This window comes from Procambarus clarkii, chromosome 4, assembly GCF_040958095.1.
Source record: "Procambarus clarkii isolate CNS0578487 chromosome 4, FALCON_Pclarkii_2.0, whole genome shotgun sequence".
Lineage (NCBI taxonomy): Eukaryota > Metazoa > Arthropoda > Malacostraca > Decapoda > Cambaridae > Procambarus > Procambarus clarkii.
The window spans coordinates 58,155,503-58,216,869 of record NC_091153.1 but is presented as its reverse complement, the minus strand read 5'-3'; the positions used below and the strand labels follow the sequence as shown (position 1 = coordinate 58,216,869).

Genomic DNA, 61,367 nt, shown 5'->3' with positions numbered 1-61,367 from the left:
AATAGGAAGCAGACAGTTACAGTGAGGGGTGAGACCTCAGAATGGCGTGAAGTCACCAGTGGAGTCCCACAGGGCTCTGTGCTTTGACCTATCCTGTTTCTGATATACGTAAATGATCTCCCAGAGGGTATAGACTCATTCCTCTCAATGTTTGCTGACGACGCCAAAATTATGAGAAGGATTAAGACAGAGGAGGACAGCTTGAGGCTTCAAGAAGACCTAGACAAGCTGCAGGAATGGTCGAACAAATGGCTGTTAGAGTTTAACCCAAGCAAATGTAATGTAATGAAGATAGGGGTAGGAAGCAGGAGACCAGTTACAAGGTATCATTTGGGAGATGAGATACTTCAAGAGTCAGAGAGAGAGAGAAAGACCTGGGGGTTGATATCACGCCAGACCTGTCCCCTGAAGCTCATATCAAGTGGATAACATCAGCAGCATATGTCAGGTTGGCTAACATAAGGACGGCCTTTAGAAACTTGTGTAAGGAATCTTTCAGAACATTATATACCACATATGTCAGACCAATCCTGGAGTATGCGGCTCCAACAAGGAATCCATATCTAGTCAAGCATAAGACTAAACTGGAAAAGGTTCAAAGGTTTGCCACCACACTAGTACCCGAGGTGAGAGGTATGAGCTACGAGGACAGACTTCAGGAATTAAACCTCACTTCGTTTGAAGACAGAAGAATTAGGGGGGACAGGATCACCACATTCAAGATTCTCACGGGAATCGACAGGGTAGATAAAGACAGGCTATTTAACACAAGGGGCACACGCACTAGGGGACACAGGTGGAAACTGAGTTCCCAAATGAGCCACAGAGATATTAGAAAGAACTTTTTTAGTGTCAGATTGGATGACAAATGGAATGCATTAGGAAGTGATGTGGTGGAGGCTGACTCCATACACAGTTTCAAGTGTAGATATGATAGAGCCCAATAGGCTCAGGAACCTGTACACCTGTTTATTGACGGTTGAGAGGCGGGACCAAAGAGCCAGAGCTCAACCCCTGCAAACACAACTAGGTGAGTACAACTAGGTGAGTACACACACACACACACTCACGGCGTTTTTCCTGATAAGGAACAAATGCGAGAGTGAACGTGAGCGCCGTCCTGCTGGCATGCCGATCGTTACAGAAAAATATACACCCTTGAGAATTTGCCCAGCTTCGCTCCCACCAAATTCAGCCCCCGTTTGTTTTGTTTCACGTTGTAGGCAGTTAGATATCTGAATTATTTAAGCGTCCGAAAAAGAGGTGCTGGTGGCAGGGAATTCCTCCCACCAGCTCGTCCTGCCTTTCAACCCAACGAACACTATAGCATTTTGGGAGGATCTGGAAGTGTTACTGGAAGATAATCCTCTCTTCCCTTGTCTCCCCACCAGGCAGCAGGGTCGCATGGTGGAGGCGGTGACGCTGCTGGAGGAGAGTCTACGCCACGATGCAACCAACAGTGATGCCGTGTCGGCCCTGGCTGGGCTCTACAGCGAGGCCGGACGCTCCACGGAGGCCGAGAGCCTCCACCTGGCACTGTTAGCTGCCCGGCCCTCAGACCCGGTGGTCCACAACAACTACGCCGCCTTCCTCCAGAAGATCGGTGAGTCCATCTTGCCGCCGCAACCCCCACCTCTCCTGTAGAGGAATAGTAAGTGCCTCCACTCCCTTATTTCCAACCCTTACTCCGAATGGACGGTACGTTTCAATACTAAACGTAATAAGTACATTCCTGACTGTCTGCATAGCATATATATACTTAATTGTGCTGTTACATTTACCTACCCATATATTCTCATTTTCTGTTAATACACTCAAAATTTATAGGATGAAGTTTTCGTATTCAATTCTATATATATAAGTTTTAAATATAAAGATTTATTTTTCAGTTTTATAAAACAATAGAGATTTTATAAAAAAAATTAAAATATCCATCTTAAAATTATAAGATAACCTCAAGATATATCCTGAGTTACTTTATAATTTATTGAGAGACTTTTGTTTTGTTTTATAAAACTGTAATATCAATATAGCTATAGGTTAAGTACTAATTGTAGTTAAGAAGCAATAAATGTTATTTACATGCTTGTCCTTGTTTTACATGTTAAAGTGTATTTATGTACTATGCCGATAGTCAGGATTGTACTTATTAAATTTAGTATTAAAACGTACTGTCTATTCGGAGGAAGGGCTGCTTATTTCAGCAGACCAGTGAGCCTGTAACTTCCTTACTGCCAGGAATTGGTAAGTATGTGCACTTGTTATTAGAATCGATGTATAATAGGGTCGCCTACTACTACAATATAATGGGCAATGAAACAACCAATTATCAGTGAGAATAATCAAATTATGAGGCCTCCATGTTTCTGCAAACCTCCCACTTGGCTTTGGTTGTTATAACTACTGATGGCAAGTGACGTGTGTGTGTGCTTAAGGCGTCCTGCTGTGCTGCTGGCAATCTGGGTTAAATACGTTCCTTGTACACATACGATTACTCGCACTCCACATCTATACACGTGTATAAATGTTGATCTTTCTTCAATATATATAAAATAAATATGATAGGATACATGGAAAAAAACTCCAGAATTTTTCCAACTAGTGGACAATTGCACACCACTGGAGTCTATGTTTTCGGCTCACAATCGGGGATACAGAGTTCGATACCCGGACGGTAGAGAACAGGGAAACAGGGATGGTTTGGCATGTTTGCTTTCATCTGATGCGTCAGATCCCCTAGCAGTAAATAGGTGTCCGTAAGTTAGGTAACTGTTGTGTGTGGCATCCTTGCAAAGATCAGTAATTCGACCAATGGGAGATCTCAGTATAAATTAACTTAAAGTACAGGCTTCCAGTCCCCGGAAAAAGGAATTATATGACTCGACTCCACCCACAAGACATTAAAGGCTTCTCACGTATTTTTTTTTTAATTTCTTAATATTACTAAGAAGTCTCTCTCTCACACACACACACACACACACACACACACACACACACACACACACACACACACACACACACACACACACACACACACACACACACACACACACCATTGAAACAGAGGATGATAGTACGAGGCTACAAGATGACCTAGACAAACTGAGTGAATGGTCCAACAAATGGTTGTTCAAGTTAAACCCGAGTAAATGTAAAGTAATGAAACTAGGCGGTGGAAACAGGAGGCCAGACACAGGATACAGAATAGGAGATGAAGTACTTAATGAAACGGACATAGAGAAATATCTACGAGTTGATATCACACCAAACCTGTCTCCTGATGCCCACATGAAAAGAATAACGTCTGCAGCATATGCAAAGCTGGCTAACATCAGAACAGCGTTCAGGAACCTGTGTAAGAATCATTCAGAATCTTGTACACCACATATGTAAGACCAATCCTGGAGTATGCGGCCCCAGCATGGAGCCCGTACCTGGTCAAGCACAAGACGAAGCTGGAACAAGTTCAAAGGTATGTCACTAGACTAATCCAAGAACTAAGAGGCATGAGTTACGAGGAAAGGCTACGGGAAAAGCACCTTACGACATTGGAAGACAGAAGAGTAAGGGGAGACATGATCACAACCTACAAAATCCTCAGGGGAATCGACCGGGTAGACAAGGATAAACTATTCAACACTGGTGGTACGCGAACAAGGGGACACAAGAGGAAACTGAGTACCCGCATGAGCCACTGGGACATTAGAAAGAACTTTTTCAGTGTCAGAGTAGTTAATGGATAGAATGCATTAGGCAGTGATGTGGTGTAGGCTGACTCATACACAGTTTAAAATGTAGATATGATAGAGCCCAGTAGGCTCAGGAATCTGTACACCAGTTGATCGACAGTTGAGAGGCGGGACCAAAGAGCCAAAGCTCAACCCCCGCAAGCACAAATAGGTGAGTACAAATAGGTTAGTACACACACACACATGTATAGATGTGGAGTGCGAGTAATCGTATGTGTACAAGGAACGTATTTAACCCAGTTTGCAGGCAGCAACACGGGTACTGGAAAGGGAAATCGTGCCTAACTAACCTTTTCGAATTCTATGATAAAATTACAAGGATAAGACAGGACAGAGAAGGTTGGGCAGACTGCATATTTCTGGACTGCCAAAAAGCCTTTGATACAGTACCGCACATGAGACTGCTGTTCAAACTCGAGAGGCAGGCGGGGGTGGGAAGAAAGGCCCTAGCATGGATAAGGAACTACCTAACAGGAAGCAGCCAAAGAGTTACGGTAAGGGGTGAGAAGTCGGACTGGCGAACAGTAACAAGTGGAGTACCACAAGGATCGGTGCTGGGACCAATTCTATTTCTAATATATGTTAACGACAAGTTTACAGGAGTAGAGTTCTACATGTCGATGTTTGCGGATGACGCAAAGTTGATGAGAAGAGTTGTGACAGATGAGGATTGCAGGATCCTCCAAGAGGACCTGAACAGGTTGCAGAGATGATCAGAGAAATGGCTACTGGAGTTCAACACGAGCAAATGTTAAATTATGGAAATGGGACTAGGAGATAGGAGACCAAAGGGACAGTACACAATGAATGGGAACTGCCTACCTGTAACGACGCGAGAAAGAGACCTAGGCGTGGACGTAACACTTAATCTATCTCCTGAACCACATATAAATAGGATAATGACACCAGCGTTCTCTACATTGGCAAAAGTTAGAACATCATTAAGAAACCTTAGTAAGGAGGCATTTAGGGCGCTTTACACTGCCTACGTGAGGCCAGTCTTAGAGTATGCCGCCTCATCATGGAGTCCACATCTGAAGAAACATATAAGAAAACTGGAATAGGTTCAGAGGTTTGTAACGAGACTCGTCCCAGAGTTACGAGGGATGGGGTATGAAGAGCGCCAGAAGGAACTGTGCCTTACGACACTTGAATAAAGAAGGGAGAGAGGGGGGACATGATAGGAACGTATACAATACTCAGGGGGATTGACAGAGTGGACAGAGACGAAATGTTCACATGGAATAGTAACAGAACGAGGGGACATGGGTGGAAGCTGGAAACTCATGAGTCACAGAGATGTTAAGAAGTTTTCTATTAGCGTGAGAGTAGTGGTAAAATGGTATGCACTTAAGGAACAGGTTGTGGAAGCAAATACTATTCATAATTGTAAAATTAGGTATGTTAGGGAAACAGGACCGGGGTCATTGCTGTAAACACCCGATGCTCGAAAGACGGGATCCAAGAGTCAATGCTCGATCCTACAGACACAAATAGGTGAGTACACACACACACACACACACACCCTTAATGTCACTCAAGACTCGCTATACAGGTGATCATAATACATTACCCATTCATCATATATACAATTATGCCTTTAAACAACAAACATGCATACAAGTAACACACACAAATCACAATAGTGTGATGCATCAAATGAACAAATCCACAAGGGTCGTGACGAGGGTTGGAACATACGTTCATTTGCAGATTACGTCGGTTGCAATTCTTTTGACCATGACGTAGCTTAGTCGATCAAGGCGCGTCTGGGATCCTCTCGGACGTAAGTTCGAACCCTCGTCACGGCCCTTGTGGATTTGTTCATGCATACAAGACTTTACGTAAACAATGAACTTGCGACCAACAAGCAGCAGCGCAAGAATATTCTCGTCTGATTAGATTAGATTCAAGCTAAAATATTTTGTGTTCAGAGAGCCATTAATTAATCTTGATTTTATCGTTAAGTATAAAATTTTGTTCGAGGTTCAATCACATTTATTTCCACCATTACATAAAGTTATTACGGGGCAGCTAATGGTCGCGATACACAGTATTTGAAGAGCTTTACTGTGCCTCCCCCCCCCCGGGCCCTCCCTACTGTACCCCCTTCCATGTGGGGGCCCCTTACCCCCCACTCCCCTCCCTGTCGTATAGGTCTGCCCCTAACTCCCCTGACAACTGAGTGGACAGCACTCGGGATTCGTGGTCCTGAGGATCCGGGTTCGATCCCCGGTGGAGGCGGAAACAAATTGGCAGTTTCTTTTACCCTGATGCCCCCTGTTCATCTAGCAGTAAATAGGTACTTGTTAGTTAGACAGCTGCTACGGGCTGCTTCCTGGGGGGGGGTGTAACAAAAAGAAGGCCTGGTCGAGGACCGGGCCGCGGGGGACGCTAAGCCCTGAAATTATCTCAAGATAACCTCAAGATTAACCCCCACTGGAGCCCCCCTACCCACCACTCCCTGCCCTACAGGTGGGGCCCCTAACCGCCCCACGTTGGACGTGCTCCCCCATCGTCCACTCTCTGGCTTGCTCAGCGGGGCCTCCACCTCTCCTTCCCTCCCTGGTGGTCTGAATGATTATTATTTTGCAAATCTCTGCCCTGGGGCCTGAACGCGTTCAGACCTCCGCGCCGTGCACGACTAGCGCCTGTGAGCGCTATCATCATCTGGCCGGCTGAAGATCGTGTCTGGCGATGTGCAGCTGCATCTTTGATAGTCAGGGGCCGCTGGGGACAAGTTGGTCGGGAGATGAAAGATGAAGCAAGCCGTCAGTGGCAGAGAACACCACCCCGGTCACCGCCGCCTTGGCAATGTATTGTGTGATATAACAATATATTCGTGGTGGGAGAGGCCCCGCCCCACTCCCCCCACACCTCACCTCACCTGGGAGAGCCGCGGGGCCGAGGGGGGGGGGGGGGGTGGGAGCCGCGGGGCCGAGGGGGGGTGGGGGTGGGAGCCGCGGGGCCGAGGGGGGGGGGAGCCGCGGGGCCGAGGGGAAGAGAGGTGAGAGGCGAGGTGAAGCAGGAGGTTAGGGTTCATTACCGCCACCATACATATATTTGCAAGATCTTCCCAGACCCAAAGTAAAACAGGATTATGTATATATATATATATATATATATATATATGTCGTACCTAGTAGCCAGAACGCACTTCTCCGCCTACTATGCAAGGCTCGATTTGCCTAATAAGCCAAGTTTTCATGAATTAATGTTTTTTCGACAACCTAACCTACCTAACCTAACCTAACCTAACTTTTTCGGCTACCTAACCTAACCTAACCTATAGAGATAGGTTAGGTTAGGTTAGGTAGGGTTGGTTAGGTTCGGTCATATATCTACGTTATTTTTACCTGCAATAAAAAAAATTGACCTCATACATAATGAAATGGGTAGCTTTATCATTTCATAAGAAAAAAAATAGAAAAATATATTAATTCATGAAAACTTGGCTTATTAGGCAAATCGGGCCTTGCATAGTAGGCTGAGAAGTGCGTTCTGGCTACTAGGTACGACATATATAAATGTATATATATATATATTTATATATATATATATATATATATATATATATATTTATTATATATATATATATATATATATATATATATATATATATATATATATATATATATATATATATATATATATATGAGAACAAGCTTGAATAATCCCCAAGCATATATGTGAATGAAAACTCCACACCCGAGAAGTGACTCGAACCTGGACCGCCAGGGGCACATTGCAACTGGTGTACACGGTGCCTTAAACAACTCGCCCATCAGTGACCATACAAAAGGCGGTGACAGCCGAAGCTATTTGAACCACCACCTCGACGGCACATTGATGGTAATATTGGGCATAGCTATTTCATCAAATCACCTCATTTTTGTAGGGCCACATGAGCAACACAAATGCGAAGAAGCTTGAATGCTCCCCAAGCATATATGTGAATGAAAACTCCACACCCCAGAAGTGACTCGAACCAGGACTGCCAGGAGCACATTTGCAACTCGTGTACACAGTGCCTTTTACCACTTGACCATCAATGACCGAACTCTCCGACCAAACTAAATTCCAAAGGGTAACGAAGGACACCACAGCCGAATTGAAGACGAAGATAAACAGATTGATGAAAACTGTGAATGCCAAGAAATCTGGACTCCACCTGCCAAAGGTTATTGGGGAATACAAACCTGGTTACGAGTATGGGTGTTACGGCCCTCTCGGGACGCAACGGGGTCCTTACTCTGATGTTGTTAGAGGAAGATATATGTATCCGTTCCCGAGCCAGTAGTGGCTATCAAGGGATGAGATCCGTGACGCAAGTAACTAAAAGGGAGTAGGGAAAGAAAGTTAAGAACTTAATATTATAATGTTCACCATCACCGATTAAATATATATAATAAAAGAGTACACAAGGGGGAGGGGTATTAACACTTTACAAGGGGATTAATCCTCAATCGATGTCTTCTACTGAAGACGCTGGTGCCATAACTCTCGGTGCCTTCTTCGTGGCCTCACGACGTGTCCTCTGAGAATGCCGAGCCTACCCGGGCCACAGGTCAGCCAAAACGCAGGTCCACTGGGGGCACCGTCGTGGAGGCCGTCAACCACACGTCCAGCTGGTCTGCTGGCAGGTACTGAGCCGCCAAGGCTGGTACGGCCACTCCACGAACGATATAAGGGGTACGCCCTAGACAGGAGTCTCGTGTGATATCACCAATCACCCTCCTGTCCTCAATACCCCAGTGGATTATCGTCTCCAACAGTCGGTCCCGGGTAAATCCTTTCACTGCCACTCTACTGGCAGGCTAACACACCACAGTGTTCTTCCGGGGGGACGACGTCACAACAGCTGCAGCAAACTTCACCGTATGGAGACTGGCTGCCTCGGGTAGACTGACTCCACTTCCATCACAGTGGTCCCAGGTCGGCTCTATAAGCAGACACGTCATCAATAACTGGGACACTAATACACTTCACTCACGGGCTCGGGCACAAACACCTGACGTATCCAGCCCATAGATGGCGCTGTCGTCGGAGCACCACCTCACCAGAGGTCAGGAGCGGCGGTGTTGAGCGCGGAACCAGACTGGAAACTGGTCCTCGAGGCCAGTACACGCTGTCCTCACCAGGTGTCGTCGTCCGTTTGGCGGGGGTTTCGGGAGCTGACCCACAGATGGCGTGTTTGTCACCGCTCCAGGCTCGGACGCTGGATCCGGGTTCGTAACAATGGGAATGTCAAGATCCACAAACCTGGAAACCCACTTCGGTCAATCATTAGCCAGAGACCCACACCCACATACTGACTGGCTAAGCGACTCAACTGCTTGCTGACTCCTTATGTACCTTGTGCTTTCAGCCTGAAGTCGCCAAAGGAATTCGTTGACTTACTGCGGCGAGCATGGGCCACAGGGATAAGAGCCTCGTTGGATGTAGAGTCGCTGTTTACCAACGTACCTGTGGATAAAACAGTCGTGATGAGTGGACAGAGTGTGTCGTGATCAAGCTTGTACTCCTCTTGACATATCAGAAAACATGTTAAGAAGCCTGAAGCCTGAACTAAAGAGGCACCCTTCTTGAATCCAGATGGGCACATGGATAAGCAAGTAGATGGGGTTGTCATGGGTTCTTCCCTAGGTGTCTTGTTTGTGAACTTCTACATGGGTACCATCGAGCAGAGGGTCTTAGTTGACATGGACTTGAAACCCGTTATATAATGCAAATATGTTGACGACATTTTCATGCAGGTACCTGATGTCAGACGTCTGCAGCAGCTGAAGAAGGCATTCGAGCAGAATTCTGTGTTAAGTTTCACTTACGAGATGGAGAAAGATGGGAAGCTGCCCTTTCTAGATGTAACAGTCATGGAAGGAACGGAAAATTCCACACTGCAGTCTACACTAAGGAAACAAACATAGTTATGTGCCTCAATGCCAATAGTGACTGCCCAGACAGGTACAAGAGGAGTGTTGTCAATGCTTACATCGACCGGGTACTCAGTCACAGCTCAGGATGGAAGCAAGTCGAAGAAGAACTCTGGAAGGTAAGGCAGGTCCTAGTCAAAATGGCTTCTCTAACGGTTATGTTGAAGACGTCATAAAAAGAAAGGTGAAACGCCATGCAACGTCTGAAGAGTCAACTAGCACAACTCTTGTACCCCCTATTAGACTGTTTTACATGAACTTCTTTTCGACGGCTCATAAAACGGAGGAAAGGGTCCTGAAAGATATTATTAATAGGAACGTTATCCCTACAGACAAAAATCAGAAAATACAATTGACAATTTACTACAAAAACAAAAAAAACGCCAAACTACTCATGAAAAACTCCCCAGACACCAAACAGAACACCTTGAAGGAAACCAACGTCGTCTATGCCTTCACATGCCCGCTTGGGGACTGTAACCCCAAAAGAGCTCAGTATATAGGCAAGACAACAACGTCTCTGTCTAGGTGATTAACAATCCACAAACAACAGGGCTCCATCAAGGAACATATAATTTCTTCTCACAACCAGACCATCACCAGAAAAATCTTAACAAGCAACACAGAAATCATCAATAAATGCAGCGATAGCAGGAGACTCGACATCCGCGAGGCACTACACATCAAAAAGTCAACATCAGCAATCAACAGCCAATTAATGCACAACTATATTCTACCCACTTCAAGACCCCGAACCAACATAGCAGTAGCAAGAGAAAGTATGGGCCAATAGGCATTCTGCAGGTTACTTCCATATCTTATGCTTTCATACCCATTGATTCATGTTCTGTCATATCTTTGTCACCTCACCCAAAACTTTTGTGCCATATCACTTCACCCAAAACTAGTATAAGTATGATGTATGCTATGTGTAGACTAGTCTTTGAAAATGTAAGAAGCTTACAAAACACGTTCCGGCGTCAGACCAAAAATAAAAATGTAAAGAATGAATTTTGGAGAGTTAATTTTTCAATTATCATCGACAGTGAAGAAAAACGTAATGAATATTGAGAAGATTCGTGTTAGGATTATTAATCTTACCCTATCAGTCATATTCATCCACATATGTTTACAAGTATATACTAATATTATATATTATATATATATATATATATATATATATATATATATATATATATATATATATATATATATATTATATATGTGCTTGTATTTTTCTTTTTTGAAAGTTTTGTTGAACAAGTTACGTTGTCAGCGATAATTGGCGCAACATATCTATCATATTGTTAGTACATCACACGTGCAGTGAGTCAGATTACAAGTGTGTGATTCATTCATCATTGTGCAGTGATATACGGGGGAATTATACCAGTGTTAGTGTCGCCCTGACCCCCGCCCCCACCCAGCGCCCTGGCCGGGAAGTACCTGCTCTTTCCCCTCCAATCCCACCCCACCACGTCGCCTCCCCACCCACGAGGCCACCTTGCCACCCGCCCATAGAACCCGGGAGGCTCCCATGTGTGTCTACGCCACCCACCCACCCAATGTATACCCACATATTGTGTAGTGGGTGTATACCCACACTTCGTATAGAGGTGGTATATGTATTACCACTCATCTGAGTAGTAAGTGCTACGGCCAGCTGACTATCCCCCCAGCCTCCAACCGCCGCCCACCCTCCAGTCTCCACCCGCCGTCCACCCTCCCGCCCAGCGCCCGCCCAGCGCCCGCCCATGTCGCAGCTCTCAACAGACAGCCAGGCTTCTCCAAGCCAAGATGAACCATCAAGCAGGGGTAGACAAGGTAGATGTCAGACGTGTGACAGGGTATGCTATATCCGGTCGAGGGACGATAATGTGCGCAATCATTACCACAACGGAGCCAGGTGTTTGGGTTCTGGGCGCCCTCCCAGGGAGAACACCAGTCAACAGCCCACACCGCCCGTAAGGCAAAACACCTCCCAGACCTTCATTCCCACAGAAAATTTTTAGAAGCTATCAAAGCAACAACAGCCAGAACCTTGCAACACATCCCTAAAGCAGCCCGCCCCCATGCAGCAGCCAAATTATCTGCCCTCCTGAGAAAGGTCAACGACTCTCCTGGAACGACCCAAGCATGGCACAACCTCCTAATGTTTGGCAACATATGTCTAGCCACCCCTGCAAGGAGAGACAAGACCTTAGCTGCCTCAGTCATCAAAGCTATAAATGATTTTCCCAGGGAGGACAGCCAGGTACGCCTTCCCACTCGCGCGAGAAACACCCACGGCAGGAAGAGCAACAGTGCCATATCCGAGACATCAAAAATCAGAACATCAGTCACCAAGAAAATAGAAGAAGGAAACACTATTGGCGCAATACGAGTCATCACCAGTGAGGACTCAATTGCCGACAGAGATGCCGCAACAGCTCAAGCCCTAAGGGAGAAACACCCACCCAGGGCTCCGCGTGAGGACGACATTGTACAAGTGGGGGCTACCGGAGCAGAACCTCTCTGGGTGGCTGAATCTGTGGTCCATAAAGCAGCCATGTCCTTCCCTACAGGATCAGCAGGTGGGCTCACAGGACTAAAACCCAACCACCTCAAGCAAATGCTCAACCCTGCACTGGGTGACATTGCAAAGAACCTCTTGGTGGAACTAACCAGATTCACCAGACATGTCTAGCTGGCAACATACCAGCGTCCATAAGACCTATCTTTTTTGGAGCATCTCTCTGTGCTCTAAAGAAAAAGTACGGAGGGATCAGGCCAATAGCTGTGGGCAATTCTCTCCGGCGTCTCGTCGCAAAGGCAGCTGCAAGAACAGTTATTGATGCAGCGGCCAACATGCTGAAGCCAAAACAGCTCGGGTTCGGCATTCCACAAGGGTATGAGGTGGCAGCCCATGCAGCTCGAGCCTTCATCGCCATCATCACAGACGAAACGGCCCTTATCAAGCTAGATTTAAAAAATGCCTTCAATTTGGTGCGGAGGGAAGCTGTACTCCGTGCGGTTCATAGTCATTTCCCTTCCCTCTACCCTTTTGTACATTCATGCTAGAGTGTGGATCTTAAGCTACTTTTTGGCGAACATGAAATTGACTCGCGAGAAGGCGTCCAACAGGGTGACCCCCTTGCTCCTCTCCTTTTCTGTTTAGTCATCAAACAAGTCACAGAGGTCCTGTCCAGCGAGCTTAATATCTGGTTCTTGGATGATGGTACCCTAGCTGGTTCCCAAGACTCCCTCCTGGAGGACATCAGAAAAATCCAGGAGCAAGGTGCAGTTTTAGGCCTCACCCTGAACCCTTCTAAATGTGAAATAATATGTTCCAACCAGGGCATCGTAGAGAGAATAGAGGGTCTTCTGCCAAATATCCATAAAACTAAACCTGAAGACAGCACACTCCTAGGAGCTCCCCTGGGGTTGAAAGCCATCGATGAGGTCCTTGATAAGAAAATCGCCGACCGTAAGAGGATGGATGGGAGGATTGAGGATATTGATGCTCATGATGCACTCTACCTCATCACCAGATGTCTGTCCCTCCCCAGGTTAACCTACTTTCTGAGGTGTTCACCATCTTACAGTAGCCAAAAACTAAGTGAATATGACCGGTTACTGAAATCAATGCTAGAAAAAGCTCTTAACCTCTCTCTTGATGACCTACAGTGAAAACAAGCCTCTCTTCCCGTAAGACTTGGGGGCCTTGGAGTTCGAACAGCAACGCAAATCGCTGTTCCAGCCTTCCTGTCCTCCTTATCAGCATCCGACGACCTTGTGAAGGAAATTCTACCTGCCCACTTACATCAGCTGGCAGGTGTACATGATCCCAATTTTACACGCTGTGCCACAGAGTGGGCCTCTTGTGCAGGCCCATCACCTCAACCACCATCCCCAAAAGCCCACAAGCAATCCAGCTGGGATGGCCCCATTGTAGACCAAGTTGCTGCAGAGTGCCTGGGTGCTGCAACAACACAACACGACATTGCTCGCCTCACAGCAGTAGCAGCCCCACATGCAGGGGATTTCCTGTTAGCAACCCCAATGTCGGCAACTGGCACGTGTCTCACACCACACGCCCTCCGAATTGCTGTGGCCCTCCGCCTTGCTGCCCCAATCCACACCAGATATAGGTGTATTTGCGGCGAGGTAGTGGCTGACAGGTACGGCCACCATGGCCTACTCTGCCAAAGCACAGGGGGATGGCACTCGAGGCACAGTGAAGTTAATGACATCATCAAGAGGAGCCTCACCACAGCTGGATGCCCAGCTGAAAGAGAGCCCCGATACCTAACGCCCCGTAACTCTGATGCTCTTATTGGTCGCCTGGATGGTATCACAGTGAACCCCTGGAAGAATGGCAAGCAGTTGGTATGGGACTACATGTGCGTATCAACACTGGTTAATACCTACATTGACCTCAGTGTTGCACAACCAGGTGGCGCTGCCATCCACAGGGTAGCAGCCAAATCCCGTAAGTATAGAGAACTGGATCACCACTACAATTTTGTCCCCATTGCTTCTGAGACACTCGGCGCCTGGGGTAAAAGTGCTACCAGTTTTTTGAAGGAACTGGGTTCTAGGCTCATTAAAACAACAAGGGACCCTAGAGCTGCCAGCTTTCTTTTCCAGCGCCTCAGCGTGGCGATACAGAGGGGAAACGCGCACTGCATCCAAGGTTCCTGCCCGCCATCTGAGGAGCTGGAGGAACTCGACAACCTATGATAACCATCTTTGTAACCTATATGTAACTCCTTTTTTGTAACAAAGTTCAAATAAAGCAAATATATATGTGTACATACAAAAGAATGGGGGTGGTTTGAGAAGATAATATTAGTGTTCAGTGAGAAACCACAAGGTCTCCTCTGAATACTTTTTATTTTCTTCTCCGAGGCTATGGGTCCCCACATTGGCACCAGAGGTGGTACCCTCACAAACTTTTATATGTATATATGTATATATATATATATATATATATATATATATATATATATATATATATATATATATATATATATATATATATATATATATTTATGTTGTACTTAGTAGCCAGAACGTCGTACTCGGCCTGCTATGCAAGGCCCGATTTGCCTAATAATCCAAGTTTTCATGAATTAATTGTTTTCCGACTACCTAACCTACCTAACCTAACCTAACTTTTTCGGCTACCTAACCTAACCTAACCTATAAAGATAGGTTAGGTTAGGTTAGGTAGGGTTGGTTAGGTTCGGTCATATATCTACGTTAATTTTAACTCCAAAAAAAAAAATGACCTCATACATAATGAAATGGGTAGCTTTATCATTTCATAAGAAAAAAATTAGAGAAAATATATTTATTCAGGAAAACTTGGCTTATTAGGCAAATCGGGCCTTGCATAGTAGGCTGAGAAGTGCGTTCTGGCTACTAGGTACGACATATATATATATATATATATATATATATATATATATATATATATATATATATATGTCGTACCTAGTAGCCAGAACGCACTTCTCAGCCTACTATGCGAGGCCCGATTTGTCTAATAAGCCAAGTTTTCATGAATTAATATATTTTCTCTAATTTTTTTCTTATGAAATGATAAAGCTACCCATTTTATTATGTATGAGGTCAATTTTTTTTTATTGGAGTTAAAATTAACGTAGATATATGACCGAACCTAACCAACCCTACCTAACCTAACCTAACCTATCTTAATAGGTTAGGTTAGGTTAGGTGGCCGAAAAAGTTAGGTTAGGTTAGGTTAGGTAGGTTAGGTAGTCGAAAAACAATTAATTCATGAAAACTTGGCTTATTAGGCAAATCGGGCCATGCATAGTAGGCTGAAAAGTGCGTTCTGGCTACTAGGTACGACATATATATATATATATATATATATATATATATATATATATATATATATATATATATATATATATATATATATATATATATATAATGTCGTACCTAGTAGCCAGAACTCACTTTTTGGCCTACTATTCAAGGCCCGATTTGCTTAATAAGCCAAGTTTTCCTGAATTAATATATTTTTTCAATTTTTTTTCTTCTGAAATGATAAAGCTACCCATTTCATTATGTATGAGGTCAAATTTTTTTATTTGAGTTAAAATTAACGTAGATATATGACCGAACCTAATCAACCCTACCTAACCTAACCTAACCTATCTTTATAGGTTAGGTTGGGTTAGGTAGCCGAAAAAGTTAGGTTAGGTTAGGTAGGTTAGGTAGTCGAAAAATAATTAATTCATGAAAACTTGGCTTATTAGGCAAATCGGGCCTTGCATAGTAGGCTGATAAGTGTGTTCTGGCTACTAGGTACGACATATATATATATATATATATATATATATATATATATATATATATATATATATATATATATATATTAGTATATTTTGGTAGCAGTCTTTCCTGTAGACATATATTATTAAATATGACCGAAAAAGTAAGATTAATAATTCTAACACGAATTTTCTCAATCTTTCGTACATTACGCTTCACTGTTGGAGGTAAATCAAAAATCACTTCTCCAAAATTCATTTTTTATTTCTAGTCTGACGCGACACGGGCGCGTTTCGTAAAACTTATTACATTTTCAAAGACTTCACAAATACACAACTGATTAGAACTTGCGTTTCTCTGATTTTATATCTACATTTGAGTGAGGTGGGAAGGGTGATGTGGCATTAACACAAGACAGAACAATAGGGGATATTAATAGGGTATTAAAAGTATCAACACAAGACAGAACAGAAACAATGGGTATTGAATAGAAGTGTTTGTAGAAAGCCTATTGGTCCATATTTCTTGATGCTTCTATATTGGAGCGGAGTCTTGAGGTGGGTAGAATATAGTTGTGCAATAATTGGCTGTTGATTGCTGGTGTTGACTTCTTGATGTGTAGTGCCTCGCAAACGTCAAGCCGCCTGCTATCGCTGTATCTATCGATGATTTCTGTGTTGTTTACTAGGATTTCTCTGGCGATGGTTTGGTTATGGGAAGAGATTATATGTTCCTTAATGGAGCCCTGTTGCTTATGCATCGTTAAACGCCTAGAAAGAGATGTTGCTGTCTTGCCTATATACTGGGTTTTTTGGAGCTTACAGTCCCCAAGTGGGCATTTGAAGGCATAGACGACGTTAGTCTCTTTTAAAGCGTTCTGTTTTGTGTCTGGAGAGTTTCTCATGAGTAGGCTGGCCGTTTTTCTGGTTTTATAGTAAATCGTCAGTTGTATCCTCTGATTTTTGTCTGTAGGGATAACGTTTCTATTAACAATATCTTTCAGGACCCTTTCCTCCGTTTTATGAGCTGTGGAAAAGAAGTTCCTGTAAAATAGTCTAATAGGGGGTATAGGTGTTGTGTTAGTTGTCTCTTCGCCATGCAACCTCCGAAGAGGCAACTAACTTAAATATATACGACATATATATGTCGTATATATTTAAAGGCTACGTGCAAATGTCCGGTTGGGGAAGACTTGATATATATAAATTACCTACCAATATATGTCTTTACTACCTATATACTGCTTGTATACTACTACTACTTATATATAAACTATATAAACTGCCGTGCACTAGCACACGGCCCTCGTACTGCCTCATACTTGGGGATAGTTATATATACATCTCTACAACCCGTCCTTCCGCTTATTGCGTCGCATTATCAACGGAATCAACCAAATCGTAATAAATGCGATTTATAAAGCATTAAGCACCGTAATATTGACGCTTTATATTCATAGCCCTCGACGGGTTAAGGGGGTTGTTTAGGTGTGTACGTTTTTGGTTAGGCAAAACTGTTGTAGTATTACGGAGTGGCAACCCGATAACCGGTTGTCATATCACTGAGTGCATAAGGTTAACACATGTGGCCAACCCTTAACACAACAACCCCCTCAACCCCCCTCCACTACAACCATTTCCACCACAATCCCTCCTCCACCACAACCCCCCCTCCACCACAACCATCTCCACCACAACCCTCCTCCACCACAATCTCAGTTCCCCTCGAGCTTCCCAAGAACCCCTTCCATTACAAACAATTACCAAAACATTTTATTTTTGTGGTGAGACGCCTCCACCACACTCCACCCATTTCCATCTGTTGCCTCTCTATACATTGCTCATCTTTGTTACCATCTTCAACCACTGGGAGTTTAGCCTCAGGACCCCCACCCACTCCCACAGTGAAGTCTACCATGTCACTCATACAGACACACTGCTTCAGCCCCCCTGTATGTGATCGATCACATCCAGGGGGCGGAATTGACATACCTTCCAGTAAAGTCTATCTCAAACACATCCTTGCATGTATATGTGTGTGTGTGTGTGTGTACTCACCTAGTTGTACTCACCTAGTTGTGCTTGCGGGGGTTGAGCTCTGGCTCTTTGGTCCCGCCTCTCAACCGTCAATCAACAGGTGTACAGGTTCCTGAGCCTATTGGGCTCTATCATATCTACACTTGAAACTGTGTATGGAGTCAGCCTCCACCACATTGCTTCCTAATGCATTCCATTTGTCAACCACTCTGACACTAAAAAAGTTCTTCCTAATATCTCTGTGGCTCATTTGGGCACTCAGTTTCCACCTGTGTCCCCTAGTGCGTGTGCCCCTTGTGTTAAATAGCCTTTCTTTATCAACCCTGTGTGTGTGTGTGTGTGTGTGTGTGTGTGTGTGTGTGTGTGTGTGTGTGTGTGTGTGTGTGTGTGTGTGTGTGTACTCACCTATTTGTGCTTGCGGGGGTTGAGCTCTGGCTCTTTGGTCCCGCCTGTCAACTATCAATCGACTGGTGTACAGTTTTCTGAGCCTACTGGGCTCTATCATATCTACACTTGAAGCTGTGTATGGATTCAGCCTCCACCACATCACTTCCTAATGCATTCCGTTTGTCTACTACTCTGACACTGAAAAAATTCTTTCTAACGTCTCTATGGCTCATTTGGGCACTCAATTTTCACCTGTGTCCCCTAGTGCGTGTGCCCTTTGTGGTAAATAGCCTGTCTTTATCATCCCTGTCGATTCCTCTGAGAAACATTTATGTGGTGACCATGTCCCCTCTAACTCTTCTGACTCCCAGTGACTTGAGGTTAAATTCCCGTAGTCTCTTCTCGTAGCTCATACCCCGCAGTTCAGGTACTAGTCTGGAGGCAAACCTTTGAACCTTTTCCAGTTTAGTCTTATGCATGACTTGATATGGACTCCATGCTGGAGCCGCATACTCCAGGATTGGTGTGATATATGTGGTAAACAAAGTTTTGAAAGATTCTTTACACAAGTTTTTAAAGACCGTTCTTATGTTAGCCAACCTGGCGTATACCGCTGATGTTATCCTCTTGATATGAGCTTCAGGGAACAGGTCTGGCGTGATATCAACCCCCAGGTCTTTCTCTCAGACTCTTGAAGTATTTCATCTCCCAAATGATACCTTGTAACTGGTCTCCTACTCCCTACACCAATCTTCATTACATTACATTTGGTTCGGTTAAACTCTAACAACCTTTTGTTCGACCATTCCTGCAGCTTGTCCAGGTCTTCTTGAAGCCCTAAGCTGTCCTTCTCTGTCTTAATCCTTCTCATAATTTTGGCGTTGTCAGCAAACATTGAGAGGAATGAGTCTATACCCTCTGTGAGATCATTTACGTATATCAGAAATAGGAAAGGTCCGAGTACAGAGCCCTGTGGGACTCCACTGGTGACTTCACGACAATCTGAGGTTTCACCCCCTCACCGTAACTCTCTGCTTCCTATTGCTTAGGTACTCTCTTATCCACTTGAGCGCTAACCAGTTACTCCTGCCTGTTTCTCCAGCTTATGCATCAACCTTTTATGGGGTACTGTGCCAAAGGCTTTCCGTGTGTGTGTGTAATTACCTAAGGGTAATTACCTAAGTGTAATTATCTAAGTGTAGTTACGGGATTAAAACTACGCTCGTGGTGTCCCGTCTTCCCAACACTCTCTGTCATATTACGCTTTGAAACTATTGACGGTCTTGACCTCCACCACCTTCTCACCTAACTTGATCCAACCATCTACCACTCTGTTTGCGAAAGTGAATTTTCTTATATTTCTTCGGCATCTGTGTTAAGGATTCGAGCCTATGAGTATTTCCAGGCACTCACTCCCCAGACAACCAAGCCATGACATGATCAAAATATAAATCTCACAGGTCAATTCCCCACAGATGCCAATGTTTTTTCACCTGATGAGAGGCGACCTTTGTTCGGTCAGCTGGCAAGAGTATGTCAGCGTCGTCAGCTGCCGAGGACCACAAAAAGGAATTTCGTCAAGCTCTGGCTTGACCTAGAGACCGTCAAGACTCCGCCGGTCTTTCCCGCAACCTGGCCACGAGTGTGTGTGTGTGTGTGTGTGTGTGTGTGTGCGCGCGCGCCGCTCTGTGATGTGATAGTCACACCAATCCTTTCCTGCACCACACCCATGTGGGGGACCCCCCCCTCTCAACCCCACCACACCCACAGGGGCCCCTCTCCACCACACCACACCCACAGGGGCCCCCTCTCCACCACACCACACCCACAGGGGCCCCTCTCCACCACACCACACCCACAGGGCCCCCTCTCCAACCCCACAGGGCGCCCCCCTCTTCACCCCACCACACCCACAGGGGCCCACCCTCTCCACCCCCACCACACCCACAGCGGCCCCCTCTCCACCCACCACACCCCCAGGGGGCCCCTCTCCACACCTACAGGGGGGCCCCTCTCCACACCCACAGGGGGCGCCTCTCCACACCCACAGGGACGCCTCTCCACCCCCACCACACCCACAGGGGTCCCCTCTCCACACCCACCACCCCCACAGGGACGCCTCTCCACCCCCACCACCCCCACAGGGACGCCTCTCCACCCCCACCACCTCCACAGGGACGGCTCTCCACCCCCACAGGGACGCCTCTCCACCCCCACCACACCCACAGGGGCCCCTGTTCACCCCCACCACACTCACAGGGGCCCCTGTCCACCCCACCACACCCACAGGGGCCCCCTCTCCACCCCCGCCACACCCACAGGGGGCCGTTCTCCACCCCTGCTATACTCACAGTGGCTCCCTCTCCACACCCACAGGGGCCCCTCTCCACCCCCATCACACCCACAGGGGCCCCTCTCCACCCCCATCACACCCACAGGGTCCCCTGTCCACCCCCACAGGGCCCCCCTCTCCATCCCCATCACACCCACAGGGGCCCCCTCTCCACCCCCATAGGGGACCCCCTCTCCACCCCCACAGGGGGACCCCCTCTCCACCCCCATAGGGGACCCCCTCTCCACCCCCACAGGGGGGACCCCCTCTCCACCCCCACCACACCCACAAGGGCCCCCCCTCTCCACCCACAAGGGCCCCTCTCCACCACACCACACCCACAGGGCGCCTCTCTCCACCCTCTCTACACCCACAAGGGCCCCCTCTCCACCCCACCACACCCACAGGGCGCCCCTCTTCACCTCACCACACCCCTGGGGAGGACCCCTGGCCCCGCCCTCAACAAGTCCCTGGGCAAGACGGAAGAACTGATGTCTATTGTAATAGGTCGAGAGCGGAATTCCTTTACCGAAATTTTGTCCTAAAGGTGGAATTCCGAAATTAAATTCCGTCAGCAAGAGGATCGTTACGGTGTGTCGTGCTGGGAATCTTCACTGCTCCGTCAGCAGCGAGAGGTCTCGACTCCTCCGGCAGGAGCGAGAGGTCTCGTCTCCGCCGTCAGGAGCGAGAGGTCTCGACTCCTCCGTCAGGAGCGAGAGGTCTCGTCTCCGCCGTCAGGAGCGAGAGAGACGTGCACCCGCAGGAGATGAAAACACACTACCACGCCGCCCTGATCCTGGTGTCGTCAACCAGTCACGTGCCCAAGTAAGATCCACATTGATGAGCTGCCATTCATCTGTCCAACACAGGCGGTGACAGGAAATTAATAATCAATTATTGCTTGATCATTGTTAGTTGTACACACAATAATTATTTAATTATCGTATTTATTAATCACATTACCCACTTCAATTATTTTCTCATCATTGCTATACAATCATTTTATTCCTATTTATTATCCTTATCATTGCCAATGGAATGAAAACTACCAACACCTTTGTCAATATAATATAGTTTGTTAATAGTTTATCTATTAATCTATCGTTTATTTTGTGTTAAAAATATGTGTACTTGTTGGCCTGGTGACCCTCACAGTTGTAGCGAGACAATGGTTCTGTGCTTCAAGCAATATTTGTAATCATGCAGAAAACAATCATGCAACAGTAAAATTAAACTGTTTAGACCAAACAAATAAAGAAAAGATCAGAATGCCTATTGACCCATACGAGGCTACTCCCCCAACCCAAATTCCTTCAATTGTGCAATAAATCCAATGGTCCTACCTGTAATATGTACGTCATTCTAACACTCAAGCACTCGTCGAATCTAAATAACTTTGTGAATGGCCCATTAGGCCTACGGAGAAGAACAAAAACTTAAAAATACTTAAACAGTAAAAAAATAAGAGAAGCCTTTTACGCCTGACTAATTTAAATCATTTTTTAACACAGTGACCCAATTCTGTCACAGCCGGTATAAAAGTATTCCTTAGACTTCCACATTTTTCTTAGTCATTTAAAAAAAAGAAAGTAAAGAAGTTGCTTCAAAGCCGACACTGGAAGAGGTCAAATAACATGCACTTGAATATTACATTTCCAAGCTCAGTTGTTTGTTATTTGTCACCACACAATAGTGATCTGAGACCTGAGGAGGGGGTGTCCAAGGCCTGACGGGGGAGGGGATCCAGGACTTGACGAGGGGGGTGCAGGACTTGAAGGGATCCAGGACATGACGAGGGGGACTAGGACATGGCGAGGGGGTCCAGAACTTGACGAGGGGGTCCAGGACTTGACGAGGGGGGACCAGGACTTGACGAGGGGAGGACCAGGACTTGGCGAGGGGGTGTCCAGGACTTAGGGAGGGGGGTCCAGGACTTGACGAGGGGGGACCAGGACTTGACGAGGGGGGACCAGGACTTGGCGAGGGGGTGTCCAGGACTTAGGGAGGGGGGTCCAGGACTTGACGAGGGGTGTTCAGGACATGACAAGGGGGGTCCAGGACGGACACAAAAGTGGCCACTTACATTTTATGTTTCAGAATTTGTTTAGATATTTGTTATTGTTGCGGCCATCGTGTGTAGACACTGGGTGAAGGTAACATTGTGAACACAGGCAGTGTCACACAGCTCTTGACTCTACCTCAACTAATGTAACACACTAACACTCCACCTCCACGACCGTCCATAAGTGGTCGGGCACCATTCCTTCCCCCCCCCCCCCGTCCCGTCCATAATCCTTATCCTGATCCCTTCTCAGTGCAATATAGTCGTAATTTCTTGATGCTTTCCCCTCGTAGTTCCCTTCCCTTCCCATACTGTCCGTCCGTCCATTGGTCTTACGTCTCAGACCTACCTCCCTGCATGCGTCCGTCCATCCGTCTCACCAACTGTCCAGTCTTACCTTAATCTGTCCCTCTACACCTCCCTCCTTCCGTCCATCCGACCGTCCGTCCATCCATCCCTACCCCAACGCCCGGAAACAACGTCCGGTGATGAGCCCTGTTCGGTTACTTTTTCATTCGGACACGATGCCGGGTGGTGGAGCGCCCGAGGTGTTACCATAACAAGCTCAGTGTTGCATCTCTCCCCTCCAGAGGCGACGGGTGAAGCCTCGCCGGCTCATGGCTTCACAAACTTTATTCCCAACAACTTACACAATTTACAATAATGGCTGACTCGAATCAAATATAGGTAAGGATGCCCGTTGGGCGAGGTGGATGCGGGGGGGGGGGGGGGGGGGGGATAGGGGTTAGAAACAGCTTTAGAAACAGGGGTAAGGATAGAAGGCAAGAAAGGAGGTAAGTGGGGATGATAGGGGTAAGAAACAGGAAGGTAAGGGAACTATCTGGAGAAAGCACTAAGCCATTACGACTATATAGCACGTGAAAGGGGTCAGGATAAGGATTTGGGATGGGACCAGGGGAGGGGGGGAAGGAATGGTGCCCATCCACTTGGACTGTCGGGGATTGAACGCCGACCTGTAGGAAGCGAGACCGTCGCTCTACCGTCCACCCCAAGTGGTTGGAGTTGGTTTAGTGGGGGCCAAAATGACTGGACTAAACATAGGTGTACAGCATTCTAAATCAAACTTACATACTTTTGGCATAAGGTAACATTTAATTTACAATTTGAAGGGAAAAACAAAGTTTGCTTTATGGCAGGTGGCAGAGTACCATTGGAGAGAAAACCTCGAATACACATTGCTAAATAGACACTAACAACCTTAAAGATGGAACGCCAAAAATGTATATGTTAAAAGGAATATTATAACTCCCTATTATTTTTATTATTTCCTTTAGCTTTCTTACAGTTTTCTCAACATATACAGTGTACAGGTGATTAGGGGAGGCAAGGTGTATAAAGGCGTCATATACACCTGAAGTCAGATCTATTATATTCTTATTTGTCCGGGAATAAAGAACTCTTATTCAACGTTGAATATTTCTCTGAGAACATTACATATATTATGAGGCGTGAGAAATGGTCCATGACGTTAATTAACCCTTGGCGTGATTTTTATTTTTCGAATTTTACTACAAAGTTCATCAAAGTGTTTTCCTTGAAAGATTATCAGCAAACTTTTGTTCTCACAATAATATCTTTCTCCTCCTTGGTCCTCTTCATGACCTGATAAGAGTGACCCCTGAGTAGTGTAATATGTGACTAGAGCGACACGCGCCATCTGCCCAGGTGGCACTCTTGAGTGCCAGCTGGGCAGGTGTTGCGCGTCGCTCTAGTCACAAAGGGTTTGGGGGAATTTCCCCTTGAGTGCCAGCTGGGCAGGTGTGGCGCGTCGCTCTAGTTGCAGCGCGTCGCTCTAGTCACAAAGGGTTTGGGGTGAATTTCCCGGAAGTTTGGCGCGTGTCGGACACGTGTGAGCGTCCAGTGTTAGGGTATGTGGTCAGGAAAGATGGGAGGTCATGTTGTTGGGTGCCAGGTGGTGCGCGCGGTTCTAGTCACACAGGGTTTGGGGGGGATTTCCCTGGAAGTTTGGCACGTGTCGGACGCGTGTGAGCGTGCGGTGTTAGGGTATGTGGTCAGGAAAGAGGGGAGGACATGTTGTTGGGGGTGTAGGAGAGTATGTGGTAGAGTAAGAAATCAAAGGATAGGAGTGGAATAAGAGGAAAGAGTAAATGAATATGTATGTGTGTTTGGCGTAGACTTAATCCTGAGTGTAGATAATAGTTTTGATAGCAAGTACGGTATGTAGAGGCTGAGTGTAGGTGAGAGGGGAGCCAACATAGTCTGTTATGTTGTTTGGGGTGGGGGGAGGGGTGGGGGGGGGGAGGGAAGGGTGAGGGGGGCTTCCCCTCGTCGTGAGACTGCTCGGGGTCATTTGCGGTTTTGACAAACCATTAGCTCCCCCTACAGGAAGCTGTAAGTGGGAGAGGAGGGTATGAGAGAGCAGAGTCCAGGAGGAGTGATGTGGGCCATTTGCCTTAATGGCTTTTCCATGTCTAAAGACAAGACTTGGAGATGTTCACCCCAGCATGGCTCTACGTCCACTGCGATTCCGTTAAGGAGGGGAGCGAGGATCATACTCCGCCAGCAGGGGGTCCACCTGTCATCGTCAATCACCCCCACCCCTCCCATACCATCAGGGGGGCCCCCTCTCCATTACCTTCTAGAGTGGGGCACCCCTCTTCCCCTTACCTTCTAGAGTGGTACGGACCAGGATCACATACCATCACATCGACCTGAGAAGTGCCACCACATGGCACATCACTTAGTAAACTCAGTCAAAGTCACTAGGTTAGCGTTTACTAAAAGAGGGAAACATTTTACATCGTCACGGAGACTCAATCTCTACCTACAATTGTTCTTCTTAACTGTGATCATTGAAATGTATGCATGTTTACTCAATCTCCATCAACTCTTCTTCCTACAGCCATTACTGTTGTGCAGAGCTTGTATCACACAATGGCGTTATCATAGCAAGTCATTGTCATAGAATGTTCAAGACTCCTGAATGAATGAAACGGCATGCTATCTCGTTAAGGTCTAACCTTCACGGCGGTTTGAGACGTTGTGAGATGGATGGACTAGGTAGTGGGATGGCCTTACCCTCTCCCCATCCACCCCCACCAAACCCCTACCCCCTCCCACCCCCCTCCATGCCCAAACCATCAAGTATCACTACACCCTTCCCAGACCGGATGTTCTGTGCAAAGCCTTAGTATTATTTCGGATCATATGTATAACCTTGTATCACAATGTGACCAACATGCTATCATCATTCTTTGCTCAAATAGCATTTTTTAAGAATATCCAGTCATAAGCTGGTCTTCAATCTTATTATTATACCAAATCATAATTTGTTGTAAACACAACTGCATGGGATATACATAGCAGTCAGTGGTTTCTCTCTCTCTCTCTCTCTCCAGATCATTTAATAGTTGGGGGAAAGTATCATCATTTCCTTTCTCCAGCTGCCGCTGTTCACGTATCTTTTTTCATTTCACTTAGACTGACAGCGCACCAGAGGATGGACGACTAATGTCAATTTTCGAGCCCCCATCACTCTCACCCTTATAACCTTGTAAGGTAACATGACCAACATGATGACATCGTTCTTTGCTCAAATATCATTAATGCAACGTGATCAATATAGTAACTTCGTTCTTTACCCAAATAACATTTTAAGAGTAACGAGCAACTGTCTGTCCGATGTCTGAATAATGAAATGTAAACCGTGTTTAGCCATTACATCCAAACACAATAAAAATATTACCACAAGCTTGTTTAGTTCTTGTATCACATAACGTAACGTCGCGTTTATTCAACAACTGATAGACATAGCATAATATAGCTTCATATTCACTGTGGTAAAACAAACATACACATCACGGTTAGTCCTCACTATACCTCAAACGCGCCGTTCATACTCTCTCCCTTAGGTGTGCAATGTTCCACACATACAAATTCCAAGCAAAGTAAACATATATACGACAATATGGAAAAACACAGTCTTGATACTATTATTAAATTGACTTGTTCATTATCCCCGAGTTCAAGGCTGTCTCTCTTAAGACCTACATCATCCAAATGTAAACACCAATCGATGAGAATAAGACCGGGTGAGTCGATAGTGAAATAGCTCTGGACTATGGCTATTTTCAGTTCTTGTAACACAGTCAATGTAGCGTAATGGGAAAACAGTCTTTCTACTGCCTACATAAATAGCATTTGAAAATGTATGCAAGTCTAGACAATCTCCTATAGCCCTTACATTCTAAACACAAATAAAATATTAGCACACGCTTGCATCGCATTATATCATCATTAAGTAACGTGGAGATCAACTTTCTGGCTGTTGTCCGAATATCATTATTGAAATGTGAACCCCATTTAGCCAAACACAATATCTCCATTACATCTCATAGCATATGAATATTACGGTATACCAGTTTAGCCTCTGTAACACAATGTAACGCAACGTAACGTAACGCAAATCAACTTTTTGCAGTCCAAAATGACATTTTTAAATGAAAGTACGACTTAGCCCATCTCCATTACATCTCTCACCATATAAATATTGGCCTCTACCCGTTTTAGCCCTCTGTAACACAATGTAACGTAACGTAACGTAACGCAAATCAACTTTTTGCAGTCCGAAATGTCATTTTTAATTGAAAGTATGACTTAGTCCATCTCCATTACATCTCTTACCATATAAATATTGGCCTCTACCCGTTTTAACCCTCTGTAACACAATGTAACGTAACGTAACGCATATCAACTTTTGCAGTCCAAAATGACATTTTTAAATGAAAGTATGACTTAGTCCATCTTCATTACATCTCTTACCATATAAAATATTGGCGTCTACCAGTTTTAGCCCTCTGTAACACAATGTAACTTAACGTAACGTAACGCAAATCAACTTTTTGCAGTCCAAAATGTCATTTTTAAATGAAAGTATGACTTACTCCATCTTCATTACATCTCTTACCATATAAATATTGGCCTCTAGCAGTTTTAGCCCTCTGTAACACAATGTAACGTAACGTAACGCAAATCATCTTTTTGCAGTCCAAAATGTCATTTTTAAATGAAAGTATGACTTACTCCATCTTCATTACATCTCTTACCATATAAATATTGGCCTCTACCAGTTTTAGCCCTCTGTAACACAATGTAACGTAACGTAACGTAACGTAAGGCAAATCAACTTTTTGCAGTCCAAAATGTAATTTTTAAATGAAGTATGACTTAGTCCATCTCCATTACATCTCTTTACCATAAAAATATTGGCCTCTACCCGTTTTAGCCCTCTGTAACACAATGTAACGTAACGTAACGTAACGCAAATCAACTTTTTGCAGTCCAAAATGTCATTTTTAAATGAAAGTATGACTTAGTCCATCTTCATTACATCTCTTACCATATAAATATTGGCCTCTACCCGTTTTAACCCTCTGTAACACAATGTAACGTAACGTAACGTAACGCATATCAACTTTTGCAGTCCAAAATGACATTTTTAAATGAAAGTATGACTTAGTCCATCTTCATTACATCTCTTACCATATCAAATATTGGCGTCTACCAGTTTTAGCCCTCTGTAACACAATGTAACTTAACGTAACGTAACGCAAATCAACTTTTTGCAGTCCAAAATGTCATTTTTAAATGAAAGTATGACTTAGTCCATCTCTTACCATATAAATATATAACGTCTACCAGATTTAGCCCTCTGTAACACAATGTAACGTAACGTAACGTAACGCAAATCATCTTTTTGCAGTCCAAAATGTCATTTTTAAATGAAAGTATGACTTACTCCATCTTCATTACATCTCTTACTATATAAATATTGGCCTCTACCAGTTTTAGCCCTCTGTAACACAATGTAACGTAACGTAACGTAAGGCAAATCAACTTTTTGCAGTCCAAAATGTAATTTTTAAATCAAAGTATGACTTAGTCCATCTCCATTACATCTTATTACCATATAAATATTAGCCTCTACCCGTTTTAGCCCTCTGTAACACAATGTAACGTAACGTAACGCAAATCAACTTTTTGCAGTCCAAAATGTCATTTTTAAATGAAAGTATGACTTAGTCCATCTCTTACTATATAAATATTTGGCGTCTACCAGTTTTAGCCCTCTGTAACACAATGTAACGTAACGTAACGTAACGCAAATCATCTTTTTCCAGTCCAAAATGTCATTTTTAAATGAAAGTATGACTTACTCCATCTTCATTACATCTCTTACCATATAAATATTGGCCTCTACACCCGTTTTATCCCTCTGTAACACAATGTAACGTAACGTAACGTAAGGCAAATCAACTTTTTGCAGTCCAAAATGTCATTTTTAAATGAAAGTATGACTTAGTCCATCTCCATTACATCTCTTTACCATATAAATATTGGCCTCTACCCGTTTTAGCCCTCTGTAACACAATGTAACGTAATGTAACGCAAATCAACTTTTGCAGTCCAAAATGACATTTTTTTTTTAAATGAAAGTACGACTTAGCTCATCTCCATTACATCTCTTACCATATAAATATTGGCCTCTACCCGTTTTAGCCCTCTGTAACACAATGTAACGTAACGTAACGTAACGCAAATCAACTTTGCAGTCCAAAATGACATTTTTAAATGAAAGTATGACTTAGCACATCTCCATTACATCTCTTGCCATATAAATATTGGCCTCTACCCGTTTTAGCCCTCTGTAACACAATGTAACACAACGTAACGTAACGCAAATCAACTTTTACAATCCAAAATGACATTTTTAAATGAAAGTATGACTTAGCCCATCTCCATTACATCTCTTACCATATAAATATTGACCTCAACCAGTTTTAGCCCTCTAACACAATGTAACGTAACGTAACGTAACGCAAATCGACTTTTGCAGTCCAAAATGACATTTTTAAATAAAAGTACGACTTAGTCCATCTCTATTACATCTCCTTCCATATGAATATTACGGACTACCAGTTTTAGCCCTCTGTAACACAATGTAACGTAAGGTGGAAAATCAACTTTGTCGGATGACCAAATAACATTATTGAAAATGACATTCATGTTTAGCCATTACACCCAAACACAAGAAAAATATTACCGCTTTTCTTGAGAAACTTATATGTGGAGATCATATCTCCAGAGTCCACACAATAAGCCACACATCACACATCTTCTGTTTTCAAATCGCAGCTCGCATCTAATTTAATGTTATTTTTTTTTTTGCAGAAACTATGTTTTGAGAATATGCTCAATGTCGACAATTACTATTCGTATCATCAAACTCCTTTCAGTCAACAAAATTCACATTTCATATCGCGTGTGTAGATTAGAGAGAGAGAAGGCAAACATAGCTTGCAGCTAGTCAAAACTTATCATAACAGATATGATTTCACAGGGTTTTCAACCTTTGCCAGTTTTTCAATGTTTTCTCTTCACTCGTGCTAAGTGAGTCAGACAAAAATGAGACATTTCATTTCATTATTAGCCATGCAATATGCTATTAGCTAGATAGTCAAAACATATAACAAGCATTATTTCACAGGAATTTTTTCTAGCAAATATGCTTCCTTTAAGCAGTTCAACACATCAAACACCAGCAGTCCGCGAAATTCCCTTTAGTCAATAATCATCCTTTACAGTATTTCTTGACTAAAATAGCACTCCAAAACATAAGTGGTCATTTTTATTCTCACTGTCGCACTATAGTCAATAATTTGTTTCGCAGAGTGACAAGTTATGCATAGTGACGAGATTTCACGGTGTGCATAGTTTAAGAGAGTTCACACTGTATTAATTACGGTCATGGATATCTTATGTTATGTTTATGAAGATCATCACTTCTTATTTTTATCATTTTTCTTGCCCCCCAGCTTTGCAGTCTTCTCATATTCTTTTTCAAATAAAGTTTGCTTACTGTTTTCCAGCAGATCGGCTTCACATTACATATATTAATCAATTTTCAAATTCAGTTCAGTTTCTTTTCAATATCGCAGCTTTGTTGTCCCCCTGCTCGTATCTAGTTCAAGACCTCTTATTATCAATGTCATTAATACTGATATCATCAACCATGTATTGGATGTCTCAGACATTCAGTTAACAACGTAGTAAGTGTTTAATGAACGTGAGAATCACTTCATGTGCGCTCATTTTAGTTTAGTTTAAAGTTTTCCATCTTGAATTAATACTACTATTGGATAGCTCAGACATTCAGTTAACAACTCAGTAAGTGAAAATCTCTTCATGTGAGCTCATTTTTAGTTTAGGATAAGGTTTTTCCATCATGAAATACTATTATCAGTAACCAGGTATTGGATGGCACTACCATTCAGTTTACATCTCAGTAACTGTTTACTGAACATTGTTATCCATCCATGTGACCTCATTTTTCAGTTTAAAGTTTCTACATCGTAAAAAATAAAATATTACTATCACCAGCCATGTATCGGGTGTCTCAACCATTCAGTTTACAACTCAGTAACTGTTTACTGAACATAGACATCCCTCCATGCGAGCTCATTTTTTAGTTTAAAGTTTCTCCATCGTAAAAATTAAAATATTACTATCACAAACCATGTATTGGGTGGGTCAACCATCCTGTTTACTATTCAGTAACAGTTTACTGAACATAGATATCCCTCCATGTGACCTCATTTTTTAGTTTAAAGTTTCTCCATCGTAAATAAAAAATAAAATATTACTATCACAAACCTTGTATTGGCCAGCTCCGGCATTCAGTTTACAACTCAGTAAGTGTTTACTGAATGCAAAATCGCTACATGTAATCGATAGCATGTTGGTCACATTGCGATACAAGGTTATACATATGATCCGAAATAATACTAAGGCTTTGCACAGAACATCCAGTCTGGGAAGGGTGTAGTGATACTTGATGGTTTGGGCATGGAGGGGGGTGGGAGGGGGTAGGGGTTTGGTGGGGGTGGATGGGGAGAGGGTAAGGCCATCCCACTACCTAGTCCATCCATCTCACAACGTCTCAAACCGCCGCAAAGGTTAGACCTTAAGGAGATAGCATGCCGTTTCATTCATTCAGGAGTCTTGAACATTCTATGACAATGACTTGCTATGATAACGCCGTTGTGTGATACAAGCTCTGCACAACAGTAATGGCTGTAGGAAGAAGAGGTGATGGAGATTGAGTAAACATGCATACATTTCAATGATCACAGTTAAGAAGAACAATTGTAGGTAGAGATTGCGTCTCCGTGACGATGTGAAATGTTTCCCTCTTTTACTAAACGCTAACCTAGTGACTTTGACTGAGTTTACTAAGTGATGTGCCATGTGGTGGCACTTCTCAGGTCGATGTGATGGTATGTGATCCTGGTCCGTACCACTCTAGAAGGTAAGGGGAAGAGGGGTGCCCCACTCTAGAAGGTAATGGAGAGGGGGCCCCCCTGATGGTATGGGAGGGGTGGGGGTGATTGACGATGACAGGTGGACTCCCTGCTGGCGGAGTATGATCCTCGCTCCCCTTCTTAACGGAATCGCAGTGGAGGTAGAGCCATGCTGGGGTGAACATCTCCAAGTCTTGTCTTAAGACATAGAAAAGCCATTAAGGCAAATGGCCCACATCACTCCTCCTGGACTCTGCTCTCTCATACCCTCCTCTCCCACTTACAGCTTCCTGTAGGGGGAGCTAATGGTTTGTCAAAACCGCAAATGGACCCCGAGCAGTCTCACGACGAGGGGAAGCCCCCCTCACCCTTCCCTCCCTCCCCCACCCCTCCCCCCACCCCAAACAACATAACAGACTATGTTGGCTCCCCTCTCACCTACACTCAGCCTCTACATACCGTACTTGCTATCAAAACTATTATCTACACTCAGGATTAAGTCTACGCCAAACACACATACATATTCATTTACTCTTTCCTCTTATTCCACTCCTATCCTTTGATTTCTTACTCTACCACATACTCTCCTACACCCCCAACAACATGTCCTCCCCTCTTTCCTGACCACATACCCTAACACCGCACGCTCACACGCGTCCGACACGCACCAAACTTCCAGGGAAATCCCCCCCAAACCCTGTGTGACTAGAACCGCGCGCACCACCTGGCACCCAACAACATGACCTCCCATCTTTCCTGACCACATACCCTAACACCGGACGCTCACACGTGTCCGACACGCGCCAAACTTCTGGGAAATTCACCCCAAACCCTTTGTGACTAGAGCGACGCGCTGCAACTAGAGCGACGCGCCACACCTGCCCAGCTGGCACTCAAGGGGAAATTCCCCCAAACCCTTTGTGACTAGAGCGACGCGCTGCGACTAGAGCGACACGCAACACCTGCCCAGCTGGCACTCAAGAGTGCCACCTGGACAGATGGCGCGCGTCGCTCTAATCACATATTACACTACTCCCCTGTTGTTACCTCTGATCTGGGGTGACCAACCATCTCTGGGTTCTGTCGAAAGATTTTTTTTGAAATTCGTAACGTGATCATTTGAACCAGTCATACCTCTTCATAATTTTGTTTGTTAAAAAGGATAATCTCTTTTCCCGTCCTAACTGGCACTGACATGACACGATGAAAAGCGTCATTGAATGTGTTCTGATGCAAATTACACTGAAGATTAATGTGAGCAACTCCATCAGTTAGAATGTGAATATCATCATGTTTCCCGTTAAGCAGGCATTTAAACTTATCCAAGTCTGCAACAGAGGTCTTATCCGAGTTCTTGTGACGTATCTGTTCTCACTGGCAGCAGCAGCAACTTACAAGTGAGGTGTACTGAGGGTGTCTATGACAGGTTGTCACTGTCAGTGACAACCTGTCATTCACACACACATGTGACAGGTTAGATCAGTCTTCAATGAGAACATGATCACTCTGAGACTCTCCTCTCCCATCCCATGACAGAACCCTAAAGTTAATATTAATTTCATCAATGAAATCAGGATTATATCACTTGTCGGCATCTGTGAAAGCAGTAACCAGATTTATATATGCGACTTCTCGAGAAAAATTGGTGTTAGGTCAGTTGTCACCTTGAGGTTAGGTCACCTGTCACCTTGAGGTTAGGTCACCTGTCACCTTGAGGTTAGGTCACCTGTCACCTTGAGGTCAGGCCACCTGTCACCTTGAGGTTAGGTCACCTGTCACCTTGAGGTTAGGTCACTTGCCACCTTGAGGTCAGGTCAACTGTCACCTTGAGGTCAGGTCACTAGCCACCTTGAGGTTAGGTCACCTGTCACCTTGAGGTTAGGTCACTTGCCACCTTGAGGTCAGGTCACCTGTCACCTTGAGGTCAGGTCACTAGCCACCTTGAGGTCAGGTCACCTGTCACCTTGAGGTTAGGTCACTAGCCACCTTGAGGTTAGGTCACCTGCCACCTTGAGGTTAGGTCACCTGCCACCTTGAGGCTAGGTCACCTGTCACCTTGAGTTTAGGTCACCTGTCACCTTGAGGTTAGATCACCTGCCACCTTGAGGTTAGGTCACCTGTCACCTTGAGGTCAGGTCACTAGCCACCTTGAGGTCAGGTCACCTGCCACCTTGAGGTCAGGTCACCTGACACCTTGAGGTCAGGTCACTAGCCACCTTGAGGCCAGGTCACCTGCCACCTTGAGGTCAGGTCACCTGCCACCTTGAGGTCAGGTCACCTGCCACCTTGAGGTCAGGTCACTAGCCACCTTGAGGCCAGGTCACCTGCCACCTTGAGGTTAGGTCACCTGTCACCTTGAGGTTAGGTCACCTGTCACCTTGTGGTTAGGCCACCTGTCACCTTGAAGTTTAGTCACCTGTCACCTTGAGGTTAGGTCACCTGTCACCTTGAGGTTAGGTCACCTGTCACCTTGAGGTTAGGTCACCTGTCACCTTGAGGTTAGGACACCTGTCACCTTGAGGTTAGGTCACCTGTCACCTTGAGGTTAGGTCACCTGTTACTTTGAGGTTAGGTCACCTGTCACCTTGAGGTTAGGTTACCTGTCACCTTGAGGTTAGGTCACCTGTCACCTTGAGGTTAGGTCACCTGTCACCTTGAGGTTAGGTTACCTGTCACCTTGAGGTTAGGTCACCTGTCACCTTGAGGTTAGGACACCTGTCACCTTGAGGTTAGGTCACCTGTCACCTTGAGGTTAGGTCACCTGTCACCTTGAGGTTAGGTCACCTGTCACCTTGAGGTTAGGTTACCTGTCACCTTGAGGTTAGGTCACCTGTCACCTTGAGGTTAGGTCACCTGTCACCTTGAGGTTAGGTCACCTGTCACCTTGAGGTTAGGTCACCTGTCACCTTGAGGTTAGGTCACCTGTCACCTTGTAACAAACTAGGCTGTTTTAAGAATTATCCAGAGTGGTTTATCGACAAAAGAGAACGGGAACCTGAGCCCGCGTGGTGACCTGGGGACCTGACCCCAGGGGAATTCGCGGTGAAAATAACCGACGCTTTGTTCATAAGCTGCGTATAATGAATCATCCTATAGTATTCAGTAATTTAGAGAAATTAGCCTTTATTCATTTTGTATTAAAATTGTATTGAATAATAGTACTGGGTACAATATCAAGAGTATTCTAATTATTGAGTTTAAGTCACCATCAGTGACGTCACGAATCAGATCTAACTTGTAAGGCGGAGTGACCGGCGGTCATAGGTCATCAGGGTTGACATGTCTACTATTTCTCAAAGTTCAATTAACCATTTTGGGGATCGGGAACAGCTCTGCCGTTAGATGTTTGTGTAATTTAATTTCAGTAAAATAATTCAACCAGTCTGGATCAATTAAGTACAACAGAGGTTAATTGTTATAACTTAAACCTTGCTAGTAACTGGGTAGAACTTTGACTAGGCGGAAGGATACAATGCTCTAGTCTGGGGTAGACCAGACGAGGAAGAGATCAGTGTGGAGACAAGATCAACTGGGAGAGGCCAACCATCTTACCTCTCCCCAAGACCAGCCCAACATCTTTAGCTGGTAAAACATAGAGGTATAGTTGCTATTGTTATGTATAGGACTAGTCAACTCATTGCATTCAGGTCAAGTAGGGAGTGTTAAAGTGACAGGGAGTGAACATATTTAGATTTTGTCTTAGTTTCTTTTAATAAATTAATTAGTTATTAATTTGCATTTTTATTATTTCCATGTGTATGTTCAAGTTATGTGAACTTGTCCTGGTCACGTGGTCCACACGAGGCAGAGTTGTATTGGGCGCCGATTCTAACATCGAATCGGAATTCATCATTCCCGTCTAATTAATTCCACACTTAAGAACTCTCAAGGTCATCGGTTATAGTGGGGGTCAAGCCCCAAGGTTGATTAATTAGCGTGATCGATCCAGACCTCGATCATTGCTCTGTGTTACTGGTCTGGTGGTGGCGGCGGAGGCGACTCTAGGGTTTTGCTCATAGCCTAGGTCACGTCATACGGGTTGTAGAATCCTAAGTCGGTCAATCGTCTTAGGACCACGTGGCGTGGAGTTGGCTTTGGTAAAAGTTTTGGAGTCCCTTGGTAGAGAATAAAAAGTAAGAATATGGGTAGAGGGCAAAGAAGGAAAGATATGTAGAGAGAAACCCTACCCCGTGTTACAACCTTGAGGTTAAGTCACCTGTCACCTTGAGGTTAAGTCACCTGCCACCTTGAGGTCAGGTCACCTGTCACCTTGAGGTTAGCATCGTGCACATCTCCACCGTTGATAATGCCGGTGAGATACTTGTAGAACACAAGTCCAGCAGTAACGCGCCCTGGTATGGCATAAACAACATACTTTACCCAGCATGTTGCTATGCCACGGGATGGCAGTACCGCCGTAGGGTCTTCCTGGACTTGACATGGAAGACCCACGTGCCTCGCCCTGAAATCCGACATTTCAGGGCTGGCACTGTAACTAGTCCATCTACAAATTTAATAAAGTTTTCATATTCACTAAGTTTAAGCCAGTGTTCTTGCAGAATAAGTATAACAGAAATTAAAAATATTTTCAATATATTCATACATTTCGGGTTTAAACCCATCACAGTTTTCGGCAATAACTGTAAAATCTTCTATTTTCTCAATTTTGGTTTTCCTATATTCGTATGGCCTGAAGTACCTTCAGACCAACAACTGACACAGAACACAGTATGCATCTCTTTTTTGGTTTACATACTCTTATATATCTATTTAAATTTGTATATATTTTATTTATAAAGAAAACACACTGTCTGCATTTAACTGAATGAAATTCTTAAGCCTGCAAGTCGCATGCCCCGAGGCGATACACACACACACACACTGGTAATGGCAGGTTTCCCAGGTATCAAACCACTAACATCTACAGTCTTTAACTCCTCAGTGATATATAACAAATTTAACTGACGTTTCCTCCGATTTCCATCCTGAGTCCAAGGACTGGAACAGACTCTGTATCACTGAAGCCTTCCGATGCCCTGTGTCTCACGGTCATTCATTAGGGGCTTTGAGTAGGATGGGTATTGGCTAGAACGTGCGGTGGGAAAGGAGTGGGGGGGGGAGAATGGATGGTTAGGAGCGGAAGAGAGAGAGAAAGAAGCATGTTTTGTCGCATTTTCCCCTACTCACCAATTGCTCCACGTGCACTCGTTCTGTTTTGAGAGTCAATCCTAATAGTCATATATCAGTTTCCCTGGTAATGGCGAGTCAAGAGGTAGGGAGGCTACACACTGCCTGCTTAATCCCATCAACGGGAAGACCGTCAAGGCGGCGGAGACTGGCACTTGTGGAGGAGAGGATCAACTAGTCAAAGGACCGTTAATGAAAGCTCTGGTGACGTATGATTATTCCCACATTTGGAAGGTAAGGGGGAAGGTGAAGGGAAGAGGGGCAAGGTGAGGGTAAACGGGAAGGAAAGGTAAAGTTGAGGGGTAGAGGGGGGGGGGGGAAAGTGAAGGGATTTAGTGGCTCATCTTGGGTAAAAGGTTCATTTACCAACCATTCCTCTCCCCCAATACGTCTTATGCCTTACGAAATCAACCGATCCGTTCAAAATACAACGTGTTAATGAACATTAAAGCATCCTAATATTCACGTTGTCCTTGCAGCGGCCGCGATAGGGGTAGGTGGGTTGGTTGGGTTAGCATGATTCTTGTTAAGAAGAACAGTTACATTTGTTCCGGAGCGGCAAATTGATAGAAGGAACTGCATTCACCCCGTGTAGCGACCAGACGACACTCACCCCGTGTAGCGACCAGACGACATACACCCCGTGTAGCGACCAGACGACATTCACCCCGTGTAGCGACCAGACGACACTCACCCCGTGTAGCGACCAGACGACATACACCCCGTGTAGCGACCAGACGACATTCACCCCGTGTAGCGACCAGACGACACTCACCCCGTGTAGCGACCAGACGACACTCACCCCGTGTAGCGACCAGACGACACTCACCCCATGTAGCGACCAGACGACACTCACCCCGTGAAGCGACCAGACGACACTCACCCCGTGTAGTGACCAGACGACATTCAGCCCGTGTAGCGACCAGACAACACTCACCCCGTGTAGCGACCAGACGACACTCACCCCGTGTAGTGACCAGACGACACTCACCCCGTGTAGCGACCAGACGACACTCACCCCGTGCAGCGACCAGACGACATTCAGCCCGTGTAGTGACCAGACGACATTCACACCGTGTAGCGACCAGACGACATTCACCCCGTGTAGCGACCAGACGACATTCACCCCGTGTAGCGACCAGACGACATTCACACCGTGTAGCGACCAGACGATATTCACCCCGTGTAGCGACCAGACGACATTCACCCCGTGTAGCGACCAGACGACATTCACCCCGTGTAGCGACCAGACGACATTCACACCGTGTAGCGACCAGACGACATTCACACCGTGTAGCGACCAGACGATATTCACCCCGTGTAGCGACCAGACGACATTCACACCGTGTAGCGACCAGACGACATTCACCCCGTGTAGCGACCAGACGATATTCACCCCGTGTAGCGACCAGACGACATTCACCCCGTGTAGCGACCAGACGACATTCACACCGTGTAGCGACCAGACGACATTCACACCGTGTAGCGACCAGACGACATTCACCCCGTGTAGCGACCAGACAACACTCACCCCGTGTAGCGACCAGACGACATTCACACCGTGTAGCGACCAGACGACATTCACCCCGTGTAGCGACCAGACGATATTCACCCCGTGTAGCGACCAGACGACATTCACCCCGTGCAGCGACCAGACGACATTCACACTATGCAGCGACCAGACGACCAAATATTCCGATCAAATTTGCGCAGTGAAAGACACTGATGAAGCTGGAACGAGCGGCTCACGTCATGACGGATACGCTCCTCTGGAAACTGGAATGAGATTAACCATTTTCCTCTCCTGGAAGAGGCATTGGTTTGAATCTGAAAGTTAGATGCTCGGTGTCCTCGGTGTCCACGGGAAACAGGTGATCCTGAATCATGAACGAGCTGCTCAAGCTGTCTGGAATCTGGGAGCCCGTTATCTTGAGGTTATCTTGAGATGATTTCCGGGTTTTTAGTGTCCCCGCGGCCCGGTCCGCGACCAAGCCTCCACCCCTAGGAAGCAGCCCGTGACAGCTGACTAACACCCAGGTACCTATTTACTGCTAGGTAACAGGGGCATAGGGTGAAAGAAATTCTGCCTATTGTTTCTCGCCGGTGCCCGGGATCGAACCCGGGACCACAGGATCACAAGTCCAGCGTGCGGTCCGCTCGGCCGACTGGCTCCCAGACTGATATTTGTTTTCTAATATTTAGTCTTTATTTAAAATTAAAACGAGTCCGTCTGAAAAATTCTTCTATTTTTGAGTGGAAAAGGAATTAAACTATGTCAAAGGTTTCTTTCAGATACGCCAAAGACTAAAGAGAAGGCTGGTCCTTGGGGAAAATAAGTTAGGTCATGTAACTGATAATGATACTGAAATAAGTAGCACTCTAAGTCCTATGTTTCTGTACTTGTTAGAGAGGAACTTGATAACAACTGGGCCAATCTATGTAGGAGGTAAGGAAGGTCACATGAACTGTATTGTCATTAATAAGGAGGAAGTAATTTCACATAGACAAATGAAAGCCAAACCAATCCCCAGGCTCAGACGAAAAATTTGCCTGGGTCCCACGATCATACAAGAGCTGAGTGAGACCTTGACATTCATATTTAATGACATTAAACTCTACGGAATCGCGGAGGGTTGTCAATGTAGGACCAGTCTTCAGGAAGGGGGAAAGTATCACTTCCATCGGATTATCGACCAATTAGCTAAACGTATATTGTGGGAAAACTGCTTGAATCCATAATCGGAAAAGATATTCACGTACAACTTGTGAAACACAGATTGATAAGGGAGTCTCAACATGGCTTTACAAAGGGCTGTGAAGGGAAATTCATGTTCCATGAATTTCCATTTATTATATTCCAGCATATTTGAGGCAGTTTACAGTGGTACCAATTATCACGTTGTGTACCTTGACTTCAGCGAAGGTTTTGATACTGGGCCTCACGAGTGACTGGAAGAAACTCGTGGTACTGAAGAACTATGCTAAGCTGGATAAGGGCGCGATTATTTGAAAGCAAAACAAAAGATTTGTATAAATGGAGTTCAGTCACAATGGGAAATAGTTATAAGTGGAATGCCACAAGGCCTTATCCTAGACCCCCTATTCTTTACTGTACATATAAACGATTAAAGTTCAGGAGTGAACAGCAATATTTGCAGACAATACAAAAGTTAGGAAAGAAATAACTTTAGAAGGTTAAAAAAATGTTGATAAATGCAGGGGTCCGAGACTAGGTAGTGACACACACACTCAAGCCAAAAATATGAAAAGAATAAGAACTTATAAAGTCCGTCCTGGAGAATTATCAAGATATCTAATCTTCAGCAACGTTATTGTGACTCATCATCTGCAATGATGATAGAGTTACCAGATATCTGCTGGATAGTGTTGATATTGAAACATTGCAAATGCGAAAAAAAATCTCATGATTAGCAAGGATTTAAGGCCAAAAACCACCGCAAAAATGTTCGCAAAAAGGCAAATAGTACACCGATTTACCTCAAGAAGCTGCGGGAAGAACTAAACCCTTCTTTAACGCTGAATATTTAGCTAAACCCTTACATATCTAATCTGGCTTCAAAAAATAGACTAGGTCACCATGAAACAAATACATATTATATATATATATATATATATATATATATATATATATATATATATATAATATTATTTAGCTAAAAATGACGTCGTATATGAGTTCGGTTCACTCCCCAGTTGTGTGCTGTAGGTCACACGAAGGAGCGTGTGACGTCAACCTCCTCCAGACGTCACATTCTCTCTTAAGATTGCTTAAGAACTACTACGTTATTATGACTGATACATAATGACTATCTCCCGCCGATATAAACTGATTATTACAAGCTCCTCCAATACGAGGCTCGCGTATATACACTTTTTAACATGAACCATATTAACCGAAAATAGTGAACCATATTAACACATAATAATGTACCATAACATAATAACTGAAAATAACGAAGTTGTTCTATTATTTTCTTACTTATTTATGCATGAAACTATCAAGTTATGCACATCTTTCAGCATGATAAATTTTAACAAATTAGTAGAATAAGATAAGGGTAAAAGGGGGTCGAAATATTTACCCACTTCCACCTTACAATGTTAGTTTTTTCTTCAATATTTATACAGCAAGGTATCCATTATATATGCTACCATCGTGCCATTCACGGAGGGACTCTTAAAGACGCTGGGGCAATATCCGAGCCACTTAAGACTCGTACACGCCTCGCAAAATAGGAATCTTCATTTTGCTTCAGAAATTAAATAAAAACGAGTCTCGGGTAAATCTCATTCTCCCAAAATTGCTGCAAGATTATCATGGGAGAGAGAGAGAGAGAGAGAGAGAGAGAGAGAGAGAGAGAGAGAGAGAGAGAGAGAGAGAGAGAGAGAGAGAGAGAGAGAGAGAGAGAGAGAGAGAGAGACTCAGCCAAATTGTCAGATTACGGGATTGAATGTCTACGGGGCAGGATCGACACATCAGCCGGGCGAGGACTTCATGATCAACATCTTAGACCTACTAAGACGTTCGCCGTCTGCGATCCTCTCAGGCGCGTACAATCTCTCTCTCTTAAGTGTCTAGAACAAAAAGAGAACATCGCTTAGGAGCATAGTTCAAAGTGCGCCTGCGCCAGCCATACCCCTATTCACAAATAACTTTCCAGGTGAGTAACAGACCCAAGTGAGTAACAGACCCAGGCGAGTAACAGACCCAGGCGAGTAACAGACCCAGGTGAGTAACAGACCCAAGTGAGCAACAGACCCAAGTGAGTAACAGACCCAAGTGAGTAACAGACCCAAGTGAGTAACAGACCCAGGCGAGTTACAGACCCAGGCGAGTAACAGACCCAGGTGAGTAACAGACCCAAGTGAGTAACAGACCCAAGTGAGTAACAGACCCAAGTGAGTAACAGACCCAAGTGAGTAACAGGTCGAAGGCCCCATAATACACACATTATACCACACTTGTGTGATGAGTGGCACAAGGTGGCACTGAGAGCCACATCATGTCCGTGTTTCAGGTCGTCGGGAAGCGACACTGCGGCACTACGAGGCGGCCCTGAGGCTGGACCCGGAGCACACCGTGGCGCTGGTCAACACCGCCACACTCATGCTCACTCTACACAACAACAATCAGGCCGAGATGCTTTACAAGAGGTACGCCCGCACGCCCTTCTCATCCCTTTCTTTATTTCAGTATTACTTTTAGTGAGCTATAGTAGGTCTAAAATATATTATATATATATATATATATATATATATATATATATATATATATATATATATATATATATATATATATATATATATATATATATATATATATGTCGTACCTAGTAGCCAGAACGCACTTCTCAGCCTACTATGCAAGGCCTGATTTGCCTAATAAGCCAAGTTTTCATGAATTGTTTTTCGACTACCTAACCTACCTAACCTAACCTAACCTGACTTTTTCGGCTACCTAACCTAACCTAACTTATAAAGATAGGTTAGGTTAGGTTAGGTACGGTTGGTTAGGTTCGGTCATATATCTACGTTAATTTTAACTCCAATAAAAAAAATTGACCTCATACATAATGAAATGGGTAGCTTTATCATTTCAGAAGAAAAAAATTAGAGAAAATATATTAATTCAGGAAAACTTGGCTTATTAGGCAAATCGGGCCTTGCATAGTAGGCTGAGAAGTGCGTTCTGGCTACTAGATACGACATATATATATGAATCAATATATTAAAACGAGACAAAAAAATCACAACCCACACATATGATACGAAGGTAAATACGACTTATCAAGTTACGACTTGATAAGTCGTAACTTATTTGTCTATTCGTCTCCACGACACTTCAAAACATTGTCGCTTCATACGTGCCGGTTGGGTTAATATTTTGACTAATTCTCTACAAGCAATCTATCAATCTATCAATCTACAAACAGTTTCTAAATCATTTCTCTAGCCAATTTATGCCGGGGGCCACGCCAGGGAAACTGGCTTAGCCTGAAAACATGTCTCCACATTAAGGACCTCAGTTCCTTACGTAACACTGAACACAAACTTACATGGAAGCCATTCTTGAACAGTGAACATTATGTTTAAAGAATGATACATCCCATCAGCAGGAAGAGAAGGAAATGCAGGCTATAGGTAAGGGAGGGACATACAGACTGTAGGGAAGGGAGGAAGGGAGATACAGACTGTAGGGAAGGGAGGTAGGGAGATACAGACTGTAGGGAAGAGAAGTAGAGGGATACAGACTGTAGGGGAAGGGTGGAAGGGAGATACAGACTGTAGGGAAGGGAGGTAGGGAAATACAGACGGTAGGGAAGGGGGGTAGGGAGATACAGACTGTAGGGAAAGGAGGTAGGGAGATACAGACTGTTGGGAAAGAAGGTAGGGAGATACAGACTGTAGGGAAGGGAGGGAGGGAGATACAGACTCTAGGGAAAGGAGGTAGGGAGATACAGACTGTAGGGAAAGGAGGTAGGGAGACACAGACTGTAGGGAAGGGAGGAAGGGAGATACAGACTGTAGGGAAGGGAGATACAGACTGTAGGGAAGGGAGATACAGACTGTAGGGAAGGGAGGTAGGGAGATACAGACTGTAGGGAAGGGAGATACAGACTGTAGGGAAGGGAGGAAGGGAGATACAGACTGTAGGGAAGGGAGGAAGGGAGATACAGACTGTAGGGAAGGGAGGAAGGGAGATACAGACTGTAGGGAAGGGAGGAAGGGAGATACAGACTGTAGGGAAGGGAGGAAGGGAGATACAGACTGTAGGGAAGGGAGATACAGACTGTAGGGAAGGGAGATACAGACTGTAGGGAAGGGAGATACAGATTGTAGGGAAGGGTGGTAGGGAGATACAGACTGTAGGGAAGGGAGGAAGGGAGATACAGACTGTAGGGAAGGGAGATACAGACTGTAGGGAAGGGAGGTAGGGAGATACAGACTGTAGGGAAGGGAGGAAGGGAGATACAGACTGTAGGGAAGGGAGGAAGGGAGATACAGACTGTAGGGAAGAAAATTAGGAAGATACAGACTGTAGGGAAGGGAGGAAGGGAGATACAGACTGTAGGGAAGGGAGGAAGGGAGATACAGACTGTAGGGAAGGGAGGAAGGGAGATACAGACTGTAGGGAAGGGAGGAAGGGAGATACAGACTGTAGGGAAGGGAGGAAGGGAGATACAGACTGTAGGGAAGGGAGGAAGGGAGATACAGACTGTAGGGAAGGGAGGAAGGGAGATACAGACTGTAGGGAAGGGAGGAAGGGAGATACAGACTGTAGGGAAGGGAGGAAGGGAGATACAGACTGTAGGGAAGGGAGGAAGGGAGATACAGACTGTAGGGAAGGGAGGAAGGGAGATACAGACTGTAGGGAAGGGAGGAAGGGAGATACAGACTGTAGGGAAGGGAGGTAGGGAGATACAGACTGTAGGGAAGGGAGATACAGACTGTAGGGAAGGGAGGAAGGGAGATACAGACTGTAGGAAAAGGAGGTAGGGAGATACAGACTGTAGGGAAGGGAGGAAGGGAGATACAGACTGTAGGGAAGGGAGGTAGGGAGATACAGACTGTAGGGAAGGGAGGAAGGGAGATACAGACTGTAGGGAAGGGAGGAAGGGAGATACAGACTGTAGGGAAAGGAGGTAGGGAGATACAGACTGTAGGGAAGGGAGATACAGACTGTAGGGAAGGGAGATACAGACTGTAGTGAAGGGTGGTAGGGAGTTACAGACTGTAGGGAAGGGAGATACAGACTGTAGGGAAGGGTGGTAGGGAGTTACAGACTGTAGGGAAGGGAGATACAGACTGTAGGGAAGGGTGGTAGGGAGTTACAGACTGTAGGGAAGGGAGATACAGACTGTAGGGAAGGGAGATACAGACTGTAGGGAAGGGAGATACAGACTGTAGTGAAGGGTGGTAGGGAGTTACAGACTGTAGGGAAGGGAGATACAGACTGTAGGGAAGGGTGGTAGGGAGTTACAGACTGTAGGGAAGGGAGATACAGACTGTAGGGAAGGGTGGTAGGGAGATACAGACTGTAGGGAAGGGAGATACAGACTGTAGGGAAGGGAGATACAGACTGTAGTGAAGGGTGGTAGGGAGTTACAGACTGTAGGGAAGGGAGATACAGACTGTAGGGAAGGGTGGTAGGGAGTTACAGACTGTAGGGAAGGGAGATACAGACTGTAGGGAAGGGTGGTAGGGAGTTACAGACTGTAGGGAAGGGAGATACAGACTGTAGGGAAGGGTGGTAGGGAGATACAGACTATAGGGAAGAGAGGTAGGGAGATACAGACTGTAGGGACGGGAGGAAGGGAGATACAGACTATAGGGAAGAGAGGTAGGGAGATACAGACTGTAGGGAAGGGAGGAAGGGAGATACAGACTGTAGGGAAGGGAGGAAGGGAGATACAGACTGTAGGGAAGGGAGGAAGGGAGATACAGACTATAGGGAAGGGAGGAAGGGAGATACAGACTGTAGGGAAGGGAGGAAGGGAGATACAGACTGTAGGGAAGGGAGGAAGGGAGATACAAACTATTGGGACAGGGTGAAGTTCTCTCCTATTCACTGTTCCATTTAAATGTTAGGGAGATGACCCTGCCTCTCGCGTCTTTCGCCCGTCCTGGAAAGACAGTCTGTCTCCGCCGCTTCTCCCTCAATCTCTCTCAATGTGTTCACAGAGAAACAGACTTACCTCCAACCCGCAGTCAATCAGGCAACACGTTCAAAACCCGCACTGATTACCTTCATCTCACAACCATAATCGCCAAAGAATAACTAGCAGAGCAGCGACTGCTGATCTCCACAATACCACCACTACTACTACCACCTCCCACACTACCAGTCTCTACGTCTCTACCTTTCTCTCACCCCTGGATGATGATGATGGTGGTGGGGCCTTGTACAGGGCGCTAGCGGTGGCCTGGGAGGCGGAGATCGAGGAGAGTCTAGGAAAGCTGTATCTCAACACTGGTCGCCTGGAGGAGGCGGAATCTACCTTCACCAGCGTCCTCACCCGCCATCCCCACATGCTCTCCTCCACCGTGTACCTGGTGAGTGATCCCGCCTTCTGCTTCACCCACTGGTGGGTAGTTTTGATTTGTATTTACTATTTGTGCCTTCAGAATCGAGCTATTAGGTCTTGAACCCCGCTTTTCTAACCTATATATTTTTCCTCTATTATGTCTATTACATATATTTCTCTCTTACACATCCACACACACACACACACACACACACACACACACACACACACACACACACACACACACACACACACACACACACCTGGGGGCCTCGTAGCCTGGTGGATAGCGCGCAGGACTCGTAATTCTGTGGCGCGGGTTCGATTCCCGCACGAGGCAGAAACAAATGGGCAAAGTTTCTTTCACCCTAAGTGCCCCTGTTACCTAGCAGTAAATAGGTACCTGGGAGTTAGTCAGCTGTCACGGGCTGCTTCCTGGTGTGTGTGTGTGTGTGTGGTGTGAAGAGAAAAAAAAAAAAAAAAAAAAAAGTAGTTAGTAAACAGTTGATTGACAGTTGAGAGGCGGGCCAAAAGAGCAAAGCTCAACCCCCGCAAAAACACAACTAGTAAACACAACTAGTAAACACACACACACACACGCACACACACACACACAGAGGAAGCGGCCCGTAGCAGCTGTCTAATTGCCAGGTACCTATTTACCGCTAAGGGAACGGGGGCACCAGGGTGAAAGAAACTCTGCCCATCTGTTTACGCCTAGACCGGGGGGAAAAAATGTGCGTGCGTGTGCGCGCGTGTGTGCGCGCGCGTGTGTGTGTGTGCGCGCGCGCGCGCGTGTGTGTGTGCGCGCATGCGTGTGTGTGTGTGTGCGCGCGCGCGCGTGTGTGTGTGCGCGCATGCGTGTGTGTGTGTGCGCGTGCGTGTGTGTGTGTCTCTTTGTCTCTGCTTCTCTCTTTCATTTTCGTGTCCACTCTCACATGATAGCATATTCGTGTTACGCTTAACCTTAGTGAATTCTTTAGACGTCATATTTGGTCAAAATGAAAGCAATTCCCACCAAGCATGACTCACAACGACCGTGTAATTCCAGCGAGCGTGAGCCCGCCGCGAGCCCGCCGCAAGCCCGCCGCGAGCGTCAGCCCGCTGCGAGCGTGAGCCCGCCGCGAGCCCGCCGCGAGCGTCAGCCCGCCGCGAGCGTCAGCCCGCTGGGAGCGTCAGCCCGCCGCGAGCGTCAGCCCGCCGCGAGCGTGACCCCGCCGCGAGCGTCAGCCCGCCGCGAGCGTCAGCCAGCCGGGAGCGTCAGCCCGCCGCGAGCGTGACCCCGCCGCGAGCGTGACCCCGCCGCGAGCGTCAGCCCGCCGCGAGCGTAAAGACCCACCTCTGACCTTCTCCACCATCACCCCTGAATTGTGGCTAGAATTTCAGCTTTCAAAACCAGCTGGGAAGTACCGTGTCTGCCGGCGCGTAAGATTAACTCATTTTGCAAGAATGTTTCATGGGAAATAAAATGTAGCAGGTTTTAAACATTTATTAAAAAGTGATGTTCAGGTGGAGAGTTTGGCTGGAGGGAACGTGTGATTTTTTTGGTCATGTAAATACAATATATATATTCGTTGTAAATACAATTGTGTAAATACAATAGATTCGTCAGATGGTTGAAAAACGTGCGTCGTATCCGCCAGCAAATACGGTATTAACCTTTTTAAATAAAAATTAGTTCGTGGTTTTCTCTGAAGAAGACTCAATACCGAGAGGCTTTGAATGCATTCAATGCAAGTTTAATAATTAAAAATGCTATTTTTAAGCACGTAACTGGCTGGTCTTTAATTTGTTTTTCTTGTTAATAATCTGAACACTTCTCTATCGTATTTCAAGCTCCAATAACATACAATATTTAAACTTCCCAAAATAAAGATTTTCAAAGGAAACCTTAAACGTTTGCTTAATATTGGTTGTAAATCTTGCAAATGTTGTGTAAACACGGAACGCCTCGGGTAACGCGCACGGATTGTGAATTGTGAAATCAGGCGCTTCCCGAGTATATAGGAACAGGTGCCTACACGCCTTCCTATTGGCTCCCAGCCACTCCCACCATGCCACTCTGCCATGGTCTTGTACCCACCTGTATTTAGCCACAAAGTTCTGTATTTATTTAACTCAATTACCTACGGATGCGTGTGCAACTGAATCAAAGCACTGAACTAAAACAATGTTCAATGGACGAGGGTTAGGATTGTGTTCACCTTGATATGTTCACATCCATGTGAGCACAGCAATGTGAGCACATCTAGGTGAGCACATCTAGGTGAGCACATCTAGGTGAGCACATCTAGGTGAGCACATCTAGGTGAGCACGTCTATATAAACAAACATTCTGTCACACAAATATGTCATATTACGCGAAGTCTTTTTCTTCAGTCAGAGGCATAATTATGTCATCTCCGCTTGTGAGTTATGACAGAAAGCTACGTGTCGCCTTGACAGGAGGTCACGTGTGGCCTTGACAGGAGGTCACGTTTGGCCTGACTCGCCGTCATACCTGTCAATCTCATCAAACTTTTATGGCCCCGAGCCTGTTTCCTGACAAAATAAATGTCTTGCGTTGTTACACAATAAAACGTGGAGGCGGATACTGGCGCGTAAACTTTAAACTAAAGTTACCGACGGATTATACGTAGATGTGAGCCCCTTGGTGGTGCATGGCGACCAGTGCTTGTCATCCTGGGGCCAGATTCACGAAGCAGTTACGCAAGTACTTACGAACGTGTACATCTTTCCTCAATCTTTGACATCTTTGGTTACATTTATTAAACAGTTTACTAGCATGAAAACTTCCCAATCAACTGTTGTTATTGTTATAAACAGCCTCCTGGTGCTTCGGAGCTCATTAACTGCTTAATAATTGTAAATAAAGCCTCCAAAGATTGAGAAAAGATGTACAGGTTCGTAAGTGCTTGCGTAACTGCTTCGTGAATCTGGCCCCTGATTCTCGCTACCTCCTCTCTCCTGACGCAGGCGCGGGTGAAGCTTCAGCAGAGGAGCTACCTGGAGAGCGAAGAGCTGCTGCAGAAGGTGCTCGACCAGTCCCCCGGCCACCAGGAGGCGCTCTTCCACCTCTCCCTCCTCTACGCCCACACCAACCACACTGAAGACGCTTTCACTCTCGCCCAACAAGCCGCCCACAACTGCTCGAGGCCGCCCTACCTCTGCGCCCGTCTCCACGCCCACTATGGAGACCTCCTCAACGACAGACATAATGTAGATGAGGCCGCCCAGGTAAGATCTTTCATACCGTGAGCATTATTAGGACCCTGCAGCAGTTTCTGACAGTTACCAAAATTGTATAAAGGTATCCGACGGTAATAATAAGTTAATAATGAAATACGTCAAGAAGTGACACATACTGCAAGAGGAAATACTACACCAGGGTACATGTACACTATATTATGTTCTGGCAGAGTTACCTGCTAGCAGTGGAGTTGGAACCGACGCTCACCCACCCGCACATCAACCTAGGGGCCCTCTACCACGCTAAGGTCTGTTCCACTTCCCTCTTCAACTCGTAATAATGTTCATGTCAAACTTTCTTCCCACCACTGGCTCCCTTAACACTGTTTATATCTCCATATTGGCAGTAAGGTGTGGTATAGAGTCTGTTTGTTTAACGTGACTCAAAGTAAGCTTTAGTAATGCTATGCCTCATTAAACCCGCTTCTCAGGTTATTACTTTTATGCCACCGTATAAGGAGTCGTTTGTGATATGATGATATAATGACGACTTATGGCCGAACTGATGAACCTTCAAGGTTCTCTCAAGAGTTCATTTACTGTACTGTGGGTTCTTTACATTCACCTGCGCTGGGGTTAAGGCGCCAAGGGGAACACCTTACGCTCTCAGCCACTGAGGCACCGAGAGGTATGCCTGGCTCCCCAGGCCACTCCCATCCATCACCAGCACACACTAGTCACGGCTCGCCCTATTTTATCAATTCCTAAGCTATTGGGCAACACTCCAGTCAAGAATCTATATTTTAACTAAAAATTTTGGACCGGCTGTAAGAGAGTAAATTATGTACGTCTTGAGAAGCATTAGAGAAAGTATAAATATTATGAAGATATCAAATTATTATCAGTCTTACAACTATTAAATAACCAGACACTAAACATTTGTGTATCTAGTAAATACTACTTACACTGCACCTGGCTAGATCATTCTCGTGTTTGTGGTTCCTAGACCAATAAAGAACTTACCTTCACTAGTCTCCTCCGTCGCACAGTGAGGTTGTAGGCATCGTCTCTACCATCACTTATAAGAAACAGGGAAAACAAAAATCATTAGCATTTCCAAGCGTAAATCCTAATGCTGCTCCTCTCTCTCTTCCCCCGCCAGGGCGACTACACCCGCGCCTGGAGACACTACCTGACGGCGCACGGGCACGAGCCCTCCAACACCCTCCTGCTGGAGAACATGGAGAAGCTGAGACGGGCACAAGACCTCCAGGCACCCGCCAGCATCCCCCACTGCCTCACTAAGTCCTGATATACATTCCAAGACCCAAAGGTCGCACTCGAATCCTTTCTGAGCACAATTTTAGATTAATTGATTTTTATAGAAACGGATCAGAATTTGTTTATCATTTCCCCAACACTCGCTACACCTTTGTTCTTTACCGCTATATCCGGGCAACAGGTGTGGGAGTGTGAGACCAACTAAGCTCTAGTTCTAACATAGCCAACCGACATTTTCTTAATTGGAGAACATAATACTGTAAAGTATTTACTTGGTGTAGGTACATGAAGGTAAATAATGTAATGTTGTAGTGAGAAATGCGACCCATCACAACAGCACATTTGGGCGAGAGCGCGCACCAGGAGACCAACAGGAGGGCGGGAACATTGGTTCTTCTCAAGACGAAGAAACATATTATCGTTAAAGATGGCAGGTAATCCAGGCAGTCCAAAGTATTCTAAGGTTAACACAGAAGGGCTTTGTTGCTTTGTTGCCCACCTGCCCCCCCTAACCATCTTGGTGAGTAGCAGTGAACCCTGGCGAAGCTAAGCGGACCCTGGTGAGTCCAAACTAACCCAGCAGAATCCCAGTAAATGTAGGCGAAGCCCCACCAAGCCTGGTAAGCCCCACCGAGCCTGGTAAGCCACACCAAGCCTGGTAAACCACACCAAGCCTGGTAAGCCACACCAAGCCTAGTAAGCCACACCAAGCCTGGTAAGCCACACCAAGCCTGGTAAGCCACACCAAGCCTGGTAAGCCCACCAAGCCTGTTAAGCCCCACCAAGCCTGGTAAGCCACACCAAGCCTGGTAAGCCACACCGAACCTGGTAAGCCACACCAAGCCTGGTAAGCGTCACCGAGCCTGATAAGCCACACCGAACCTGGTAAGCCACACCGAACCTGGTAAGCCACACCAAGCCTGGTAAGCCTCACCGAGCCTGATAAGCCACACCGAACCTGGTAAGCCACACCAAGCCTGGTAAGCCTCACCGAGCCTGATAAGCCACACCGAACCTGGTAAGCCACACCAAGCTTGGTAAGCCTCACCGAGCCTGATAAGCCACACCGAACCTGGTAAGCCACACCAAGCCTGGTAAGCCTCACCGAGTCTGATAAGCCTCACCGAACCTGGTAAGCCACACCAAGCCTGGTAAGCCCCGACAAGCCTGATAAGCCACAAAGAACCTGGTAAGCCACACCAAGCCTGGTAAGCCTCACCGAGCCTGATAAGCCACACCGAACCTGGTAAGCCACACCAAGCCTGGTAAGCCCCGCCAAGCCTCATAAGCCACACCGAACCTGGTAAGCCACACCAAGCCTGGTACGCCCCACCAAGCCTGGTAAGTCCCACTAAACCTAGTAAGCCACACCAAGCCTGGTAAGTCCCACTAAACCTAGTAAGCCACACCAAGCCTGGTAAGCCACACCAAGCCTGTTAAGCCCCACTAAACCTAGTAAGCCACACCAAGCCTGGTAAGCCACACCAAGCCTGTTAAGCCCCACCAAGCCTGGTAAGCCACACCAAGCCTGTTAAGCCCCACCAAGCCTGGTAAGCCACACCAAGCCTGTTAAGCCCCACCAAGCCTGGTAAGCCACACCAAGCCTGTTAAGCCCCACCAAGCCTCGTAAGCCACACCAAGCCTGTTAAGCCCCACCAAGCCTGGTAAGCCACACCAAGCCTTTTAAGCCCCACCAAGCCTGGTAAGCCACACCAAGCCTTTTAAGCCCCACCAAGCCTGGTAAGCCACACCAAGCCAAGTACCATTGAAGGATAAAGGTTGGTTTTCGTGGCATCGTTCCTAGACTCACTGACCCCAGCCCGTCCTCCTGCTTAGATAGTACTTATAGTAACGCTGTGGACCCTCCTACATATTTTGACGTCATAAACTATCACAATGTAGAAGTTGGTACTATTGAATTTGGACAAACTGGAAAAGGTTTTGTATTTAGGTTGCTAATCCTAACTTAACCATCCTAGGCCTAATATACGCTAAAGCCTATAATATTGTACACACACACTATATATATATATATATATATATATATATATATATATATATATATATATATATATATATATATATATATATATATATGCATGCATAGGAATATTTAAGTTCGGGTTTTAGCTTTTTTTTCGGGCCATGAAAAAGTGAATAGTACGAAATTTAGTACCAAATATCTAATAGTCTATCACGTCAATATGTACAATGGTCCAGATAGTTACAAAATGTACTATATAAACAGGAGAATAGGTTGCATTTGTCGCGTCAGGTGTTTGATAATTATTATGCAACTTATCATATATAAGATTACACATGCTTTATGTTAACGAGAAATGCCACATTTCTCGTGTCCGGGGTTCGAACCCATTAAGCTGCCTTGACATTTTCTCATCATCAGCTTAGCTTTCCCAACTAACTGGTGCTGCAGGCGCCGGCGCCGTCTTCAGTAATACTATGCAGTATTACGGAGAAGGGAGGACCTGCTGCATGGGTGACAGCTTCTCCCCCATATCAACCTGCCCAGGCTATGCGCCCTGGAGAGGCCACTCCAAAGCGCAAGTCCACAGTCTCCTAAAACTGATATATGCCCGCTACTACCACTATGGATATAACGACCTCCTGATACAGCGGTCACAACAAGAAAAATAATGTATCCGTAGCAGGCATGAAAGACACGCAGAGTTACGACGTCGTATATATGCGACGTCGCAGCTGTATGCAATTCAGACTGTACGATCTACCGCGTCGGTTTTCTTAAGATGCGAATACGACATCCGTTGCCGTGTTGGATACAGAAATTGGATAGAATGATGAAGAAAATGTCAGCCAGCAGCGCTCAAGCAAACGTAACCAAACCTAACTTAACTCAGCCAAACCTAACCATAACGTAACCAAAACTTAACCAAATCTAAAATAGCCAAACCTTAGCAAAGGTAACCAAACCTGACGTAACCTAACTAAACCTAACAAAACCAAAACAGCCACGAGGACAAAAACAGCCACGAGGACAAAAACAGCCACGAGGACAAAAACAGCCACGAGGACAAAAACAGCCACGAGGACAAAAACAGCCACGAGGACAAAAACAGCCACGAGGACAAAAACAGCCACGAGGACAAAACAGCCACGAGGACAAAAACAGCCACGAGGACAAAAACAGCCACGAGGACAAAAACAGCCACGAGGACAAAAACAGCCACGAGGACAAAAACAGCCACGAGGACAAAAACAGCCACGAGGACAAAAACAGCCACGAGGACAAAAACAGCCACGAGGACAAAACAGCCACACAGCCAAAGCCACGGGGGCAAATACAGACACAATGCCCACTAAAAAAAAATTGTATTGTGACAAAATCCTGAAAAGCTCCTTAATTTTCAACAGATCCATCCAGTCCGGAAAACTTTATGCCAAGTTGACTAACAACAAAAGTAATGTAGCATTTTAGCTGGTGTTGCAAAGTCCAGGTGATGAATGCGGCCTGTGGGGGCTAGTCATAGGCTTTCAGGTTTTACATTTTGTTCATGGGGTAGCCCTGAGTAGTTTCAGCGGCTCTGTAATCATTCTTGTACTGCCACTAGCAAGCATAGCGTTTCGGGCAAGTTCTTAACCCCATGTTCCCTGGAATACGACCCGCCAAATCGTTTAACAACCAGGTACCCATTTTACTGTTGGGTGAACAGAGGCTACAGTTAAGGATTGACGCCCAGTAAATCCTCCCCGGCCAGGATACGAACCCAGGACAAAGCGCTAGCGTAACGCCAAGCGAGTGTCTTACCACATATGCTCAACGGCCGCCCACACAATGAATATGGGAGGGGGGGAGCATAATCAGTTGATTTCAATTAAAATTCATCTCACTGATGGCACCTGGATGAGGAGAGTACTGTGGGCAACACCCAGCAGGCACTAGAGCAACAGTGCCAGGGATAATGAACAATGTGCCAGGCAACGTGACATGTCACAACAATGACAACAATGTCAACGGGATGCCAGTTGTCAACAGTGATAACCACGCTGACCATTATAACCTAGTGATAGCCAGAACAGCAATATCGTACTTACGATACCCATACTCTCCAATGATATCAACCTGTCCTCACACTTAATGCACCGCAATTCATTCAAACACAATCGACCAGAGTCTCGAATTTCCGCGTTTTTTTGTGAAATAAAAACACATTGTGACAGACACTGTGACTAATAGGCATCTTAATCATTGTATACCTATAGGTTCATACGCGTCTGATTAGGGTATAAGAGCTACATATTGGACGCTTTTTATATAAAAGCGAGCTGCGGGCACATCTCCCGTCGTGGTCACCCAGGAACGCGAGTTCAATCCCATTGCATTGCCCCGAAAGATCTCATCATGGATATATTCCGCTGTGCTGAATAATATGTTGCCTTGCGTTGATAGAAGCAAACGCTCGCTCACACATCGTCGCTTAAAACAGTACTCACCATAATGGCGCAGACTGTTGTTGTGTTACGGGCAACAGTAACCAGAATCATTCCTCTCGACGAACATAATTACCAATCCCGCTCTTAACGTGCGGAAGTTAGCAGCAAAGCAAATCCAGAATGAGCTTCAGCGTCACAAGAGAGACAAAACAATTCCCAGACTGTATTGTTCTTATATTAGCAAAGTAAAGTGACTTGGTTTATGATGAAGCAGACGTAGAACATATATATTAGTATTTGGCTTTCGCGTCAGTATTGGCCGTCGAAATTTAAAATTAAAATTCAGTCAAAATTTAAAATTAAAATTCCTTTTGCAACACCAATACTTGATAAGTTCAAAACATTTTGCCTTGTAATATTAAGGATCAGACAAAAACTTGTTGGAGCCGACAAAATCCACCACAGAATTGTATTCCTTACAATTTTAATCCATATAATCAAAACCCGAGGCCTAAATTATCCTCATAATACGTTCAGTGGCGACGGTGGCATTAAAAAACCTCAAATTAAAAAAAAAAAAAAGAGTACTGTATTAACTCATGGATTTTGGGTTTATGTTTATTATACATGAGGAAGGCAAGATGTGAGATATTATACACTGTGCTTCACAGACTAGTTTATAAGTTTTACATAAGACTTCTCAAGTGTAAAAATGATGCAAGGCCAAGACATGGAGGCCTTTATAAAATATTCTCCTCACGTGATGAATTTATATTCGTATACTAACGTTTAGTACAGGTTAGATTGGAAGCGTGCGCGTAAGGATAGAGAATAATGTGCGATATTGGATATCGGGAAAGATTTCGTGACTGGATAAATTACATACAATAGCACTGACTGGCTGTATGAGGATAAAAATGATAGACGGTGTCAATGGCGAGAGAATAATAGCATCAATCCTGAGCGCGCGCACACTCGCACACACGCGCACACACACACACACACACACACAAACACACACACACACACACACACACACACACACACACACACACACACACACACACACACACGGGTCCGTAGTAATGGTACAGCTATGTTAGCTGTGGCTCCATCAATCGATGGAAAGTGAAACAGATGTAGGTAAATACATTTAGCATAATGTAAGAAGCTGAGCAAGCTTCAGGTTGGTGGCTATATTACCACTTCTACACACTATTTAGCGGGTGTGTGAGCGACGCTTGCTCTAGTTGGGTGGAGCACAAGGCGAGTCCGCACCTCGTGCTCCAACCCGTCCTCCGAACTAACGTTAAAGTCCATTCCATGCACGCGCCAAACCCACTGTTTATGAATGATAAAATGTTTACACACGACTCACAACTGTTGACGTCCAAACACTTCCGAAACAAGTGTTCACTGACGACTTTTGTTCGAACCACAACACTGGAAATGCTTCACCCACGTACTACAAATAACGGTTCTGTTAGGCCAACAGAACCTAAACACCTAACCTAACCAATGCCTAAATATGCACAGCATGCTAATATATAACAATATTAATTTACGTTTGAGAAAATTACTATTTTGAATGAACAGCATGTTAAAATTGATGAATGCGTCTCTGGGGTCGACCGCTGGATGGAATAGTCATGGTCTCAGGACGGATTATGTGTTCACCTCCCATCTGATCACACCCCCGCGTGATCCCTGCTAGTGGCCGTGTGCGAGACGTGCAAAATACAAAATGTGGCGGCATAACACCGTTGTGACGCACCTGCCAGCAGCTGCTAGTCACTTCCGGAAAAATGAAATTGAATTTAAGAGCCAGAGGTCAGATTCACGAAGCACTTAAGCAAGTACTTACGAACGTGTAGATCTTTCCTTAATCATTGACGCCTTTGGTTACATTTATTAAACAGTTTACAAGCATGAAAATGTCCCTGTCAACTGTTGTTATTGTTATAAACAGCCTCCTGGTGCTTCGGAGCTCATTAACTGTTTAATAATTGTAATCAAAGCTGCCAAAAATTGAGAAAAGATGTACAGGTTCTTAAGTGCTTGCGTAACTACTTCGTGAATCTGACCCCAGAATTATATGACGCTAACATTGTTTTTTTTCTTAATACGATTCTGTCAATGTATGAATATACAAACACAAATAAAAACACCAATACGAGTGTCAGGATATTTTCTATAGGAGAAATATATTTTCTTATATTTTATATAAGAGAAAATATTCGACTTTAACGATGCAAAAGTTTGTGATGGAAGCAATGTGGCGGAGATTCCACCTTACCTTGCCGTTACCTTGTGGTTACCTTGCCGTTACTTTGCCGTTACCTTGTGGTTACCTTGCCGTTACTTTGCCGTTACCTTGTGGTTACCTTGCCGTTACCTTGCGATTATTTCAGTGCTCAACGTCCCCGCGGCCCGGTCCTCGACCAGGCCTCCTCGTTGCTGAGCTGGTCAACCAGGCTGTTAGACGCGGCTGCTCGCCACCTAACGTATGAGTCACAGCCTGGTTGATCAGGTAGCCATGACTTACTATAACAACAAACTAGTGGCCAAGCCTCAACACTGAACGCATACATCGACCACGAGGCTCAACCATCACACACACAATATATAATTACCCGCCAAACACACACCGAAACTACGACGTTGGTACAACGTTCGAACAAGTTTTAACACCTCCTAACCAGTTATAACAACCATTATAGCAAGTTGTAACAACGTTCTAATACGTCATAAACACGTTAAGCCAAGATGTAACATCTTTATTACAAGTTGTAACAAGCGGAAAATAGACAGTTTCGGTTTGTGATTTCCAGATGACCTTCAGCGCTAACCTTTCACTCCGGAGATGTCCAAGCAACGGTTCCATCAAGCTGTTACGGAGTACCTTTGTTAGAATGCTTCCAGCGAGCTTACGTCAGTCTAGGCCAGATTCCAGGGCCAGATTCACGAAGCAGTTACGCAAGTACTTACCAACGTGTATATCTTTCCCTAATCTTGAACAGCTTTGGTTACATTTAATAAACAGTTTACAAGCATGAAAACTTACCAGTTAACTGTTGTTATTGTTATAAACAGCCTCCTGGTGCTTCGGAGATCATTAACTGTTTAATAATTGTAAAGAAAGCCGCCAAAGATTGAGAAAAGATGTACAGGTTCGTAAGTGCTTGCGTAACTGCTTCGTGAATCTGGCCCCTGGCCTAACACGCACATGTGCGGTGGTTTCCTTAAAACGTGACACGCACACAACGCCCCCATTAATGGCTTGTTAGTAATTACGAAATATATACGAAAACAGTGTAACCGCACTCACAGATCTACTGTTGTCTCTCGGACGGAATCTCTTGTTGATTAATGAAGATTAAGCCACCCAAGAGGTGGCACGGGCATGAATAGCCCCTAAGGAAGCTCGTACATTCCACTGGGTTGTTGTTGTTGTTTTAGATTTAGCTACTCAGAACGAAGTGTCCATGTAGCACGGGCTATGGTGAGACCGTAGAAAACTGAGTATTAATACGGGAGTTAATAACACACACACACACACACAGCTCACTGAGAGCCCACTTCACTTCACCTCGATCAAGCACACAGCGTTGACTGACTGCAACCTGTCCTCAGGCAAGGCTCGTTAAAACCGCGGCCGTAGGCCACGACCATTCGATAAACTTTAAACTACTGTGTATTAAAATAGGCTTGTTTTCATATACAAATTAATGTTATTATTCATTAAAGTTCTATGTATAGTTAGGCGTTGGTTAGGTTAGGTGTTTTGGTTCTTGTTGGCGATTATTTGTGTTTATAGTACGTGGGTGAAGCATTTAGAGCGTTGTGAGCCGAACAGAGGTGTTCGGCTCAGCACTGTTCGAGAAATGTTTTAACGTCATTAGTTGTGAGTCGTGTGTAAACCATTTTTCATTCATAAACCCGGGGTTTAGCGGCATGATTAATGAGCATTTGGCCTTCGGTGTTCAGGACGGGCTGGACGTGGGTGAAGCATTTAGAGAAGTACAAATCCAACAGAGGGCGTGAGCGGAGACAGCCCGTCCTCATAAACCAAGACCCAAAGTCCATTCCATGCACCCGCCAAACCCACTGTTTATGAATGAAAAACAGTTTACACACGACTCACAAGTGTTGATATCCGAACACTTCCGGAACAAGTTCTTCGCTGACGACTTTTGTTGGAACCACAACGCTGTAAATGCTTCACCCACGTACTACACAACGCTGTAAATGCTTCACCCACGTACTACACAACGCTGTAAATGCTTCACCCACGTACTACACAACGCTGTAAATGCTTCACCCACGTACTACACAACGCTGTAAATGCTTCACCCACGTACTACACAACGCTGTAAATGCTTCACTCACGTACTACACAACGCTGTAAATGCTTCACCCACGTACTACACAACGCTGTAAATGCTTCACCCACGTACTACACAACGCTGTAAATGCTTCACCCACGTACTACACAACGCTGTAAATGCTTCACCCACGTACTACACAACGCTGTAAATGCTTCACCCACGTACTACACAACGCTGTAAATGCTTCACCCACGTACTACACAACGCTGTAAATGCTTCACCCACGTACTACACAACGCTGTAAATGCTTCACCCACGTACTACACAACGCTGTAAATGCTTCACCCACGTACTACACGACGCTGTAAATGCTTCACCCACGTACTACACACACAAATAATCGCCAAAAGAACCTAAACACCTTACCTAACCAGTGCCTAAAAATGCACAATATGCTAATATATAATAATATTAATTTATATATGAGAAAATTCCATTTTTGAATGAACAAAATGTTAAAAAATGATGAATGTGTCTTTGGGGTAGACCGCTGGATGGATTGGACCTGGTCTGAGGACGAGTTGGGCTAGACTGGACTTGGTCTGAGGACGGGCTGGGCTAGACTGGACTTGGTCTGGGGACGAGCTGGGCTAGACTGGACTTGGTCTGGGGACGAGCTGGGCTAAACTGGACTTGGTCTGAGGACGAGCTGGGCTAGACTGGACTTGGTCTGAGGACGAGCTGGGCTAGACTGGACATGGTCTGGGGACGAGCTGGGCTAGACTGGACTTGGTCTGAGGAAGAGTTGGGCTAGACTGGACTTGGTCTGAGGACGAGCTGGGCTAGACTGGACTTGGTCTGAGGACGAGCTGGGCTAGACTGGACTTGGTCTGGGGACGAGCTGGGCTAGACTGGACTTGGTCTGAGGACGAGCTGGGCTAGACTGGACTTGGTCTGAGGACGAGCTGGGCTAGACTGGACTTGGTCTGGGGACGAGCTGGGCTAGACTGGACTTGGTCTGAGGAAGAGTTGGGCTAGACTGGACTTGGTCTTAGGACGAGCTGGGCTAGACTGGACTTGGTCTGAGGACGGGCTGGGCTAGACTGGACTTGGTCTGAGGACGAGCTGGGCTAGACTGGACTTGGTCTGAGGACGAGCTGGGCTAGACTTGACTTGGTCTGAGGAAGAGTTGGGCTAGACTTGACTTGGTCTGAGGACGGGCTGGGCTAGACTGGACTTGGTCTCAGGACGGACTGGGCTAGACTGGACTTGGTCTTAGGACGGGCTGGGCTAGACAGGACTTGGTCTGAGGACGGGCTGGGCTAGACTGGACTTGGTCTTAGGACGGGCTGGGCTAGACTGGACTTGGTCTTAGGACGGACTGGGCTAGACTGGACTTGGTCTTAGGACGGACTGGGCTAGACAGGACTTGGTCTAAGGACGGGCTGGGCTAGACTAGACTTGGGCTGACGACGGGCTGGGCACGACTGGACTTGGTCTGACGGCGGGCTTGGCTAGACTGGACTTGGTCTGACGACGGGCTTGGCTAGACTGGACTTGGTCTGACGACGGGCTTGGCTAGACTGGACTTGGTCTGAGGACGGGCAGGGCTAGACTAGACTTGGTCTGACGACGGGCTGGGCTAGACTGGACTTGGTCTGACGACGGGCTTGGCTAGACTGGACTTGGTCTGACGACGGGCTTGGCTAGACTGGACTTGGTCTGAGGACGGGCAGGGCTAGACTGGACTTGGTCTGACGACGGGCTTGGCTAGACTGGACTTGGTCTGACGACGGG

General features: G+C 45.5%; 1 protein-coding gene across 1 annotated transcript; it reads left to right on the top strand.

Annotated features, from left to right (window-relative positions):
* Positions 1-1,399: 1,399 nt before the first annotated feature.
* Positions 1,400-50,863, top strand: LOC138371837 (protein O-mannosyl-transferase TMTC1-like). The gene is made up of 5 exons (XM_069336867.1): positions 1,400-1,603; positions 42,355-42,490; positions 46,246-46,390; positions 49,339-49,599; positions 50,714-50,863. The coding sequence occupies exons 1-5, from the start codon at positions 1,405-1,407 to the stop codon at positions 50,861-50,863; spliced, it is 891 nt and encodes a 296-aa protein (XP_069192968.1). The 5' UTR covers positions 1,400-1,404.
* The last annotated feature ends 10,504 nt before the right edge of the window (positions 50,864-61,367 follow it).

Bases quoted from the DNA above. Each gene is read 5' to 3' on its own strand.
- LOC138371837 (XM_069336867.1), top strand. From the start codon at position 1,405: ATGGTGGAGGCGGTGACGCTGCTGGAGGAGAGTCTACGCCACGATGCA. The intron at 1,604-42,354 runs GTGAGTCCATCT...TCCGTGTTTCAG, and splicing joins CGCCTTCCTCCAGAAGATCG to GTCGTCGGGAAGCGACACTG. The intron at 49,600-50,713 runs GTAAGATCTTTC...TTCCCCCGCCAG, and splicing joins ATGTAGATGAGGCCGCCCAG to GGCGACTACACCCGCGCCTG.